Genomic DNA, 72,089 nt, shown 5'->3' with positions numbered 1-72,089 from the left:
AGAGAAAATAAAGGGAATCTATCTCGAAACAGGGAATTCAGGTTCATGATTCCCAAAACCAAGATCAGAGACGCGCCAATTCCTCTTTCAAGACATGATTATGCTTAGGGAGGCTCCATATCTCTTTCATGTCAAAGAAAAATCAGGCTCATATTGTTTAACGAAAATACTCTTGGTTTCAAAGGTAGGCATTTTCTCTCAAAAAAGGGGTGTCTGATTGGTACAAGGAATTGAAAAAGTTATCAACATGCAAAGCGCTGACCCAACAAGGAATATGCATTCCTACCAATCCTCTTCGAGAATCTCCAGAGTTTCTGAAAGAGTTAGACGCGGACAAAAAGAGAAATTAGGGTTTAGGCGAAGTACAAGCCTGAATTCAAAATTTTCCTGAGATAGGGATTCCGAAACTTCAAGAGGTAGGTGCATGCCTTTGCTCACGGCTCTTCACCAACATCAAGGCCATCCAGGAAACCGTTTAGTACACGTTCAGAAACTAAAGGATGCACAAAGAGAAAAAATTAGGGTTTTGGTCAAGTAAACCCTAATTAACGAATTCTATTCTTCCAAGACGGAAATTTTGTCCCATCAAGGCTTCATTATCAATTCATTGACGTTCAACACAAAGTCCCAGGGAATTACGAAGTCCAGAATCGATTTCAAGATCAAAGTCGTAATGATCGAAGACTAAATGTCAATTCGGGGATTCTTCAAGTCGAAAAGGATGAATGAATTGTAATTGCGTACGAATGATTCGTTACCATATATATACTCATCATAGAATAATCAAGGTTCTACTATGAGCAGGGGACTTAATGTAGATAGTGAAATTTGGATGAAGGGCAAAAGTGTTATTTCAACTCTATAGATATAATTCAACTCTCATGGAAGAGATTAAGACCTTGGTCCTCAAGGAATCCTTATCCACGATTTCTAGTATACGTCCCCACGAGACACCGCTGATCGTGATTCCGTGATTCCTAACGCACATCCTCAACGAGATACTGCTGGTCACGTAGGTTCTGAAGAGCGTAAAACGTCCCCGACAGACTTATGAACCAGAACAGCCACAATTCCAGCATATTTTCGCGACGCGGCTGATTGTGATGCAATGATTCCTAGTATACGTCCTCAACGAGATGCTGTTGTTCATGTAGGCTCTATAAATGCGTAAATACGTCCCCGATGGACTTATTACCCAGAGCGGAGATTTGCATATCTCCTGTAAGCACGACTCACCCTATTTTAGATCAAAGACTGATTCCTAGTACATCATCGCGAGATAAATTGGTCATGTCTGCTCTAGGCTCTGACTCGACTTACTGAGGTTTCCGGATAACTCCTAGGACATCCCAGCAGGATACGCTGGTTATTCTACCTCTGAGCCTTTTCGAAAAAATCCTAGAACATTTTTTCGAGATACACTGGTCTTGTTAGCTCATTATATGGACACGCAATTGGTTCCTAGCACATCTCTACAAGATACGCTGGTCAAAGACAAGTGAGCCAAGACGTTAATTGGGCGTACAAAGTTTTTTTTTTCTCTTCTCTCCAGGCCGAGTCCCAGCTAACTGCAGAAAAATATGGATTCGTTAAGAAAATATTCAGAGAGATTTTTGAGCAGTCCGCAAAAATCTCTGAGAGATTCAAAATCTCTCTACAAAAATCACATAGAGATTTTTGAGTTGTCCGCAAAAATCTCTGAGAGATTCAAAATCTCTCTGTTAAAATCTCAGAGAGATTTTTTTGAGAGGCACACGCCTTACCTACCGCTCAAAGCCTATTTCTCAGCCTCTCAAATACACTCACGGCTAATAAATTGAGCCTGAATTATACATGGCTATCCAAAAACGTGGATGGGCTTTCTTGAGCACCGCATGCTTAACAGGACCTACAAACAATAATATAGTTTTCACATGACATGTGTAACCGGCCACGGAGAGAGGGAGATCAGCATTAGCTCCTCTCACACTCTGCACACGATTCCTAAGGAATTTCATTCCTTTTCACGTGATTCATCCTAGTCATTCTCACAAATCATAGAATATCTCTCTATCTTGGTCAACTCGGCTAAAGAGAATATTTCTCTCTCAAATACGTCATCACAAAGGCTGATTCAGCTTCACACAAATGGGGGGATATCAATTAGGGTTTTGGTCTGGTGGTCTACGGAACGTGTGAGAAATACCCGGCTTATTTCTCACCGCAGAAGAGAATAAAGGCGGTGGAATAATGAGATAAACTCAACCAAGTTTATCCCTATTCCTGAAGAGACGGGAGAATTATTCCGCACGCCATGGAAAGCAATCCTTATCTTCACCGACTTGAGATTAGAGAATCCAGCTATAAATAGGTCATATATTTCCCAAGCTACGATCATCTTTCTCATAACCTCTCAGAGCAATAACTTTTTTCGTATCTCTCCCTTCATCTGCTTCCCTCCCTAAGACCAGCCCTAATCCTTCTTCCATGTGACTGAAGCAGCTTTTGAACGGCCACTGTGCGTGGTTTAGGCAAAGATTGTTCGTGCTCAACCTCCCGTAACTCACTTTCAGAAACCCTAGAATCCCATCTCTAGCCTCTCACCGATTTTAGGTAACTACAGTAACGTTGCAGTTGAATATTTCAAAAGTTGCGAACGCAAGATGAAGAACAAAACCTTCTTGTTCTAGAAAACGTATTCAATGGTGAACATTTTCGGTTATTCAAAAAACAAAATGACTTGTTTTTTTATGCAAGTTGTTTTTGACTCTTGGTTTCAAACCAAACTTCTTGTTGTGTGTGCTTATTTAAAGTGGCGTCCCTTCAAAAAATAACCACATGGAAAAGAAGATCGTAACCTTGGGCATCAGATTGGGTTTCGATGAAGAGTCGCAACCTAGACCATAAGACTGAAATTATCAAGTAACTTTCAGTTGTATTGATTCTCGACCGAGTTCCAGACGGGCTTATTTTTACAAATACTAAATCTAGAGTTCTTCATACATGTACCAACAAAAAACATAAATATAAACCCATTGTATGGGAGAAGAGAAAGCTGGAAAAGAATTTAGCATTGACAAAGACAAAATTAAAGGATGATAAAGTAAGGGAGACTACTGATGATTCTTAGAGAATCAGAATATCAAACAGATAATGAAAGTATGGAAGTAAGATAAATGATTTTGATGGAGTCTTAGCGCAATCAATCCAATTCAGTAGTTAAAGGATTTTCAACTCCAAATTTGACTTTTAATTCTAATGGGAAGGTGGATTCGGATACGGATTTTCCAGCTTAATCAGGCAGAATCGGAGATGGATCTTCCAGCTTAAATCGTGAGTTTGACAACAGTTAGGGAAAAGAAGAAAACAAATTCATGGGAAAATATTTGGGTTTGTCTTCAAATTCTATTTCCTATAATTCTAGATAGTTGAAGCAAGACCAAGAGGCTGAGGCTACCATTTTATCTAGTAGGGTCAAAATCTATGCTTTAATAGATTCTCAAATTGCTTTTATTAAGATAATGGGTATATCTGACCATCCCATGAATCTATGTGTAGAGATCTTATTGGAGGAATAAAAAACCTCGCTCAAAGACAATAAAGCACCTATGTGATGATAGTTTTTGGTATTTCGACCCTAATTCTGATAATGATGAATGAATTAATGTTGTCAAATGATCGGTGCAGGATAAAAATAGAGATTATAGAAGGTGAGTTGATTTTTATGTCGTAGGTCTGAGAATTACAGGGAAGTGGTGATGTGAAATAATGAAAAAAATAGATGAATGTTAGGACACAAATCTTGAGGAAAAAGACCGAAGTAATGGCCTGAATACGGTAAATGTCCAGAATACAACAGAAACTCAGCCGATTTTCCATGACGGCGAGTTAACTCGGTACCGGCCGATGAACGATCCTCTCAGTGACTCTGCACAGTAAGACCGAGTCAGAAAGCTGTCTCAGATGATTCAGCATCCCCTTTTGACTACATTGACTAAGGGTTTGACCATTTGATTGTTAATTGTAACGATACCGTGACAGAATATTCTGTCAACGGAGAAGATTCCGATTACTGGCAGTGGTGATCCGTGGGCTTTTCCGACAACCAAGAATTACAGATTTTGTGTGAGCTTTTCTCATGGGTATGAAGACATAGACTTGAAATTGGATGTGGAATTTGGGGGGCAAAAAAAACAGACGGCGCTCCTTTTCTCTGCTCAGATCTGCTCGTTCTTGAGCGGATCTGGGCAGATTTCTTCCTTTTAATCAGTAGTTCTTCCATTTTTAGTTAGATTTCATAGTTAGCTTAGCTGATTTAGTTTTTGTTCGTTATGTTTTCCACTTGTTTTTCAGCAAGTTCTCTGCACTTTAAAGGTGCTTTTTATCTGCCCTTTAATGGGTTTTTTTTTTTTGCTTTCAGAGCAATTCTTTTTCGTATTAATGGCTGGTTTTGGTTAGGGTTCTTGGATGTTCAGTTCACAGGTGAACAAATCCGTCTGGAAGTCTCATCTACAAATACAAAAACATGGGCTTATCACTCCTCTGGTCAAGGAGTACATCTTATTGCAGAAGATTACAATCAAACAACATGGTTGGTGTGTGCCGAAAACCATTATTTCTCCGATTCAATCAGCTCTTTTCCCATACATGTATTTGATCTCTACTGATGTTCCATCTCTTTCTCTTGTTGGAACTTTTGGTTTGTATCTTTTACAGTATGTTTCTGTTTTTCTTTGGTATCTTGATGATGTAACCCTAATTAGCCATTAATGAAATTGGATCCTCTTTTTATCAAAAAAAAAAAAAAGGATATGGAATTTGACCTGGATTTAAGTTTAGAAGAGAAGTAGAGGAATTTAAAAAATACGATGATTTGGAGATAAATGGGAAAGGGATTTTATTCCTAAGAGATTGCAAGCGAATTGAAGCCTATAAATAGAGAAGTTCTCTACTTTTCTCTATACACACTTTTACAGACCTTCACACACACTACACTTTGGTTTTGTTTCACATCTCTTTTCTTTTCTTTAATTTATGTGAACTCCAAACCATGAGTAGATAACTTTATAATTGATTGGGGATGAATTCCTAGTTCTTGACATGTTTTGAGTTTTGCTTTAAATATACTTTGAAGTTTTCATATGATTATCGTTTGTTTTTTCTAATAACAAATTTTTATGATTGATTGATAGGTCGTTTAGGTGCGCAACTAAATTGATTTTTTAATTGTTCTAAAGCTAGTAAAAGTTAGGGGATAAGTAATCGTTTCTTGACTCTTTACACGATAAACACGAGACCTTGCGGAGGGATTCCGTGGAGCAATTGTGTGTGAGAAAAATGCTAGAAAGTGGACCGAGCGAACCGAGTCTAACTACTAGTATCAAACCTTAATTCATAAATCTTAATGCGTTCATTGAATTACATCTTGTAAGCGAAGGTGGTTCTTTAGAATATAATCTGATAACTAAGCGGACCTGTTATTCAGTGAAACAAGGAATTTTTGGGTTAGATAAGCGAACATGTTAACCTACGGTTGGTGATAATCTGTGACTAATTACAAGTGGATGAAAAACACAACTAGAATCATTGTTTTGCAACGAAGAAGGACTCCTTGATCTTGTCTCTCTTATTGATTTCAAATTTATCTTTTTAATTAATTTATTTTTTTATTTATTTTGCTTTATAAAATCTAAAACCAAAACTCCCTTTTTGTGACATTATAAGACAACTAAAACCTCTTGCTCCTCGTGGGAACGAACTTAACTACCACCATATTACTTGTTAATTAAGTGAAAAATATTCACTAATTTGTTGTGGTTACGACACACATCATTCTTCTTTTCAAAAATAGTGGCAACCCCAGGAGAATGATCAGAAATACCTTGACAAATAAATTCATCCTTAGAATTATCAAACATATTAATCTATTCCAGATTAACAAGCACACTGTCAAGCTTAAAAGCAATTCTACCACTTCGTTGTTGTTGATTCCACCAAGTAAGAAAGCATCCCAAGTAAGGAAGATCAAATAAACTAGAAAACTGAATGCAATTTTGAAAATCGACCAATTGACGAGAAGTAACAACAGCTCCATCAGCCTTCTCAGAGGAATAACAAAGTAAGGAGTTAAAATCACCCAAAATCATTTCTATTATGGAAAGCAATGATATCATTCCATAGAGAATGTCTCTGACTAACATCATCATTAAAACCATACACAAAATTAAAACAAAATTGATGTTCCTAGAGGTATAAACCTCAAGAAAAATAATCTGAGAGGACTTACGTAAAACAAAAATAGAAACTTCCCTGGGGTTCCAACCAACCCAATTTATTCCAGAGGGATTAATATCTTAGTTGTCTAGGAAGTGCCAATCACTATTTATTCTTTGCCTAAAAGCATCTTTATTATTACTTACCACATGAGTCTCAGGGATGCCTACAATTGACAGTTAAGTATTACTAATAAGTCTACTAACTTCCAATTGTATGAGAGAATCATTCAATCCCCTCAAATTCCAAGTTGCTGCTTTAAACATCTTTAATAACAGGAATGCGAGTCTTTTTAACCCTATTAATTTTTTCAGAGTCAGTAGTTCAACCTGAATCCCTGAAAAATTGACCTAGAAGGATTGTTTATATGAATGAAATAGGATTTAACAGAACCCCAGAAGGACTATGCACTTTCATTGAATAAAGTTTCTTACTATCAAACCCAACAAGCCATCACTAGTGTTATTTGAAGTAGGAGTGATATCAAATAACACCCTAGAAGAATTATCAATCACTAACACATCAAACTTGTTACTAGTTTGAATTGGTTCATTACTTTTCACATGAGGAGCAACATACCATCATTGACACTATCAACAATGCCTTCCTAATCCACATTAAAATCTCTAGATCTCTTGCTACTAAAAACCTTAGGATTCTTAACAACTCAGGTTTCTTTAACAATTTTCTTTTGAGTCTCAACAGTTATATAAGCAATTATGGCCTTCCCCAGCTTGTGTTGAACAAGAAGGTTGAGTATAACCAAACACTTAGGTGGTTTCCATGAGTACTCAACTTCCACGATGAAACTCTTCTTTCCATCTACCATAGTAGATATAGAAGAAGGACATTCACACAAAACATCTATTTTAACACAGACGCGAGCATAACTCATCTATAATACCAAACACAGGGGGTTTTTGAGCCTTGGACGGTCAGATAACATTTTGAGTGACAAACTTTGTATCCGACCATCCCAGTCTCATCCCAACCAAAGACATCCGACGGATGTAAGAGTTGTAACCTCTTTTCATTATGACTTCACATTGATTGGGTTTCCTCATAATTAGATCATAAATAAAATTGAAAACGGGCACCTATCTCAGCTGGTCATCCCCATTTCCCGAAGTTTCATGCGCTCCAGGAGGTCCCAGGTTCGAGCCCCCAATGGCGTAATATTACAGGAATTAACATGGCATAAGAGTTAGCTTCCCCACCTTGTGTCACAACCTCAGCCCCGCCATCCGCTTCGGCACCCCCTTGGTTAGGTTACCCACGAGGCTCGCTGGTAGGCTAGCACATCAACCTGTTCAATTAATGTAGTAGTATGTTGTTGGAGCTTAACTTGTTAGGATTCCAACTATTTAATGTAATATTCCTTATCTAATAAAAAAAATGTTTATTTAAATATGGAAAAGAAAAAAATTCTTTTGGAAAATCTTAGTTTAACAAATTTTCTTTTATTTTTAAGAATATACTTATCTAGGCTTTGATGATGTAGAAGTTGTTTTAATAGAAGAAAAATAGTTGTGATTTGACTACTCCTGTGCAGTACAGTTCATTTGAGTAAGTACGCACGAAATATCGAAATATGACATGAGTATTCAAAACATGCCATACATAGCTTAAAGAAAAATAATCGTCCATTGCATGGCCAGTTACATCTAACTGTATATATGGTGATAAACATGTTAATTAATTACATTGTCGTTGTTTTTTGGTTGTGCTATTATCTCTTACAAAATTTTATATTCCTAGTACATTTAACTTTTAATGCGATGCATTCTCTGTTCCGCCAATATAAATAAATAGCATGAGCCGACATAAAGTCTCCAGCATTAACAAAATACATTCACCCGTTGATCATATTCAAAGGAACCGTAAACACTCGGATGAAATATTCATAGTTCTCTTAATTATCTTATGACAATTCCTTAAAGAAACATGGATAAGAAAGTTTTCCATGCTTTTTATACTATTTTTTTTAATAAAGCTACTACCAATTTATTAAAATCGTGTTACACGTAATATTAATATGATCTTAACCAGTGTTGTTATGGCATATGTTATTTATAGTTCTTGTACGATTCATAGTCCAAACATCCATCATTATAGGTCTTCTTAAAAAACTAACAATCTTTCCTAAACCATTTGCATCCCAAAATTGTAAAGGTACGTTCCTCAAACTTACCCAGATTGGAACAGTTGTAATTTCATCAATCTCACTTTATAAATCAGGATGCCATGGTTGGTCTATAAAAACTTTATTTGAGAGATAGAAGGAACCATACCAAGAGAAGTAGTTCTATCATCATAATCATCAAACTAAAAAGATAAAAGCAAATTCCCCATGAATTGTAAGATTAAAACTCTCCTTAGTCTTCCAAGCTTGTCCAACAACTTTCTTAACAGATAAATAAGAATATCTCTTACCGAAAAAGACACTAGCAACCAGGTTTTCACAACGCTTAACACTTGCATCAAGATCTGAAGCAGTAATCCCAACAACCCTTTGACCATCAACCACCGAAGTAGGCAAAAAAGGCATAAAACCAACATGAAGGGTGTTTTTGTTCTTTGAAATCAAGTAAAAAGACCACTTATCACTAGAAAAAATAGGACTAGAGCTCCGAGAATCAACCAGAGAATTTTCAAGATCGGAAACACCAACAAATCCTTTCATAGAGGAGCCAGCTACCGCATGAGAGGTGAAAGGGCGGCGAAAAGATAGGTAGAAGAAAAGGATCCATTCCACCAGACTGCGGGTGTAAACAAAAGAAGCAAAAAAAATCTTAAAAAGCACCACCAGTTAAAAATCACACCACCTCACAGCTTCTCTTTCCTGACATGCTCTTATTAAAGAAATACTTTCAACATAACTCAAAACAGGACATAGTCCTTTACATTGTTTTTGAAAGAAAACGTTTTTGTCATCGTGTGATACATCACATGTAGTAAAAATAACTTCCTAATGCTTTGAGCAAGTATATCAACTATGTCAATATACTGCCTCCTAAGACGAATAGAAAATAATTCTTAAAACAATCGAAAACATATTGTCATATTCCCGTTTTTGAGTGAATATTAATCATACCGACAACTAATCATCATCATCCTCATTTACAAGAGAGTTGGTTGGTAACCGAGCAAAAAAATGAACATATTACTAATTAATTTTTTATTTTTATAAGCCGAAGGAATGCTACTAATGTCCCGTGGATCAAATTTCAAAATAAAACTTAACATAAAGATTTCCAATAAAGACAAGACAAAACTATATATAATTTTTAGTGTGATATTTTTCTTTTTCTGGCGAAAAATAAAAATGAAAACTATATAAGTTCTAATATTTTTTTTCTTTAATAGGAGATTCTATTCACAAATCTAAAACACCTCTGTGTTCACACCTCAACAACATCTAAACTCTTCATCTTTCAGGAATGAAGAACCATTTTTACCGAGCGGCGGGCCCTAATATGTTATCACTTAGTAAAGAAAAAGGCGTGTTACGCACCTATTGGCTTAGCACGGGGATACACCCCCACAATGTGCAATTGGGCACAGCCGATCCGAGCCGTATCTCGTTTCACTCATTTTTTTTATTTTTTACTACCTCCGTCCCTAATTCGATGACCTAGTTAAAATTTATTAGTAAATTTAGAAATGATTTATCTCTCAAACTATACAACGGATTTTCGTAAACTTTATATCATCGGAAAGCATTTTAAAACGCCTATCTAATGAATATAAATATGGCTATCAAATTTTACATATTTTTTATAATAATACTAATCTATCACTCCATTTATTTATGGTATAGGTCATCTAATTAGGGATGGATGGAGTATTTTTTAAGCAAACCGACCTATATATATATTACGACTCACACTTTGTACAACTACTCACCACTCCAATTTAGTATCTCTATCCCCAAATTCCAGAAAGTTTCTCTATTTCTCTCAGTTCCTATTCTTAATCCAAAATTTTGAACTTCTTACTATGGCTCTTCCTCCTGAACACCAGGATTTCGCGTTCAAAGTCTTAATAGCTGGACCTAAATCGTGTGGTAAACGACGTTGATTAATCGTTTTAACCCTCAGTTACAAGGTAAACTGAATTTTTAGGTCATTTCGTTTGTTTTCTATTATGTATTTAGGTTTTGATTTTACTTCAAGGTCTGAATTTCATCTCATCTCATCTCGTTTGTTTTGTTTTATTTGATTTTGGGTTCTGATTTTGATTCGTACAGAGGATGGTGCTCTGCAAATTCAATTTGCAGAAGAAGGTTTTACATGCACTTTTAATTGCCAAGAATCGGAAGATATTTCTTCAACACCTGCTGATCCACTTCTTCATGGGGTGATCCTAGTATTGCTGCGGCTTTTGCAAAAGCACTTTTCTGTTGTGCGTTGTTGTGTTGTGCTGTGAGAAAAAACAGTTAGACGTTTGGTAAAATATTAATTAAAGTTAAAGCCGATTAACAAAAGCAATCAAAGTGTGTTTGGTAAAATATAATATTCAACCATTGTTGGTGTAGCAAATGACAAAAACAGACATGTATCTGAAAATAATTTTGTTTCAATTTTATTGGGTTTAAAAATAATTAAAAATTTTACTATTAAATATAAACATATATAATATTAATTTATTTAACCACTTTTTAATATATATATATATATATATATATATATATATATATATATATAAAATAATTTTCAAACAAAAAATCAAACTAAAATTAAGTAATTATTTAATATTATTATCAACTGTGTTATTAAACAAATATTTTATTATATAATAATTTTTTTTTATTATATAATATTTTTTATTTTATAAAAGAAATCAAGCTAAAATTAAATAAAAATAATTTTATATTAGTTTTACATGGAGTTAGTGGTAGCCTAGCAACAATTTGCTCCCAAACTCCTTTTAATATTTGTTTTTATTTTTATTTGTGGAAAAATAAAAGCATTACCAAACCCAGACTAAGACCAAGAAGGCTATCCCTAGATCTGATGCAGGAGAAGATGCATCTTTTGAGATTTCTGCTGTTTGCGGCCTAAATACCACTAAACCATTCTCGGCCATCGCAAAGAAATTAACTGGGTAATAATCTCTGTCATTATCCTTCAACTAGTTTGGTTAAATGATAGATGTTTGATTAGTTTTTTTTTTGTTTTGTTTTTTTGTTTTCTTTTTTGGTTTTTTATTGATTAAATTGGAGAATAGTTTTAGCTATTAGTCTCAGGTGGCTTGATTTTTGGTTAACTGATTAGGTTTTTATTTTCTATCTAAATTGCAGGCGTCCTCTCAGGTTCTAGGTAGTAACATCAGATGGCTTGAATCGTTAGAAATTAGCTTCAAGGTAAGCAAATCCATCTTTTATCAATCCTTTTCCTAAACTTTTGGTCTGCATTCTGTCAGTTAATACTTGATCGCTTTACTCTACTTGTTCTGTTTACCATGATGATTTGCCTGGTATGCTATTTTTTATTTTATTTGCTAAACGATGTGTGTTGTGTAAGCTGTTAATGGCTAATAGACCTCTATATGGGTCTTTAGGTTTAATTGGTACATAACTCATAAAGATAGTTGATATTGGTGAAATGCTTGATGATTGAGGGTTGTTGTATATCGGGAATATTGTTACTAGGCTGTTAATGGCTGTTAAATATTATGCACCATCTTAAGTATTAAATGACCGTTATCTCCCAAATTGCTTACAAGGTTGGTACTGTCCTCTGCAAAAGACCTGCAAACTGTGTTTCTAAACTTTTGGTCTGCATTCTGTCTGATAATTGCTTGAGAGCATTACTCTAATTGTTTTGTTACCATGATGTGAGCCCATTATTCATATATTTGTAATTTGTTTCCAACTTATGCTATCCTACCTCACGAAAGTTAGTTTCGGAAATTTCTTTTGTGTGAATGGATAAATTACGTGACATTGATGATAGGATTGTATTCATGACAAAAGAGACAGCATAATAAGCACAAATCTGTAGGTGCCAGGCTTAACCGCTCTCCCCGCATCTATGAAATCGAAAAGAGACTGCCGTGGAAGAAATAACAATGTTCATATTTATTTATTTTTTATTTGCTGAATGATGTGTGTTGTGGCTAATAGACTTCCATGTGTGGTCTTTAGGTTTAATTGGTACATAGCTCAATAGTCATGGTTGATATTGGTGATATGCTTGGTTGTTGTATATTGAGGATTTTGTTTCTAGGCTGTTAATACGGGTCATGTGCAGGGGCGGAAGCATGTACAGGCTCCCCTGGCTTGGGCCACCCCTAAGAAAGAAATTTTTTTCTATGTAGTAAAAGTTGGCCCATTTGAGTTCAAGCCCAGGTTTTAGGGGTGTGCAACGGACGGACGGTTGCGGATTAGGAGTCACCCGTAACCAAACCGTCCAAGTTGCGGATTTGAAAAATCAAACCGTGACCGGCCCAATCATCCGCGGATTGTACGGGCCGGTTGCGGATTAACCGCGGATTTGGTAAAAAAAAACTGTCAAGCAAGAAAAGAAGAAAACTCAAATTCCCAACTCATCATCACATCTCTGCTCATTGAGCAGCGGAGTCTCGGCTCTTTGGTTCGATCCAATTCCCATGTTGGGCCTGCTTGCTTAGTGACATCAAGCTAAAGAAGCAAATAAGCAATCCATTTTTGATATGGGCTTAGTGACATCACATTCAATTAGCTGGGCTTAGTGGCTTATAGCTAATGGAGCAGAGTCAGATGCGGTGCGGGTGAATCCGCGGTTTTCAATATTCAACCGCACCCAAACCGCTAAAATGTGCGGATTTGAGAATCCCATCCGTGTCCGGCCCATACATTTTGCGGTTTGGGTGAAATCCGCAATTTTGCGGACGGATACGGGTCAAATCCGCGGTTCCGGTTTTTATGCTCACCCCTACCAGGTTTACATTTAGTCAAGTCAGGGTAACAATCCGCTTAAACCAAAATGTACGAGGAAAAAAAAAAAAATTGTTCTCTTCGTCAAGCGGGGCTGCGGGAGAAGGGAAAAGAGGGGAAAGAAAAGAAAACCCTAGGTAAGGTGATTGCTTTGATTTGATGTGATCTTGAGAATGAAATTCTTTCAATTACTGCTTACTTTCATGAAAAGGACATTGGGTTTTCTACGGCAATTGCAGAAAGATATTTTTCAACAATAAAATTGGTTAAAACAGCTGCTCGCAACAAGATGGAAAAAGATTTTCTTATGGATTGCATGATGATCTACATCGAACGAGAAATTGCAGGAGCTATTGATATTGATTCAATCATAGATGAATTTGACGACATGTACGATCGCAAGGTACCACTTAGGTACTAGGCTTCGGTTGGCGTTTTTGGCAGAACACTTTTATGTGTATATTTTGGGTAATATGGGTCTCTGACATTATTTGGTAAAACACTTTTACGTGTATATTTTGGAAAACTTATATATATATTTATTAAGTTTATTATTTAGATTCATAATGTTCAATGGGTTCTTGGTATTTGTATGTGGTATGTCGTTAGCTTTTCTTCTATTTCTTATTATTATTTAGGGTATGTTGGTTACCAGTACTACAGAATTGATTGTAATACTCTTGGAAAAACCATGACAGGTAACAAGCAATGTTATTTTTCTGTCTTTATTGTCTTTCTGACTTAATTTTTAGGTTGTTGAACGTCATTGTTGGTTGTTTTTGTGTTACAGGTATGAGATATGCTCGCAAGCCTATAACAATTTTTCAACATTTGAATGGTCTGAATTGCTTACTGGAAGTTCAGAAACTCTTCAATTGTCATCGAATAGGTAATCTTCTTTTAATCTTTGCATAGCAAAAAAAAATTTTTTTATGAGTGTACACAAATTTTCCCAAGCCACCCCAATCTTCAATCCTGGTTTCGCCCCTGCCTGTGGGGTTAGATTTATTCATGCATAGTCGCGTGAGATTTTGTATATTGCTGTAATTTCAATTATGAAGAGCAGAGATATAAGTAATATTCTATTTGATGTAACGTTATGATGCATAATTGACATGTTTTTGCTTTCTTATTCACTTTTTCCTTTCACTTACTTTTGCAGGTACTTTTGCCTGTTCATAATTCTTCATCTTATAGGACAACCAATAAAAGGAGGTCCTTCATCTTACCAGAATTTACACAAGTTAAAAAGGACAAGAGAGAGAAGTAGACATTTGGATAGTATTGTGTTTAAATGCTAGAGATGATCGACTCAGTTCATGCTTTTTTCTTCTTTTTTTGGATGCAGCATAGAATTTTTGTTACATGTCTAGGAGAAATAACATTGTTACATTGAAGAGCTGAGACTAAAACCCTCTGACCATTCACCCGAAATAAAATTCCTATGTTCATATTAGCTATTAAATCTGCACAATCGTTAGCAAGCCTATTAATGAGCTTGAGAGGCTAATAATCTTCCGCAATGCCTCTATACTGCCACGAGATAGTGTGACTTTGTCCATTAACTGCTTTTACGATCCCTTCAGAATCTGACTCGAAAATAAGTTTATGCTCGGTCGGTACCCATGCTAATTTTGAATTAGGTGCACAGATACATTTGGTTTATGGTCTATACGGTCTAATTTTTTGAAATAAAAGTTTCGGGTTGAAGCATGAACAATTTGGCCTCGAGAGTGAGACCCTATCTCGCAAAGACGAGGTTCGAACATGAATCTTGTTGTGGATTTGATAAATCAAAAGCATCCCAAATATACTTCGACTGGTTGAGGCCTAGAATCTCTTTCTCAATCTAAAATTGTCCCAGTGTTTTGGTCGCAACCCGAAATGATACATTGTACATGCAGCACGTGAATGTTATACTACTATATGAACAAATGAAATATCACTTCATGGTTGGATGCTGGATAAAGTGGTGAGGTACAATAATTTGTAGCATATTAAAAGTGTTGAACTGAAACCAAACAGCAGGCAATATCAGCATGCCTACATATATCGTGCAGCAGACAAAAGAACAGCTTGGGAGAGAAAGAGAGAAATCAGTTGGAGGGTTCAGATGATGTAAAGTCGGACCAAGGCCCGTGAAATAAGTTGTCCGGCTATCACTCGCCAAACTGTAAAACTGGTCCTCCTGAGTTTCTTGTGACAGCAATTCTCATTTGTACGTGTCCCCATAATGGAGTCTTCCTGATCTCTTTCCTAATTTTACAAAGGAGAAAACAGAACTCAATTTCATCATAGAAGAGCCAAACAGCAGCAGCCCCATGTCCATCAGCAAGTAGCAGTAACTCATGCTGATGGTGCATCTTAGCAATGTCATCTCTCTCTCAAGCTCTCGCAAGAGCTTATCTTGCTTATCTAGCTTCTTCTCATTTTCTTCCGGGACCTCATCTCGAACATTCTTATAAGCATAAAATGAAATTTGCTTATATAGCTTATGCCGTTGCCTGCCAAATAATAAACATCCAGGAGACAGAATGATGTCAGTTAAAGATTTGGCAGATCCCCAAGTCGTGTGAGGCTAAATTTTTTCGAAGTTTAATAACTAACAGTTCATGTATTTCAACTGAAATAAGGGCATGTAACTACCGGATGGACCCAAAGACAACTTAATCTAACCCAAATTATGCATACGAAATCATGCTAATTCTGAATAACAGTGAACCATCCAAAATTATAGAGTGAGTTTGAATTTATCGATCATCAAAATTACACAAGGATCAATTTTTTTTTTTTTGAAGTATCATATATAAGCAAATGGAAAACTCACTTTTGTATCGCGTCCTTTCCTTTAATGAGTTTTTCATGTTCAGCTCCTGCATTACGTGATCCTTGAGCCTGTTGGAGATGTAGAGAAGTACTAGTTCACAACATTCACAAGACATTTGGCAAGCCTAGCATCATTCTCAGGCAAAAACTGCAAGAAGTTTTGCTCCCTCAGTTAAGAGGTTGGGTATACAGGATGGTGAAAACAGAAGACACGTGTCCATGAGCTTCTCACATACTAAGTTCAATTAGTAATGATCGGAAAGAGTACAATACTAACATATATTCGAAAACCCAGCATAAATACAATTTTCTGTTGAGAGCCAATTTGGCCAAATATGTAGGAGTTAAGCCTGAAATGCGTGGAACGTCTACGACAAAACTCTACATAGGGATGGTTGGTTAACATCAAAATATTCGAAGCAGAGAGCAATCTAAGACAAGTAACATATGCACTATGAACTCTGAAGTGTAAACTTGAAGAAAGTGCTAAACCCTAAGCAAGTTCAAGATCAAATATTAACTAACCTCAAAAGATGATAGAGAAGCAAGAGTTGATATCTAGAGTTAACGCCTTCTAGTGACATCTCTTCACCATCTTTCAAAAAAATTACATCTTTACTAGCGACAGGCCGACAAACCACAAAAGCTGGTTTTCTGCATAAAGAAGGATGCCAATTTAGAAATTATTGGTTACACGAACGCAGTGACAACATAAATAATTTGATGTAGTATTTCACACAAGAGTGACCATCGGAAGCTTAAGTCTGGAATCTACCAAGACGGCTTGAGCAAGATATTTTCAGTCAACTCAAGTCAGACCATCCCGTTTATTCTACCTGATGGAATATAAGTTTCAATTTCATACAGATCTTTTGACTAACCTTACAGATGACGGTTACTCAGAAACCATTTTTGAATCCTTCTTGGCACAGTTTCCGGCTACTTGAGGAAGACGCTGCCACAATTTTTCAGTAACATACGGCATAAACAGGTGGAGTAACCGCAAACCATTTTCCAAACAAATCCACATAGTATCACGTGCAGCATTCCGTTCATCATTAAACTTATCATCCCCCGCAAATTAAGGTATAATCGTTTCAATAAATAAATCACATAACGGGAATTGCCACCGAAAATATACGGCAGCGGAAGCATCAGAATACTGATGGTCTTGGATATGGCTTTGTTCAAAACTTATGGTATCCACTTGCAGCTGAATCGAAGAGAATCCAGGTTTAGCGTCGTGGGAGGAATATAATTGTTGCCGAGCTTGGTAGTTGCAAAGCGAATGGCATTCCATACTTTGTTGCACCATTGTCAGTAACTAACAACTCTTTGGATATCCATATTTATCTTATCAGACTGGAAGCACAAGATACAAATAATTACTTTTAATTAGCCAAGGGAAAGAAACCAAGTACGAATAATCACATGGGCAGATGGTCAAACCAGAGCTGTATATGAGACAAGGGCAAGCCGCAGCGCATCTGTACCACATTCAGCAATGCCATTTGGAAAGTCTACCCATTGACCACATTAAGTGCATCTGTACCACATTAGGATCCAGGTTACCCTTCTCCAGCCTTCTATGGAGGTTTCCAAGGTTACCCCATTTATTACTTCAAACGGATCAATCACACTTCCCAAAGATTTTGACATTTTACGACCATATGCATCACGGATCATTGGATGCAAGCAAACCTGCAAATAGGTCGGTGAATCCTGTGGTTTGCCTGAAATATTAAGGCGAATCAACTATAACAAAATACTAAGAAAGGAAAGATGCAAGTTCACGTGCAGAAGTAGTTCAACCCAGATCATCCCTTGGTGGGGGATGTAACTACTCAGAAAGCAACAAACCTAAAAAGGAAATAAACTGCACATGATTTATAATCTACAAGGCCAGCATAATCTAATGTTATCTACTAAAAAGAACACCTGAACAGACTGAGATTTACCTACAAGTGCAGCATATGGGAGCATCACAGAATGTTACAATACACGTGACGAAAGAAAAACATCTATTCACATCAACATCTAAACATGCCAACCATAAATATATAATTGAATTCCAAATTGGGTCTTCTTCTATTTGAAGAAACCTAGACATGCTAGATATATGCTGTTGGAAGAGAACTAGACATGTTGGTATGTCTGCCTACTTATAGCTAGTTATGCACATGTTAGTATGTCAGACATCACTTTTTTATGGTTTTCCACCAAGAAAAAAAATCACTTTACCTTTTTGAAAGATGCATCACCACCGAGTTGTATTCCAAGCATAACCATGCATCTCCAGTTTCAAGAACTGAAGTCGGATAAAACGCTCTAAAATTAGAATTGTTATCTGGCTGTCCCAGCACAGATAACGGAAATAGTCCAGAAGAATACCATATCTACATCAGGATCTCGAGTCATCTGAAACTTCTTTCCACCATATTAGCCTCGAATAGAGCTTCGTCTTCATCTCTCCCAACCACCCAACGATCAGCGTATTCACCAAATTCTTTTGATGGGTCTTCCTCCAGCGTAAAATACTTTGCTGGAATACGGTGGCCCCAACATAGTTGCCTTAAAATGCACCAATCACAAATGTTCCCCAACCATCTTCTCCACACAGCAATATACTGCTTAATCTCAACTTTCTTACAGTTTTTGTCCACAACGGCATCTGGTTATCCTGAGCACCTCTATAAAGACTGTTCTGCTTTAGTGCCATAGCAACAGCTACACGAGCTTTAAACCGTGGCATGCCCTCAAAAGTTGGCCCACCATTGTTGTTAATTAATCCTCCATTGGTCAAGGTATTGACATGTTTCAGATTATGGCGTTTTCTGACATTAAAATCATTTGGATCATGAGCTGGTGTAATCTGGTAAGATCCATGACAGGAAAAATTAAATGGCAAGACAAATAATATTAACCAAGTCAGAAATGTAGACTCTAACGAAAGTCTGATCATATTACCTTCACAGCACCTGTCCAAAACTGTGGATCGACAAGTATTCCATCAAAAACAATGGGCATTTCCCTTTCATTGAATGGATAAATTGCATATTTCCCGTGAAGATGAGTTTCGATTCTAGTTGTGGCGACAACTATCTCACCCAAGCCTGCCTCCAAAGGGTAAGCAAAAGGTGTCAGTACATTGACCTCTATTCAGGTAACATAACCAGGAACCTAACAGCATTCTTTCCTTTATGTCTTTTGTATTCTACCTGTAAAACGAACCAAGAACAGGAAATCTGTATTCTCACGATAAACGAACCAATCTGAAATTTATGCTCATACTTCAACATAAGATATAGCCGTCCAAAAGACGCAATCCCAGTTCACAAGCCGGTCACCCCTAATAAGAGAATTTACGCATAAGAAGTCAAACAAAAATGAACAACAAGAAAAATGCATCAGGAAGAAGATAGGACTGAATAATGCAATAAAAGATAGAACAAGTAACAAACAGAAACAAACTCGAGATAAAAGAAAACTTAAGCACAAAGAATAGTGTCAGAACAAGCTTCAGCCACAGCTTCTGATCTCTGCTAGTGATGGCAATTTAATACGGTTCTTCCATACTCACTTTTCCACTTCCACGCCTTTGGGGAACACATCATTATCCAAATACAAAAATAAAAAATGTGATCATGACAAGTTCAAAAGGAATTAAATTCATGCCTCATGACTAACTACTCAACTATGTTGTATTAGGCGCTAGGCGAGGAGAGGTGCGAGGCGAGGTGAGGCGCCAAGCCCTCCGCCTAGCGCCTAGGGCGCCCAAGGAAAAATTAAAAGACACAAATTTGGTCACACTTTGGCGCCTTGGGCGCTTAATTGTCTAGGCGCCCCTTGGGCGACTCGTGCACCTAGGCGAGCACCCAGGCGCCTTTTACAACATAGCTACTCAAGTTTAAAACTCACTTCTTTCACAAAATCTTCACGGTCAAATATCATGCCTCCTTTAATTTTTTTTTCCTATCACGCATTATATTTTTCTCCACAACAACCTGCAAATGGCATACTCAGTAGCTGGCTTGGAGTAAGAACAATCCACAATAAGCACCTCCCAAAGCAGATAAAAAAAATGAAAAGAAGCAAGTGCAGCAAACAGAGAACTGTAAGTCTCTAGAGACCAATCAGCAATCAACTACTTGAAGGTGCAGAATGGCTTGCATACGAGATGTATCAAGTCATCAGAGCAACGTGTCACTACTTCGGCTTGCCTTTGCTTTAATACATATTCCAGCACCTCTGAAGTGCTTGTGCAAATTACAAGGAGCTGGTAGCAAACAACAACAATAACAGCACCTCTATAGTGCTGGTAGCAAACAACCCTTGGATTTTTTTTTCAGACACTTCAATCTCTCTTCAATAAAAATGTGAGCAGATGTTATACTAATTAAACCCATCATTTGAGCAAGCATAGGAATATTAAGATGCAACTTGATCATGTGTTAAGCTACAAGCAACAACAGATAATATTTTGACGTGGATGTTACTTTTTCACATTCGTAGTGCAAAACCATGTGCCATCCCACTAGTGTACATGTTAATTATACAGCGAAATACCGAAATTGCATAGTAGTTGCAGAGAAATATTGAAATTGCATAGTAGTTGATCACATACTTATGTTAGAGTTCAGCATACGTTGCACACATGCATGCAAGATCGAACTCGGTAAGTCTGATGTTTTTTGTATATTCCAAAGACTTGGATATGTAAACCCAGCATTAGCTACTCATAATATTAAATATAGTTCTTCTTTACACTTAATAGATACAAGTACATTATTATAAAGTATGCTCACAACACAATCTTTTGTATGTAGTTTCACGCCATACCAGTGCTGCCTAGACAGTAAATTCAGACATTATGACTAACTTTTGTAAAGAATAAATCAGATTTTAAACACTGGCATTGCAGCTGCTTCAAGCTCATAATAAAAATAAAACTACTGGATTTAAAGAGCATAAATAGACATCAGGAACCATCTAATTAAAATTTTAAAACTACAAAGATAAATAATGAACAAAAAGGAACCTGTGCCGCTATGCCAGCATGACGCATCCCTGGAACCCAACAACAGTTATAGCCAGACTCTCTCCTCCAACGAACAATTGTATCCTGCATTATAGTGATGCCAATTGTCAGTGAATATTACTAAGATATAAGTTCACAGAAAAGAGAAGAAAAACACACCTGAATAGCAGCAGTTAGGGCCCCAGTCATATTCGAGGGTGCGGGTAGCTGCATGAGATCGCAGAAATGCCAGTTAATGGTATATCTGTTACAGACCCAACTCCGAAAGAAGAAAGAAAATATTGCAACGAGATTAGAGATGTAGGTTGATTGATGGAAATCACAATGTTTGAAAGATATGATTTTCTATATAATTTTTTTTTCCTTTCTCTGCTCTACTCTTTCTTGAGAAAGTTTATGGTGTTACGATATCCAAACACTAACAGTACCCATATATATTTCTATTTTTTGAGTTAAATTGTTTCACATTCTACTTCTAACAGCTGAATGTAAATTTAATAAATAGAAATTTACCTAGAATGATAGATTGCGTTCAAACCTGACTATGTGCAAAAGACACAGGATACACATTACATTAATACATGCAACCACCAGTAACATCCAAGAGTAGTGGTGTGCCCACGTGATAAAAATGCAGAAAATTTAACATAAACTAAAACTTCAATCAGAACTTACAATGGTGAAGTCAGGCTTAGTTATGGTAGCATCTGCAACAAAATAACCTGATTTCTCCCACCATGCATACCACCTATACCATACAAGCACGCACATTATAGACATCATTAAACATGAGTTCAGTTTCATTATAAGTACGACTTTGATGCTTAAGCTTTCTCCATGGAAGCTGGACTATACTGCTTTGCCATTTAATTAGAAAGATGTTTCTTCTCACCGGGATTAGTTGGAGGGTCAACATAGCTCCGGATTGTCTTCCAGCATCTGTATTGGCATGTTTCTTCTCACTTTCTGACTAGCAGTGGCAACTTTCCATGTCTGTATAGTAACACATTCAGTTTCGTATTTGAAACACCCAAAGAAACTAATCTAGACTCCATTCATGCCTGGTTTTTAGCCAAGACTAAAATCACTTAAATCTCCTAAGGATCAACACAAAGAATCAACTGAACACAATTCTTACCTGGTTTCAAGCCGCTACTTTCTCTAACACCTTTTTGTTTCTTGAATTCTTCCTCCTCCGCCTATCAAACAACACCAAAATCACAAACTTTTTTTTTCTCTCCCTTTCAAGCTCTTTAGCTGTCTGTGCTTGGGAGTCAGTTCCTGACTTACCCATATTCGTGCAACAGAGAAGAATACAAAAGAGCTCTAGGGCAATTGGAAGTGGCAGGGTGAATTCTTTATATATCCGATGAGTCGGCCAAAAAAAGGAATTTTTTTATTAAAGTAAGGGCAATTGGAAGTGGCAGTGTCAATATTTACTGTACCCTACTACTCCTATAGATTACTAGACACAAAATTAGGATCGATGATAAATAGATTGCGAATTGCATCAGCTAAACTAAATGACATGATAAAATACGATACCGAAGATAACCTAGAATTCAGTAGGTGAAGTTTTCTACAACATTAAAATATATATTCTTTTAGATATATCAGTAATCTTACCTCTTCGACTTGAGGTTCCTCCTGCATATCAGTAATCTGCGTAGATATTCTTTCTGGAACATATTTAGGCTTAAGCATTATCAGTAATCTACTTCCTTGCAAATTCATTTCCATTGCGAGTGCTTTAGGGTAAAACATAAACTAGTAAAAAGTGAAGTTTGTTGTAGGGCTTACATCCCACAATGTGCGGCCCAATTAGGAACCTAGGGTTTCCATTTACATATGAATCATTTTTTGGGCACCACTGCTTTTTTTTTTGGGGACGATGGTTTTGTTTTGGGTAAAGACATTAGAAGTAAATCTAGGTCATCCCATATCTACATATTTATATTAATACCTAAACTACCCTCATAATTAATTTTAGGTTATGATTAGTGAAATGATTTAGTTAAAAATAGAAGGCTATTATTGGGGCGTCACATTCCATTAGAGGAGCGTCACTTAATAGGACAAAAACGGGTCACCCATAAGTAATATCAAAAACCCCTTATCTCAAATAATTTTGTAATGACCGAATAACACTTTAGTTAATTTTAATTTTATTTAATTTAATTAGATAATAATTAATTTCTACGGTTGGAATCAATCCAAACCTGGATGTAAAACCAATTTCTACGGTTGGAATTAATTTCTACGGTTGGATAATAATTAATTTTATTTAACTTTTTTGGACATTAAGAATCCAAGTGAAGCCCCTCTATTGGAGTGTGACGCCCCAATAATAGCCTTCTAAAAATAATTAGTGAGATTAAATTAAAAGATGGGTTTTTTATTAGATGAGTAGAATTATTGAGAGAGTAAATATAGAGAAGATGAAGGAGAAAAACATGGAAAATAAAAAAAAAATTCTAATTCACTAAGTTTGGGTATTCAAGTGATGAAAACTCATCTGATTCATCATCTCCATCCTCTCCTACAGTATTTGTTAATCTTCACAATGATCCGGATATGAATTATTTATTTGATGATTTTATTCTTCCCCAAACTCAATCTCAAGATGAATATGATGGATTTTATCAACCACAACCGGAGGAAGAGTATTTGGGTGTCCAGGTATGCTCCAAACTTAGATAATGTATGTTGAATTGGTCAAAACTTTCCTAAAAATGTAAATTTTTCAAGTGGATTTGGGACGGTTCGGTTACCTTATGTGAAGAACATGTAACCGAACTCCTCTGAAGGTGTAGTTCGGTTCCATCGTGTGAAGAACAGGTAACCGAACTCATCTGAAAGTGCAGTTCGGTTACTTGGTCCAAACATGCAGGTTACCGAACTCTCTATTAATGGAAGTTTCTAGGATTACCAGCGTTATGTTCGGTTGGTTCGTAACAAATTAACAAACTGAACTTTACGTAAAAATTAGATCTAACTTAGTGTACAAAGTTCGGTTGGTTCGCAACCAATTAACCAATAACTAGCCGAACTTACGTACAAATAAGAGTTAACTTAGTGTACAAAGTTCGGTTGTTTCGCAAACTGCATGTTTACGAACTAGCTAACCGAACTTTACATAATATAAGAGTATACTGAGTGTATTGTTTCACAAACTCGAAACAACAGCATAAACAACCGAACTTAACAAACAATTTTTTTTGAAGTTCTAGGGTTCTATTCGGTTACCTAGATAAAATAGGAAGTAACCGAACTTTTTATTTGTTATTTGTTCGGTTACATGTCAACTTTGCTTTATGAACCGAACCTTGAGTTCGGTTATTGCGATAAAATTTACAAGTAACCGAACTCTAATGTAATTCCAATTGATGTTGTTACATTTCTTGTAGATGGAATGCCAACCTATACCAATGGATGATCAACCTTCTCCGGTTGATATGTTGTTCGAAGATACATCTCATCACTATGCTAATGAGTTGGTATTTGACTTACCTATTGATGCGAAGAATTGGGCTAGAGAACATGCTAAGAGAGTCAAGTGCGTCTTAGTTTTGAATGGATAAGAAAGCCAAACTCGTTTTGAAATGGTTTGTGAGAGAAATGGAGATCCCGATGTTAGTCACAAGAGGAAGGGTTATGAGTATAAAGGAAAGACGACGAGGAAGAACACAACATGCTCAAAGAAAATTAAATGCCCGTTCAAGCTAGTTTTTAGCAAGAGCAAATTAACGAAGAAATGGTTTCTAGCTATGGATAAGGTGGTAGGTCGTCATAACCACCCTCGTCCGGAAGATCTTGAAGGACATGCAATGGCCGCAAGGCTCACTCCTCAAGAAATGGAAAAAATTGCTAAGTATAGGAAAATGAGTATTCCACCTACCATTATGCTTCGCTTATTAAAGGAAGATAACCCGGATAACGTATCATCTGTGTCCACCATTTACAATGCAATTAAGACAATTAAAAGGAATGAATGGAAGGATAGACAAGTAATGCAACAATTGTTTTTGTTGGCTCAATAGAAAGGCTACGCGGTTCAAAAGAAGGTAGGTCCGGAAGAAGAAATAACTCATCTCTTCATTGCTCATCCGAAGAGTGTTCAATTGGCTCAATCCTTCCATGAAGTTCTTATAATGGATTGCACTTACAAGACAAACAAATACGAGATGACATTGTTGAACATTGTTGGTCGTACGTCGACGAAGTCACCATTTACCGTTATTTTTTGTTTTCTAAAGGACGAGCAAGAACCAAGTTACACTTGGGTGCTACAACAAGTGAAGGCGATCTACTGAGATGATGATATCCCCGAGGTTATCGTGACGGACAATGAAGTAGCATTGATGAACGCAATAGAGAAAGTCTTCCCATTGGCACATAATATGCTTTGTACATTTCATATATGGTGCAATTTGATGAATAGGTGCAAGCCTCAACTTTGTCCACCTAAGAGGAAAGGATTGGAAGAGATTAGTAAGCTACCAGAAGATGAACAAGCGGATGCAAAAGAGGCATTCGATAATCAATACACCATAAATCACGCTAAATGGGTTGCCTTCTCCGGGGAATGGGAGGCATTGACTTGGTCTCTCACCAAAGAAAAGTATTATCTAAATCTTGCCGAATTTAGAGAACATTGGTCTAGCCCCGAATATTCGGAGGATATAATAACGTATGTGGTGGAGCAATGGTTGGAACCGCACAAAGAGCGCTTCGTTAATGCTTTTACCAACAACCATAAATACTTTGAGAATCAAGCGACAAGTTTGGTAGAATCGGATCATCACCGGTTGAAGAAAAATCTCTTTAGATGTGTCGATAATTTTTTGGTTGTGTTTAACGCAATGGAGAGTTACTTCAACCGCGATATTGAGAGAATTAAAGAGAAGTTCCAAAAAATCCGCATCATGAAGTACAAAAATATTGTAGACAAAGGTGGTAACATCAAAAAAATGGCGGACCTTCGGTTTTTTAAGGGACTCCACTATAGTGTTTCACATGATTGCATTAAGAGGTTAATGGTTGAGGTGAATTTGATCGATATATGGGGAACCAAGCCGGACGAGGTGTGTGTTTGCAACATGATGAAGTTTATGGGACTCCCTTGTCGCCATATGATAGCTAAGTATGAACATGGCATAATCCCTTTAAGCGATATAGATCCACATTGGAAATAATTAAGTTTTGTCCCTCCTCCAAAGGGTGATGTCGGAGAAGAGTTTGGTGACAACAAAATGGGAAGAATCTTGATCGAGATGTACCGGACACATGAACAAACTCGAAAGGCGAATATTTTTGGATGACATGCGGCCAATCGTTTATCCGCACACTTCGGATAACGTGCAAGAACCGAATAAAGGCAAGGGAAAAGGTAGGCCAAGAACCAAAGAAACAAAAAAAAGAAGTTAGAGAATATGCAAAGGTGTTGGCTAAGAGGAAAAGCGAAATGACCCCTTTTACTAGAGATCCTTTGGGGCATGAGCATACCGCGGCGAAGTACCAAGAAGATTTTAAGAAAAAGGCTAGGAATATTATGGAAAAGGGCGAGACAAGTGAACGGGGATATGAAGAAGGACCGATGTTACACTCTCCACCAACCCAACCTACTCCGTCGGAATGGAGCCAACGAATTCAACAAGACGTGAAGCTAAAGGCTCCAATTGATGATACACCACCTCTTGATGATACACCCCCTCTTGGTGATAAAAGGTTCTTGAAAGAGCTACCTCCTTACATTAGAGATTACGTCATATCCACCCATGACGTCCCTCCGGATGGTAATTGCGGTTTCCACGTTGTCGTACAACAACTAGGGCCTTTCACCCAAGGTTCCAATCTATATAATGATAATCAAATCACTTATGTCCGTCAAAGGTTGTTAATGAAGCTAAAGGATAAACCAGAATTTTACAAGACAATGTTGTCCGATGGGGATGCTAGTCTCAATATGCAATTTTTAGGTATCAAATCCGTCTCCACGGGGCAATTCCAATCACAAGGGATCATTGGATGCGCATGCCGATATGTGGGCACTTAATCATCGATGCATTCAATTGCGTGGTTCACTCTTTTTCAAAAGGTGCTAGTTTCACATACACTCCGAAGACAACCATTTGTGTCGAGCAACTTAGACGTAGGAGAGTGGTGATTGCGTTGATTAAGAACAACCATTTTATAGGCCTCCGATTAGAATACAAATGTCCATTGCCTCCGATATGCGGATACTCTTATTGGCATAGATTTAACCCCGACACAATGTTGGGTTAGTGCATTGTATGAACATAACATGGAGATGTGGAAAGCTTTGAAGGAATCGGAAAAAATTATACATGAAGTTTCAATTTCCCTTGAGGATGATTAAATGTACCATTAGTTAAACTAAGTATGCTTTGAACATCAACATAAGAATGAAAGATTGTGTTTTTTTGGAATTTGGTCTTATTTTTGTGTTATTTGGTCATATTTTTGTGTTTTTTGAAATGCAGCTTATAGAAATGAAATTAGATTAAAGGACATCACCGAAATATTGCAGGACAAAAGTTCGGTTAGGAAATGAGATTACAAGACATGGACGAACTATTACAGGAGATTGCCGAAATAAAATTACATAACATTTAATATCCGAAACGCGTTATGAAAAAGTGTTTGAGGATGTGGAAATGATCTTCATATTTGAAATTCTTTCTCTTCCATCTTCTCCATTCATTTTTTGTTGTTAAAATGATTTCGTCGAATGTTTCAACCTTAAGTCGATATCGCCTTACAATACGAAATAAAGTCATAAATTCCACAACTTTATCTTTAATCTTTCCAAATCGAATGAACAAAGCTATATGATCACGGTTATGAGGGTTTGTTGTGTCGGAGAAGAATTTCTCATGAATTTCCCCCCAATAAATTTGACTCATAATACCATTCATTCTTCGTTCTTCACCCCTCTTTGGATAGTATAGTATGTAGTTTCTGCAAAGAGAAAGATCTTCATCTAGAGTAAATTTAGGAGTAGTAGCTGCCATTTTTAGAAGATTTTGAGACAAAATGTTCACTATGAGACACATATTTATACCACTGAGGTGTATAACGGCTATAAAAATAGCCGTTATTTGAAATTTCAAAATAGATAGTTCGGTTACAAAAGAAATGCATCGACAAAACCGAACTCCTCAGCTCGGTTACCTGAAAATTTTATACATATAACCGAACTTGGTTGTCCTTAAGTTCGGTTAGTTCCGTAAATCCAAGATAACCGAACTCAGCAACCCAAAAACATTCAAAAGTTACAGAGTATTATTCGGTTACCTGCCAAAAATTTGCAGGTAACCGAACTAAAACTACACTAAGGATGGTTTATGAACGCATAAGTTCGGTTACCTGCAAAAAAAATGCAAGTAACCCAATACAACTCTGTAACTTCTGATTTTTTGTAGCTGAGTTCGGTTAGATTACAAAATTTGCGAATAAACCGAACTTATGGACCATCAAGTTCGGTTGTTTACGATATTTAATCTACTAACCGAACTACCTAATTGTTTCTTAAAAATTTGAATTGAATGAAACACATATGAGTCAAATAGCCGAACTAATCCCTTAAAACAAAAATTAAAAACCAAATTATGAAATTCATTTACTAATCCACATAACAAAATGTTGGAAACAAACATAAGAAAACAAACTACCAAATCCGCAATAAAAAAGTTTTCCAAACATAAGGAAACAAATTACCAAATCCGCAATAAAAAAGTCTTCCAAACATAAGGAAACAAAGTACTAATTGTTGCAATCACTCATTTACCACGACCACTACGAGAAACTTTTCTAATCTTGTGTTTAGGAGCTTTAGGTCATTCTTCGTCACTAGGAGTGTCATCTCCACTGCTTTGTTGTTCAACCATCCGACTTGAACCTTCCCCTTCTCGGCGACTTCTCTTCAACATCATGGTCTGGCTTGGATCAACCTGGCTTGTATCGACGAGGTTGGGATTAAAAACATTAGTCCATTGGTTGTAGAGGTCTGTTTATTGTCGAGTGTCCATCCGCTCTCTACTCCGGATTTTTTCCATCATTTTCTTCAACAATTTACCACTTGCCTTCACCTTTTCTCAATCAAAAACATAAGTAACTCTTATTTTTCAATACTTTATAACATTTTGAAAAACAAAAATAAGAGTAAATATCTTACGCCGAATTCCACAATAACAAGGCCTCATCACCACACATAGGGGTATGCTTCATAATTTTCTGAGCCTCTTTCTCCACTGCCTTCGCTTTTGCTTTATCAGCACGGGCTTGTTGGACACTGTTTATTACACGAGGATGAGAAAAATGTTCATACCATTCCATATATTCCTCATCAGCGGCATTTGGCTCATCAAACGAATCTTGTAACTCTTCGACTGGAATAACATAATTCCCAAAGTTCTTCCAGTGGTCCACTGATGGAGCAGGATCGTATTTGGAGGAGAAATTCTTCTCGGAGTTCTTAGTTCCCTGCTTCATCACCTTGAAGTTGAAGTTTTCCACTTGTGGGACACTTTTGACACAAGAAAGTTGTCTAAATACTCTTCGAGGATTATACATTGTACAACCTACAGGATGAAAGAACGGTCCATTATAAGCCGCAACAGGTGAGAAGTCAATAACCTCAACATCCTCCTCGTCTTCATCTGATGCAATGGTGTAAGGATGAAAAACCACATCTTCCACTGCAAACTTATCCAATGTCTCCCTCAACTGTAATACCTTTTTGTTCTTACTCTTTTCGTGTGGGTTCAAAAATTCATATTTACCAGTTGTAGGCTTCCCATAAGGCCAAGGAGTGTGAACATGAGACAATTGCAGTTTAGGGAAGTGGTTGTACACCCAAACCTATGAGAAGAGGCAAACAATAATACATTCGCAATATGATTAGTAACAATACACATTCATTCACTTATATATCGAAACACACAAACGATAATTTAACGGGGTACCTGAAAAAGCGTGTATAAGCCTCCAAAATATATACTCTTAAGCCTCGAAGCTTTTATGAGTTCCGCTTGAACGAATGAAAGAACCGCAATGCCCTAATAGTAGTTGTTCACCTTATTTAAGGGGTCCAATAGCTGGAGGTAATGAGAATTTACCACTGTCGGGGAAGAAAATGGTTCCTAGTTGATATAAAAAATAAGCAGTCACATGGTGCTTAATCTTCTCCTTTGTCATCACCAACTTTCCTTGAGCAACCAAATATTTCGTCCCTGAAAACTCATCAAACAAGGTTTTGAGCTTGATCTTTTTCAACTTCTTCTTGTATGTGCGGTCTTCCTCAAACTCATTATACTCATCACCTTCCTTAGGCTCTTTGTTAGCTCGTCTAAACTCACATCGTGCTTTTTTATCGCTCCATCCTAGACACTTTTCGACTAACTTTTCAAGAAGTTCATAACTCGTCGAGGGATCGTAGCCATCTCGAACACTTGTTCCCGTAATTGGTAGGGCTGTGATTATAAAACAATCATCCGGAGTTATTGCCATCTCGCCAAACGGTAGATGAAAGGTATCCGTCTCTGGATAATCCCTCTCGGCAAATGCAGAAACAGTGTTGTATCCCGTTCCATAACACACACCCAAATACCGCCAAGCGGACCTCATCACACTCATTCTCTATACTCCGCATCTTGTTCTTTTGACATTTCAAAACACGAACAACATTATTATGATCCTATAAAAACAACATCATATCTTATATACTAATATATATAGAAAAGAATAATATATGTCAAAATATAATAAAATGACTGAGAAATCTTGATGGTTAAGATTGAACCACACCTTTGTCGCAAAGATCTTGGCAGCCCATGAGTTTTTGTAGCCCATCAATACCTCCCCTCCATCTCTTGGAGTACCATAAGTTGGCTTCTTTGGCGACAAACACAAATTGTCATCAGGAATGTATGAATATCTAGCACAAGGCTTTTTAGGCGTCTTTCTAGGTTTCTTCCCACTATTTCTACTTGTTCCTCTTCCTCTTCGTCTTCCTCTTCATCCAAGTCCTCCTCTGATTCATCATCATCCTTATCTCCATCTTCCTCATCTTTTTCACCGTCATCATTGTCATCCTCATTTCCTCCTCCTTCAGCTGGTTCACCTTCTCCATCTTGATGATGTTCTTGACTGCCCATCTCTTCCACGATCTCTTCATTAACTTTTTGGATTACGTTGTCAACATTATCTCTATTAACACCATCTTGGATGACAACACCCGGTAATGACCCACCTCCATACTTAGCATTTTTGGTTCCACGCTTACCGGCACCACAATGTACTTTGCCTCGAGGCGTGGGAGTTCTCAGATCTTCCAGTAAAGGTTGGTTGGATTTTTTGCCTCTTCCACTAATCAAGAAAACAAAAGATATTAGCTTAACCGATAAATGATTCACTAAATCAGATGCAACATAAGGGTTCTCAGCGTAAGGTTTGGTTAGTAGCAAAAGTTCACGAAAAATAGGTCAACTCTAATTTTGTGTTCCAGAGTATAGTTCGGCTACCAAAGTTTTTTTAAAAACAAACCGAACTCAACATTGGTCACTATTAATGAAGAGTTTGGTTTGTCAAGATTTTTTACGAACAAACCGAACTCCACATGTATGCATGTAACACCCCGTGTTTTTAGCATGGAGCATGCTAAAGGATGTGCCATTTGCTTCTGATGAAGCTTCATCCAAAGCTTCCTTTGCATAGTAAGATGCATTTGGCCAGGGGCCATATCTGGTGCCAAGTAAGGCACATCGTGTAGGCATATTTTCTAAGGCCAATATGGCAATAGGTGGAAGTCACATTGGCCAAGAGACACTCTCACATCAAATGGTGCATTAGGCCAGTTGGGTAGATGGCCCTGGTAATGTACAACCAACATGGTTGGACATCGGGTTGGCAGCGGACAACCAACATGGCTGGACACCGAGCTGGTAATGTACAACCAACATGGCTGGACATCGGTTTGGCAGTGGACAACCAACATGGATGGACACCGAGATGGTAATGTACATCCAACATGGCTGGACACCGAGTTGGCAGCGGACAACCATCACGGCTGGACATTGGAGTAGGCTATGGGCCAAAGACGGAAGTACATCCATCACGACCCTTCACGGGACCTGGCTCAGGAAATGTTCAGCCGTCATGGACGGACATTAGAACTAACCTGTGAGTCAGAATTGAATGTACAACCATCACGGTCGTACATCGTTGTTGGACAGGGTGGTGAGGTGCATCCATCACGACCTGAGGAGTTGATGAATGATTTCTGCTCCCCCAATCTAAGTTGTAAAAATGTCTTTTAAACATATATAGGGAGGGATAATTGGTTGAAGGTACATATGCGGACCATGTACCAAGTAAGATTCATAGCTTAGTCGGAAGAGTATAAATGATGCTTAGGCCTCATTTATAGATATGTAGCCTTACCAATGGAGCGTGTTAAGCATGGGCATCACTATTCCATGCCGCAGACCAAGTATTCATCACTTGGATGCATTTTGACGGAATGGTACGGACTAGGCCATTACCATTATTGCTTGGCCACGACCATGCAAACGAGTTGGCTTAAGCTTCTGTCCTCTCGTGGATGAACTACGGTCTGTGCTTGATCCCTTCAGAGTAGGGAAGGGTACGTAGGCAGCCGAAATGAGTTGCAGCATTGCCGGTCCAGCACTTTGTCGCTCATATCATCTGGCTCGGTAGATCGACGCAAGAGATGATTGTGGCCAAACTTGATGAGGCAAGTTGCATTTCATTCACTGGATGCTCATACTTCCTATCAAGGCGTTCGACATAGGCTAAATACCCGAGCGTCGTAATTTAGCTCAAGAGGAGTAGTCCATTTTGATGGGAAACGACCCAAAGATCAAGACATGTTGATCTATAGATCCACATGGTCACCAGAATTTAGCCAAATTCCATCGTTTAAGGCCTCAAAAGGTCATTTTTGCCGTTTTAGGAAAGTTTTTGTTTTCTTAATAATGCCTTCGCGGAACAAGGATAAGTTGGAACGGTGTGGAAGCTAAGTTAGCTGCATCATGCTCCACGAGCATGCTTGCAAGGGAAAATGGACTTACATTTTCCTAGCTTTGAGGCCCGGATCGTAGCTTCATCATGGCGCATCGGGGAAGTTATGGTATGCGGGGAAACGCGCCACAGGCGTAATTTTCCGGTCTGTCACAATGCAACTACTGAAGATTTCGGTTTGTCAAGGTTTTTTGCGAACAAACCGAACTCAACATTGGCCACTATTAGTGAAAAGTTCAGTTTGTCAATGTTTTTTGCGAATAAACCGAACTCCACATGTATGCAACTCAACATAGTTGGACAAGTTCGGTTAAATTGAAACTCAACATATTGGGCACAATAGCATAGTTCGGTTATATTGATTTTTTTGTTTGTTTGTAAAGTTCGGTTACTAAAGGAACTGTATGGAACAACTCTGAAAGTAATCAGGGGGAGATGCCGACATCAGGGGGAGGATCCAAGGATATGATGTCGACGTATTTTACTTCGAAATTGAAGATGTGTTGTAAAAAATCGAGAATAGTTTTTCCCAAAGGGTTTTGTTACTGGACAAGGTTTTTAGAGAGACAACACTAAAAACATCAAGTATGTTGAACGTTGAAGACACAAAGATCACGTTGATATTACTGAAAATATCTGAATCAAAGAAATGAAACGCAATATTATTTTAAGCAACGTAACTTCCAAAATCAACAACATGGTCTTATAAACATTCAAGTCACCAAAGTAAAGTGTGATAAACTCCTTTTGAATGCATTAGACGAATGAAAATTATCTGACATCATGGGGAGCATCTAATGGTATGTTTTCCTTCACTGAGGTTGTTTTTTCCCATAGAGTTTTGTTACTCGGCAAGGTTTTTAATGAGGCAACAACAATCCATCATGTTGGACTCATATTGTTTCACCCAATCCTTACAATGATTCGTTGGGAAGTATTCCTCCCACATAGCTAACAGAGGCAACGGGCAATCTTTATTTAACCTTAAACCTATAAAATGCATGTCATTGACAAATGCTATGACGATTCTTCTATCTTTGACCGACTCATCACAAATCGTCTTAGTCGGTGTAAACGTAACACTCAATCCATACTTTGGAGGAAAAAAAATGTACCACGCAATTCAAAACGTCCGTGAGGAGATATCCACACCGAGGCATTGTCATCCAATACTTGTGACCGATTGTCCTCAATCCCTTTCGGCATTTTACACGCGCACAAAATTCTTTGAACTATTGTTCTTTTGCGTATCTATCTCCTTGCCTCATCATCTCCATATAGAAATCCTTGTCCTTCATTAGTTGAACGACCATCTTATTTCTTAAATATTGGCACTGGGTGACATTTTTTGATAACTGCCTCGCTAAAGTGATCGTATTGTTTCGTAGAAACGTGAAACCCACAATTTCCATCCCCATCAAACTCGTCGGTGGACAAAACAAATGGAGCAATGACTGGAGGGAGTTGTTCCAAATACTCTTTGTATATTGTATACATGGATCGATTTGGTCTTCTTTGAAGATCCTTAGGGAAACGAAGAGTACCATAATTCTCTTCAATAATCACCATTTCCATTGGTTGGGTTTGTTGCGAGGAGCCCATTCATATAATCTAGTTTGTGTCTCCACCAAAACAACTTCTTCCACCCCCTCGACTTGACTTACTTGAGAAGGCTCCATAGAGACCTTTGGTTTCACTTGTCGTGCAGGTGGTCCACCTTGATCCTTTCTCGGATGACCTATTTTCTTAGGTTCCGTCTCATCTTGAAATTCGGCTTCCGTATGCTCATGCCTAGAAAGGTCTCTTTTAGTAGGAAGGTCTGTTTTAGTAGACAAATGTAACTTCAACTCTTTCCTTTGGATAGTCCTTGACACTTCGATGTTCGCTCTACCCATCCCCTTTTGCTTCGGTGGTTATTCAACCTCCCTTAAATAAGGGTGAAGGGCTTCCTCCAAATGGTGTATCAATATTATTTTGTTGGCGACATTTTCTACAGAGTAGTACTCGGCTATTCGTTCAAACATATCCGTCTCCAAGAATGAAACACCATTAACTACGGGGGTGCTTGGATCGAAATATAATTTCTTCCAAAATGGATGAATATCATTGACGTCAACCACTTCAACATACCTACCAAACTTATGACGACACAGGAGTTTAATACCTATCATATCCTTGCAAACACAAACAATATTCTCGTCATCGTAATCTTTATAAAGCTGCAATTGTTTCATGATGTGATCTATTTGCCATTTTGAAACTTTATGAACAATGCCCTTAGAAGCATTCTTTTTTTATCATGTTCCAAAGGTGATCTATGTCTACTAAATTGCGTACAACACCTAATTTTTATGAGATCATTTGGTGTATTCATGGATTTCTTCTTGGATCGACACAACTTCATTTTGACTATTGATTAGTATTTTTATCGGCCATGAAACCCCTCTGCAATGCTTGTCGCCTCGTTCTTGAAGTTTCGATATTCATATATCCATGCAAACACAAACCTTTCCATATACATGCCAATCATTGTGTTTTACAATATATACTCAACAAGTTTTGGATAGTTTGTGCCCCATTTATCCTCAAATTTCTTCAAGTTATCTTCATAAATTTCCTCGGTTATCGACCAAAGATCTTGACTCATGATTTCATAAATAAGGACCATTTCACTAGATCATCTTTCCACTTTCCTTCAAATAACCTTTTCTCTTCCTCTCGTTATTCCACGGTTAATTTATTAATGCGCTTATCCTCTTCCTTCGACCTTTTGGTACCCTTCCTTGGTTTTTTTAGCTTGGAAATGATGTCTGCAATTGGATTTGAGGTTGCATTGAACGTGCCACATACATTACAAGTTTCGTGCTTCCGGAAATACTACCTCTATTGCATTCATTAAGGATTTATTGTTATCCATTGCAATAATCCTTGGAAAATTCTCGTTGTTATAAATTGAACCCAATGTTTGCAACATCCAAATGAAACGTACATTTTTCTCATGATCCAATAAACCCCATGTAACCGTAAACGTGTTTTTGTCCGAAGTGTGGCAAGCAATGTTCAACAACGACATGTTATATTTGTTTATCTTATAAGTAGCATCTATCAACAAAATTTGATGAAAGCATTGAGCCAATTGGATCATCAAAGGATGTGCCAAGAAAATACGAACCACTTTACCATCCTTTTCTTCCTTTCTTAGCGTGTAGTCGTGTAACTCCTCTAACCACTTTGATTGTTGCATGATCGTTCTACCATCCCATTCCGTCCTTTTGATCGTAGATAGCGCCGACTAAATTGTAGACAAAGAAGACAAGTATTTGGGATCGTCTGCCTTTATCTTACTTAAGATCGCACTCGCTTTACAAATCCTCATAGACCTCACCGACTCCATTTTATCTGGTTTTAACTTGGCAACCATTACATGTCCAATAAGAGTATCTAGATCATCGTGGTTGTGACAACCATCAACAACTTTATACATTTTCCACTCTTTACCTTCCTTATCGTCGGGCTTCCAAAATACAACCTTAAGGGCATCCTATATTCTTTGTATTACCTCGGTATTTCCTCTCCGTATTCCTTACACACTTACAATTATTTCCCTCGTGACTCTTTCGCTCCTCACCTCGCTCACAAATCATTTCAAAACGAATATCCTCCACCTAATTGTTTTGAACTACCATGCACATATTCTCTTTTGCCTTGTCAATAAGCCATTCCTTTGCCGCCGCTTTACTTGGAAATGACTAAATGCACATATAACAAAACAAACATCATAAGCATAAGCATTTAAAATACATTATTTGAAAAAGAAAATAGTAGTCATGAGTATGCCAAATCGTTTTCATAGTGTAGGGAGCTATCAGGCCTCAAATAAAAATCATTAACAACCTCTACGACGTCCTACATATGTTAGCAACAAGTTAGGATACAATATTAATCAGAAGAAAATGAGTAAGTTTCCTAGCTACCAATCGTTACATAATCGGAAGCAAAGGATTCAGTTTTAAACCGATTGTTACATAATCGGTAACAGATTGTGTATCAAAAACCAATGATTTCCATATAGACATGTTGACAGTTTCCAGTGAAGAAAAACTAGTAAAATCAGAGGTCCAATATGTAGTGAAACAACCGATTGTACTATAATCGGTAGATACATTTAAACACAATAAAACCGATTGTAGGCTGTGAAATCCAAAAAATTTGAAGTAAATTTAGTTATGGGGCGACATCTATAATCAAAAGAAAAATGAATTAATAAACTTCCAATCATGAAAGACGAAGAATTACAAACTTTTAAAGTTTGGAGAAATTCGTTTTTGGGGCGACTTTTACAATCGGCAGTTAATTTATTCTACACAACTACAGATTGTATATATTTTTGGTAAAAGATCAATTTGGGAGTTTTTGCATAATCGTTAGTAATCTATCTTCGCGAAACTACCGATTATAGATTTTTTTGCATCAGGATGCTATAATCGGTAGATACGTAACTACATTATCTACCGATTTTGGGTTGTTCATGGCATTTAATGCATGCATAAATCAAATTTTTTGGTTTAGAAACACATACAAACGCATAGAGAGTAGGTATTTGAGTTTCTTAACACAATACTTGTATGTTTGATGCATTATTAACTTCGATCTAGGGTGATTCTCTGTTTCTTCCTTGAAATCGTTGTCTAGGGATTCCTCTTCACGAAAATTTGGGTGACTCAACAAACACCACAAACCGCCTATAAACATTATCGAACCTTCAACATTGTGTTCTTCATTATGTTTCTCGCCGTCTTCTTCGTATTCATCCATGTTTGTTGTTGATTTAAGAAAAAATGAGTATCTCTTCTTTTTTTCTTCTTCTACTCATAACTCAAAAATTAAAAAAACCTCCAAATTATCTTTTTCTCTTGATTGTTATATAGCTAGCTACTGTAAAGTTATCTACCGATTATTAAGGGTAGTTTGGTCATTAAAAAACGAGAGATAAGGAGTGGATTCATTATAGGTTTGGGCGACACGTTTTTGTCTTGTTAGTAGCTCCTAAAAATGCCAAGCAAACAAAACAAACTACACCTCATGTTACATATCAAATCAATATGTAATGGAAACCTAACAAGCTAAAAAAGATTATGGAACCATCGTACAAAATAATCCTTCCTTAGTGTGGTAATAGTAGTAGTTAAGGCCACCCATCCAGTCAATCAATTTCATAAAAAGTAGGCATCACAGTTTTTCAATTAGATAACCGTTTCATAATTGGTGAGCAACATTTACCTTACCCTACTTCAAAAATACAACTGTGAACCAAGAGCAATAATACTGGACGCCAAATTTAGAAAAGACCCAAACTCAAATACATATAGTAGAAGGGATGAAACCGTTATTCAGTATACCCCATTGGCATATTAAAAAACAACATAAACTTAAAAGGAACCGGGAAAGTATATGAGACTCAAGAGAATCAACCTCCTCCTCCTAGACTCCAAGTCTAGAAGAATTCATGTCAATTGGTGTATGCAACCATTTTCGTAACAAAATTATGGCCTCCAATGCCCTAGGCTTTGAGGAACTTCAAAGAGGATGCAAAATTCCTTTTCCGGTACTAAAGGATGATTCTGAAGCAACAAAAGAAACGAAAATAACAAATATATCCTCATCCATGAGCGGCAAACGTCAAACCTTGCAGAGCTAACCTTTCACCACTGTGATATACCAAAAGAATAATTCTCATTGGTTGAGGAGTAGATTGGTTCAGCTAAGTATCTCCCCACCTCAGATCTCTCATGCATGATCCTCCAATTTTTTTTTTTGATACGCGAAAGCCGGATCCAGGCCCCTACCCGAACCCATCCAGTTGGACTGGCCCCACTGCCAGAACCCATCCAGTTGGACTGGCCCCACTGCCAGACCCAACGTCGCTAAACCCGCTATACAACTAATCAACCACAAACCTTTACGACGGCGTGGATTGAACCCCTGACTTACTCCTTACTGAAGTTGATGGGATACCACTGAGCTATGCTCTTGGACCCATGCATGATCCTCCATATTACTCAATTGACTCTTGCGTTACTTTTGTCCTGCCATATACTTAGCCTAGCTAGAAGCAGAACTGCCAGAACCCTAAGTACTTTGAGTACAAGTAGAACTAGCATTACCTACAGACTCTGATGAAGATACCACTGATATGAATTGGGAATACCTATATATAAAATAACCGCAAACCCACAACGTGTAACTAGTAGACAATGACAAGGAAGGGTTGAACCCACAAAGAGTATAAAATACTACTAAGCAATACCAAGAATTAACTAATCAATAAGATATTTTTAAAAAGTTTTCTTAAATTCGGAAAAAAATGAAATAATAAATAATAGTAATAATAAACAAAGTGAGAGTGGGTTATTAGGGTTTTCGATTTCCAGAAATTCAATCATACCCACTCCAATAATCTCTATGTATTACTCACTCCACTAATCTCTATGGGTTATTAGGGTTTTCGATTTCCACAAATTCAATCATACCCACTCAAGACAAATATTGAAATCAATCTCATATCTCGAAAGATGGTATGATAAATTCTAAAATATTGTCTCTTGGTTGTAATTTTCTTCGCTTCATGGGTTATAATGCATTACATATCAATCCTAAAGCATACCACGTCAAAGAATTTAACCAAAACACAAAATATCAATTTGAAAAACATAAACAATCAGTCAATCAAATCATTATTAGAAATATCATTGTAGAATTTAGAGAATTAGACAATTGAATTGGTTTAGTAGTTTTGCAAACTATGTCTTTCTCAAAACCCATATATTTGTTTACTTTACGGCTCTGTAGCCAAGGCCCAGTCCAGTACATTCGTATGAACGATTTTTTGGGGACCATGGTTTTTTTTTGGGACCATGGGTCTATTTTTAGTAATACATTTAGAAGTAAATCTAGGTCACCCCTTATCTAGATATTTATATTAATACCTAAACTACCCTCCTGATTAATTTTGGGTAATGATTAGTGAAATGATTAAGTTAAAGATAATTAGTTAGATTAGAAAATCAGATGGGTTTTCTTAAGAAGAAGTAGAATTATTGAGTAAAGTTAGAAAAGATGAAGAAGAAAAACATGGAAAAAAAATTGAGTTCACTAAGCTTGAGTATTCAAGTGATGATTAAATTGATAGCTCATCTGAATCATGTAACCGAACAAAACCAGAGGAAGAGTATTTGGGTACCCAGGTATGCTTCAAACTTAGATAATGTTGGTTGAATTGCTCCAAAATTTCAAAAAAATGTAATTTTTTGAAGTAGATTTGGCCTTGTTCGGTTACCTTATGTGAAGAACATGTAACTGGACACATCTGAAAGTGTAGTTCGGTTACTTTTTCCAAGCACGCAGGTTACCGAACTCGCTCGTTAATGGAGGTTTTTAGTCGTTCGATTAACAAACATGTTACCGAACTTTGTTTATATGATTTATAGAGTAATGTTCGGTATGCCCGCAATGTTACCGAACTTTAGGGTCTAGAAGTTCGGTTGGTTCGCAAACAATATCTAACCGAACTTTACGTGAACATAAGATTTTACCAAGTGTACATAGTTCGGTTGGTTCGCAAACTTCATACCAACCAACTATCTAACCGAACTTTACGTAAAAAAAAATTTATACCGAGTATAAGAAGTTAGGTTGGTTCGCTAACTTCACTCAATATCAGAGTGAACATTTATGCGAATGAACCGAACTTTTGGACTTCTCATTATTTTCGTAAACTAAAGTTCGGTGATATCCTTATTTTGCGAAGTAATCGAACTTATGGACTTGTGTTGTTCTAATACAAGGAGTTCAGTTAAAAGTATTTTTTGCGACTCAACCGAACTCTGAGAGTTCGGTTAAGAAAAAATTAATTCGTGATAACCGAACTTTTTGCGACGAAACCGAACGTTTTGCGACGTAACCGAACTAAAAATTCGGCCGAGACTTGTTTTTTGCGACGTAACCGAACCTCTCTCTGAAAAAAAAAACCTCCATTAAACCTCTCCGCAACTTCCATTTTCAACTCACTTTGATGATTACTTCTCATTTTTTCAACCAAAACAAATGACAAGTAATGGGTTTGTGAGAATATCTTTGTTAATGATTTAAATTAAGCTATATATATAGAGGTGGTGGTGGTTGGTGATGGTGGTAATCGGAGGTGGTGGTGGTAATCGGTGGTTGGTGGTGGTGATAATCGGAGGCGGTGGTGGTGGTAATCGGCGTTGGTGGGTGGTGGTGGTGGGAGGAAGTGGTGGTGGTAATCGTTGGTTGGTGGTGGTGATAATCGGAGGTGGTGGTGGTGGTAATTAGTGATGGTGGGCGGTGGTGGTGGGAGGAGGTGGTGGTTATATATATATATAGGTGGTTATTAGATTGATTTTAAATTCAATTAGGTTAAGGGTAGGTTAGTCATTTCAACGTTTTAGGACACCCCTTATAACTATAAAGAAGGTGGCCTAATAAAACCATGGTCCCAAAAAAAAAAAAACTATGGTCCCTAAAAAATCGTTCATTCGTATATAGTGCTGCGAGTGATCTATTTAGACCTAACTAGTTGCCAAGGCCCAGTCCAGCACTAGAGCTCATTTCCAAATTCAACACCATCCAAAATCAACCATAGCTCCAATTTCTGTTCCCTGTGCGTCTAACCACCGGCCACCGCCAGCAGTCTATTCCCTGACCATTTAAATCTCGGCCACAGCTAGCACTTCATTGTTTCCTGGCAGTAATAACTTAACCATCTAAACAAATCAGCATACAAAATCCACCATTCATATTAGAGAGGGACCACCACTGATTTTGCTCGGTCTTAACCCCATACCAATCGATTCATACCACATCCATAAACCAATTTCAGTTCATACAACCAATCCGAACCAATTCAGCTTTAGCCATCCGCAATCACCATTTCGAGAACTGCAGCCACTTAATTCTTCTCTAGAACTGCCAATCTATTCAACTGCTTCCAAGTTCCAACCAACTCCATTCAAACACGTACAACACCACCAGTTTGGATCCAAGCTTTTATTGCCACTCAAATTTCTACTCCCAGTTGGTGTTGACAACATCTCCTAGCTGCTGCAAATTACTTCTCAATCACCAGTTGATTGAAGCTTCAATCCATCTCCATTCACGGCTGTTTGTAGCACCGGCAGATACACTCCAATGCCACCAGAACCCATTCTTCTTCCTTGAATTATCTCGCTGAAATCAATCCATCTCTTTCGACTGAAACCCCATTACCAGCATCTCAAGTAATTTGGTTACTGCCAATTCTTTCTCCAATCGAGAGACCTTCACAGTACCAATTCAACACAACCCAAGTGAAACAATTTATCATATCCTGCAACAACCGGAACACCAGTTTCGGATCACAGAAGAACCCATGTCTTCAAAATCTATCTCAACTCCCTGTGTTCACAGCACCAACACCACCAGCTCCATGATTGTCTTGTACTCTGAAAACCACCTCATCCAATTTACGTCTCAATGGATGAAATGCATTACCACTGTCACCATTTGTACTTCTCGACTTCATAAGCATCTTCATTCTAACAACAATTGTAACTGATACAAACCGATATATTCAAAATACCCCACCAGTCGAAAGGGTTTCGCTGCGCCGAGAAATCCTAAAGTACCCTGCTCCGAAGACGGTTGGTTCACAAAAACCTAACTAAATTCAGCACTGAACCAGAAAGAAGTGAAAACCTGAGCAACCCAAACGCTTGATCACAATGGGAACACCAACGATAAGAACTATATGTAACAACATCTTGATTCAAATGGAAAACAAACAAACTATCTCACATCTAATGGAAAGGACGACAAAATGGTGTAAGTATCATCGTTCGTGTTGTACATTATGGCGCGGGGGTTCGAACACATACAAATCATAAAGATGATACCGGTCAATGACACAGCTGCTGCCATACACATACCACCAACCTCGCGATTAAGTGCTTTCAAATCCTTGTGGTACCTTCTCTTCCAACTAGTATGGCTGTAGTCAGGGCTGTTCATGGTCGGTTTTGGTTCGGTTTCTAGCCAAACCAAAACCGAAACCAATACTATCGTTTTCTAAAAATCTAAACCAAACCATTAACCATTGGTTCGGTTTCCAAATGGTTCCAGCCGGTTTCGATTTTTCCCAGTGGTTTTCGGTTAACCGATAATTATGTCAGTTTCCTGAAATTGACAGTTCAAATGTTTAAGAAAGAAGGAAGACGGGAAGAAGAAATTCCAGTAGCAGCAGTAACTGCCGTAGTTGAGGGTGGACAAGGGAGGCGACTGAGAGAATGAGAAAGAGAAAGAAGAAAGTATCATACTGAAATATTAGATTTGGGGTTTCTATTTATCCTCCAAATCCATGGATAAAATCTAATACTTGTAAATCAACGATGGAAACTAAGTATAAAAATTAATCGGTTTTCCAATGGTTTTTGGTTCGGTTTTAGAGGTCAAACCAAACCAAAACCAACACTATCGGTTTTCCACTTTCTACACCATAACCAATCCATTAGTAAATGGTTTGGTTCAGTTTCTTCCTAATCGGTTTGGTTCGGTCCGATTCCAACGGAAAACCGAAACCATGTTCAGCCCTAGCTGTAGTAATTCTCTAATACCCAAAGTTCAATGCACTCATTGTTACTGATCAGAACACCAATTTTTCCATCAATTAAAATTAACAAATACCTATTTGATCTGCTTTCTACGGTATTTCGCGGAAGTCGGATAACTGCTTTCCACTTCTCTTGCTCTATGGATAAAACATGAATTCGACGCTTGTTGGTGATCCAATGTAAACACCCATTAATCATAACACCACCAAATGTATCGTGCAACCAACTAAGAGTTTTCAGATCGGCCAATCTCTTCCAAGCCCAGGTGACTGAATCAAACATCTCGCAATGGTACTCCAAAATCACACCGCTGGTAGATGAAATACGAACTATCTTGTATTGCAACGTAGGGTAAGTTTGTGTCACAACTATTCGCATTCCATGATTTATGAATTTGGTTTTAGGGTTTGGTATCTTTCTCCATTCTCGAGTTGCTGGTTTACATATGTAGAAAATCGGAATACCCTTTCTTGTCTGTAATTTATCGAGAGTGACACAACAAAGCAGGGAACCATAAGGAGAAGAACCTGCAATCGCAACAGGTGATGGTAGAAAGTCGAGAGAAGGAGATGGATTCCGTGGGGGACTGGAAGGATCATCGTTGAATGGGAAGAATCTGATAGAATCAGATACATTCGGAGCATAACGATCCAGGAAAAAGAAGCAACCTGATGCAATAGGAGTCCTCCGAGAATGGATGAGCTGGAACTTACTCTCATGAATGCAGTTATGCCAATCTCTGCAAACCCATTGAAATTGATGTAGAAGAGCACTAAGGGACACTCTTGTTAAGATCTCAAATACTATAACTTCATTCGGCAATACGCTTTGCATCAGTTGTGCAGTACCTTCTTCACATTCTTCAAAACTCTTCTTCAACACGACTTGATCATTGGATCTGGAAGCAGTAGTAGTCCCAGGTAACAAATACTGTAGACTCCTATCTATAAAATTTACTGAGTGTCCTTCTTGTTCTTTATTTAAAATAAACTTCAACCATATTAGATCTTCATGTCTTGGACAAGCAACAGTTTTGGATGACAGTTTTGCCACTAAGCTTTGCACACTGCCTTCTACAAAATTTCTGAAACTATTCATCAACCCTGCTTGATTTTCAAATCTGGCAGCAGTAATAGTCAAATTCTTCTCCACCAAAAATAATGAGCAAGCTTTCACCATGTGCTCTTCACCGTAACACTCCCGTCCCATAAGACCTTCTTCATGTCCTGGACACGCGGTAGTGTCGAATAACAGAACTCTAAGAGGATAATTTACGTGTTCTTCGAGATTCTCCTTTAACCACAACGGTGTATCTTTAGAGCTCATAGTGGTAATACTTTTGGTTGCCAAAACTCCCAACTGCTTATGAAGAACTGGAAATGATGGGGGAGTTATTGATATGCATTCAACATGTTTTTTTCTGCAGAACTCTTCCCCATTTGATGTTCACCACTTGCACTAGAAATGACATTTGTAGTTTTAAGTAGCAATAATCCTTCACCATGTTGTTCTCTAAAACTCTTCCGCATCGCCATGTAAGCGTCAAAAGCTTAAGTAATAACAGTAGTATGAGTCCAAATGCCTTGTGACGATAAACCAATGAGCTTTGTTGGTCTACTATCTAAATTGAACCACCTTAAGCTTTTGACTATTCCTTCTAATTAAGTGAGGTCGTACCTGTTAATAATGCGCAAATAAAATAAATATTAAGAAAGAAAATGTTCACCGTTTACAGGATAATGAATAGAGTCGCCTACAACAGCTTTGCTAAGAATGCAATGATAAACTAGTCTGGAACAACGTCCAAACTCAAGAACTCAAAGATCACCTCTCAATCCAGAGAAAACTGAATGATATTTATTCATAAAAGGTCTGAGTAATGTTGAAAGTTATATCTCTTTATATAGCTAGCTATAGCTCAGATTTAGATGACTTCTCTTTCTCGTGTTTGTGTTTAATTAGGATACCTTTCCCTAGTTGTAGATGGTTACCTAGTTTAGATGACTTCTTTTTCCTGCACCTACTACCTTTTAATGAATAGAAGTAACTCTGATCACCTTCCTAAACCAGGAACACTAATTCTTAGGAAATTTCTGCTACACTAATTTTATCAAACACAGTTTCTGTGTAATAAAATTCTATATGATTACAAAGGTCAAGGTCTGTCTGTTCATATCAGCAACAGCGGAGTTAAAAGAGAAGATTAATCCAATTGAATCAGAATCATTATGAACTGGAGATGGAATAGGAAGATAAGGTGACACCTTTAATCAAAATTGTGGACTGAAAACTCACTGAACTGTGATCAAATTGACTACCTGATTAGCAAATTGAAATCAAATCATTCAAGTTGTGATTGAAAATCAAATTGAACCAACTTATTATGTTTTGATTTTTACAACCAGTGAGTTGATAAAAGGAGACACCTTTATCAATTGTTAACAGTTCTTAGCAATTTCTAATGATAAAGGAGGCACCTTTATCTCTAAGCATTTTCTAGTGACAGAGGAAGAGAAGGAAAAAAAACTGAAATCTTAAAAACACATATACCCACTTAAAACCGTAGTACACAAAATTTCATAATCTTAAAAACTGGAAACAAATACAATTGAAGGAAGTAACTACCAATTCAGCTGAAAATCTGATAAAGTGCGACTCACAGTAAGCTTCTCGGTCAAACGAACAACCAAACCTGAATCAGTGATTTTGAATCAATTGTCTACGAGAATGGTATTCGTGTCTTCAAATCGGGATTTGAAGCTTGAAAATAAATAAGATTGAGATTGAGAACGAAGAGATGATACCTAATGGGGAAATTAGGGGAGACCCAGAAAAAATAAATAATATTATCATTCTCAGGCCCACAATTAATTTTGTATACCGTTACACTCGTAATTATATGAATCAATATATAATTGGTTATGCATACTATCTTTTCAGACATAACTCGTTACGCAGTCTAATTTTTCAGGGGTATAATTGGCATCGCAACTTGGACATAACATATCTAAAAATCCGCGCCTTAGAATTTTATAAATTTTATATCGTTGGAAATCTTTTTAAAAGAGCTACGCAACGAGTACAAACAAGAATATCAAATTTTTGTTTTTAACGAAAAAATCGGAAGTCATCCTCATTTTAGGGAATTTTTTTGAAAACTTGATACTTAACCATTATGCAGTCACCAAAAACGATGCATAACACATTCTGCAGACGCATAACGAATTATGCTACTCCCTCCGTCCCACCATTAAGTGACCTAGTTTGAATTTGCACAAATTTTAAGGCAAGTGGGAGAGAGAGTGGCTTCCTATTATTTTTTCCATATTTGCCCTTAAAAAAACTGAAATACCAGCTACGTCTTCCCTCCAATCTCCAAATCGACAAATTCACAATTTCAACTTTCGTTCTCAATACAAAAACCCATAATATACGTGATCTCTGTTTACTGTAAACTTCAGGTGATTCAATCAGAGATTTCTCTTCACTCATAAACTTCAAGTTTGATTTTTACAGAAACAAAGTTCCAAAATCAAATTCAGATCTCTCTTTACTGTAAACAGGTGATTCAATCTGAGATCTCTATTCACTCACAACTTCAGGTGATTTGTATGTACCCATGATAAGTACTCCATCTGAAAAATCAATAAGATAAAGTTCATCAAATCTCCACCTGAAAATGAGATAAATTTCAGATCTGAAAAATATCAAATCAAATTCTCAAAGCAGGAGTATTGTAAAGCAGGAAAATCAATTTGAGTTTCAGAATAAGCAAAACTTCTAAGGTAAATATCTAACTCTTTACCTCATTTTCTAATCATCTTAAGTTGTGAAGCATAGTAGCAGATGTAGAACATTGCACATGTAGGAGCAATCAATTGATTTTAACAGATTTCAGAAAGAAAGGTCAAATTAACTAAAGAATCTGCATCATCTAATTTGCAATTACAAACAATTCATAAGAACTGGACCGGATCAAAACACAGATATGTGGGGAGTATCATTTTGAGTACTACGGTGAACACATTTCAACCCTTTTTTATGCAATAAAACAGATGCAGAATGCAATATTAAGCTTGATATCAGAAATTTGCTTTTGAAAGAAGAACTATTAAGCTTATCACATGTGTGCTTGAATACAATATCAGAAATTCAGCAAAACTCTAACATGTGTGCTTTATTGCATGTCCCGGAACACTTGTGCTCTTTACAATTTCCTAGTTTTGCATGACATCTAAGTCTTCCATTTCATGCTTGGATTTCACATCCAAGGATTTGCACTGTAAGACTATGTCAATACATTATCCAATAGTTGTAGAAACTGCACATATACTAAGCTAAGTTATCATTTGGTCTTCAACTGAAGGTTTAGATCAACTACACCCTTGTTTTACATCAAAGATTTCTAGTGTCAAGCATCATCAAAGATTTCTAGTGTCAAGCATCAGACTCCTTGTCCAAGGTTGCATCCATAAACTAATGAACTCTAACTGAACTAATTAGCAATACTTTTTGAATTAACTAAGGTGATGGAGATAATCGAGGAGCTGGAGGAGATTGAGTTCATTACGAACAATGAAGAGTTGGAGGAGGAGTACATGATGAATAACGAGTACATGATGAATAAGGAAGAGATGGAGGAGATGGAGTTCAGTATGAACAATGAAGAGATGGAGGAGGAGTACATGATGAATAACGAAGAGATGGAGTTCAGTATGAACAATGAAGAGCTGGAGGAGGAGTACATGATGAATAACGAGTACATGATGAATAACGAAGAGATGGAGGAGATGGAGTTCAGTATGAACAATGAAGAGCTGGAGGAGACGGATTCAAGACCTTGTTTTCCTGAAACAATCACAGAAACTCTTGAAGAAACGACACATGCCGGAGAATCAGGCGTTCCCACCAGAAATAAAAAAAATCTCACAAATGAACAACGTCTAAGTATTTTCCATTTCTTATTGAAAGAGAGTAACAACGGAATAGTGCGAAAAGGCTCGGTTCCAATGGCAGCGCAACTATTTCCAGTATCAGAGTCTACAGTAAAACGTATATGGAAACGAGGAAAAGATTGTAAAGCAAAGGATTTACCTTTTGATGTGTCTTCACGAAAACCAACCATAGTTGGTCCTAAACCCAGGAAGGTTGATTTAAGCAAGATTATGGAAATACCACTGTGACAACGTACTAGCATAAGGTCCATTGCCGAAGCTCTGAATATGCCCAAGTCAACTGTATATAGATACGTCAAGAAAGGAGCAATTAAAAAACACACGAACGCAATAAAACCAGCCTTCACAGTAGACACCAAGAAAACACGGTTAGAATTCTGTTTGGGAATGCTTGATCTTAACCCTTACAAGGATAATATAATGGTCAAGGCCAATTATGATGTTATACATATAGATGAGAAGTGGTTCTTCATGACAAAAGAAACAGAGAATTACTACCTTCATCCGGAAGAAACCGAACCATATCGTACATGTCAAAGTAAAAGGTACATTAAAAAGGTCATGTTTTTGGCAGCAGTAGCTCGTCCTAGGTTCGATGAGTTTGGGAATGAAGTTTTTAACGGAAAAATAGGTATATTTCCTTTTGTAACAAAGGAGGCAGCAAAGCGAACGAGCAAAAATCGTCCGGCTGGAACACTCGAAGATAAACCAATTGAATCAGTGAACAAAGACGTTACAAGAGCTTGTTTGATTAAGAAATTATTACCAGCCATTCGGGAAAAGTGGCCAAACTATAATGGGGAAACTATCTACATCCAACAAGATAATGCGAAACCACATATTAAAGTGGATGATGAAGAATTTTTAAAAGAAGCCGCAAAAGAAGGTTTTGATATTAGGTTGAGATTCCAACCTTCACAAAGTCCCGACATGAACGTTCTTGATCTAGGGTTTTTCAGGGCTATACAATCCTTACAGCATAGAGAGGCGCCTACTACCGTTGGCGAACTTTTATCGGCTGTGGATAAAGCATTTAATGAATTATTGGCACAAACTCTGAATGACGTATTCCTCTCATTGCAACTATGCATGGTAGAGGTTCTAAAGCTTCATGGAGGAAACAATTATAAATTGCAGCATATAGGGAAAAAGAAACTTGCACGCATTGGTGAACTTCCTACTCAAATCGAAGTTGATAAGAATCTGGTGAAGGAAGCAACTAATTACCTCTCATGTTTAAGACATTTCTGCAATGCTGGCGAAACACATGGAAATGATATCATTATGTAGTTTCTGGAACAAGCCTTCCAGCTGCAAGCAAAGGTTACTTCAGCAAACCATACATAGTTTCTCCAGCAAGAAAACCTCGAATGGTTTTATCTACAGAGACAAACAGTCACAATAAGCTGTTCATTTTCATGTAATTTTACATGGTTTCATTTCACCGTGTTGGTATTTTCATGTAATTTTACATGGTTTCATTTCACTCAGCCTGTAATCTTTACACTCATAAGTTCACATGAAGATAAGCTAAACCTTTTGCTATCTCCAGGCAAATCTTATGCCTTGTTGGCCAGTTCAAATTCAGTCGCTTTCTTCTTTACCTAAGATGGTGAAATTTCTAGTAACTTACTTTTGCTAACTCTATTGTACGTTTCAAATATGTAAGGCCCTCAACAGAAAGATAGGGACCTGTAAGGATGTAACTCAAGTTACATTTTTTAATCTAGAGTATCATGAAACCTTACTTCTTAAAAGTCTGAGAATAAAACAAGTGGAACCAAATAACGAGCAGGAAACACATAAAAACAAACCTGAAGCTGCTCCAAAACAAAGCGCAGACCCTTGACTGTTGCATTGACAAAAGAAACATTTGAGTTATCTCCATCTTGAGAAATCCCTCCTAGCTCATTCATCAACTTTTTGTGTGTATCCATCACATCATCCTCGTTAGCAGGAGCTGCAAGTTTTTGCAGGGTGACTAATGCAAACTCCAATGAGTACTGAAAATTGAAAGAAATATGAAGATATGTAGCTGATGAATTCCATATGGTGACACAAGTGGCACTTTATTCCCCTGCAAGTAAGACATGAAACTAGTTAACCTTGTGTGCATACACAAATAAACAATAAAATTATCATAGTTTATGTTTCTTCATGCCTTGGCCGCGCATACATCATAGTCTCCTCCTCCAGCTAAAGGGCGCCGATGACTTGAAAGTGGATACGATGAATTAGAGACAAGTCTACGGCCGGGAGTGCCCACTAAATTGTTGGATTCATGGGAATCAGTATTATGAAATGCTGTTGTGACGCTGCCAATGTTGTACAAGTCATATTCTTGTTGCTTGCTACATGGATGCCAAGTATTAGCAACACTCTGTGGGATGCAAATCTTTGAGATGGGCACTTGTCCTATCGTCAGTAGCAATGAAATGAACCCTAGTAACATTAGCTCTGCATAAACAAATTAACCAAAACCCAAAATTAGGAATCCTATAGAATCATCATGTTTAATAAGAGCAAACCCCATAAAACCCAATTGGTTCATTTGTACTCCATGTATTCTCATCTTCATAAGAGCAAACCCCATAAAACCCGATTAGTCTTGTTCCTCATCATCTCCTGCTTTCACAGAGAACCCATAGCAATAACTCGATTTCTGTAATTTGAGCAGTAGCAAACCCATTTGAGAACAACCACCAATTCCTTCTGTTACTAACAAACCCTAAATCCACCATTTCAGTTCTTCAAACAGATTCAATCCATCTTCATTCAATAACATCTGCTTCAATTTCTTCTCTCACGGCTCAGATTCATCAATTCAGTCAAACCCATATCTTCTTTCTCTTGATTTCACAGAAACAACATCTTCTACATCTTGATTCATCAATAAAATTTGATCTAAACCCTATATCAGATTCAACTTCAAACTTTGGAAGATTTATTCATAAAATCAAAACTCACACAGAATATGTTAAGTTTAACCCAAAAATGTAATTTTTTTATCAGATTCAAATAAAATTGAAGATAGAAAAACTAACAACAGAGAAGATGATGAAGATGAAGATGAGAAGACGGAGATGATAAAGGTGATGGTGGTTATCGTAGTAGAAGAAGAGATGCCGTTTGACGGTGATGGTGATGGTGGTGGTGGTGGTGGAGATAGGACCGAAGAAATGGAGAGTGAGACTCAGGAAAAATGAAGGGAGAAATGGGGAGTGAGAGTGAGACAGTGGGAAAATGCGTGACATTTAGGGAGAAGGAAAATTTTGGAAATTCACCCCATTCATTTGGAATAGGTCACTTAATGGTGGGACAAAATTAAAAACCAAGTAGGTCACTTAATGGTGGGACGGAGGGAGTACCATTTTCTCCACTGCATAACAAATTATGCATTTGGATAACAAAATAATGCATCTATAACAAGTTATATTACCATTTTTTTGGTTGATTTTAGCCATATATATAAAAAATTGATGCATAATGCAGTATGCATCCATATTTACGGATGCATATCAGGTTATGCATCTATTTTCTCGATGCATAATGCATTATGTAGCCATATTTTCGGACGCATAACAGGTTATGCAGGTTTTCTGAACTGCATAACAAGTTATGCAACAAATTTTGTAGATGCATAACAGGTTATGCATCCATTTTCACGAATGCATAACATGTTATGCAGACAGTTTCTCGACTGAATGACATGTTATGCAGTCATAACCACACCATCATCTTCTTTCATGTTTCATTAACTCCCACACAAACCATTATCTTTCAGTTATTCGGGGGCTCTTGGTCAAAGTCATGTATTTACACCATCATCTTCTTTCATGTATTTACACCATCATCTTCAATTAAACCTTCTTCACAACTCATCCAGTATTGCTTACTCCAACCAATTCACGGCTGAGAGTTTCATAAAAATATGAAATTCATTTCAAAATCTTCATTGAAAACAAGTTTTGATCATAACTCTATGATGACCAAACCGTGTTCTACAAACCCATTTAGGGATTTTTGATGCTACCATTAATAACAATAGTGAATTGAAATTGTAATGAAGAGAATCGGTAGTAAGAGGGTTCGTCGTTAATTCGAAGAAGAAGACGGTTTGGTGTTGCTGTTGAGATCAATCGAATTTAGGCATGAATTTGTTCTCGAAATCAATCGAATCTCTCCCCTTTTCTGAGATCTAGGTATAGTGGAGAAGAAGAAGAAGAAAAAAAAAAGACAGAAACAGAAACATAATTTTATATATTTTGGGTTTGAGAATAATTTTCTTCCAGAATTTGGGTGCGCGCCTGTAGTTTTGGGAGCGTGGGTTTCACAATAAAAACATCATGGTTTTATTTATTATTCAGCTTTGCGATATAGATGAGAGAAATCTGGAAAGATGAGTGGGCTGCACAGCAACTGAACCCAACCGCGGAACCGTACCGAGCAGAAACGATAACCACTTAAACGGACCCATTGGACCTAAGAATTATTGTACTCATCAATTTTTTTTTAATTGTAACCATCACCTGGATTACCGATCTAAAGGATTAAGAAGCGAATTGGAGAAGACGATTCACCCTCCAATAAAGCATCATCCAATCAAGCTTCCCTTCAAAGGTTACTTAGTTCCTTTTCCAAATTTGTCATGCTACTGCATGGAGTTAAATTCCAATTCTTTCTGCCTGGGTAGTTAAACCATGATTTCATGTCTGCCTTGTAACGGCCCCATATTCTTCTGTAAACTAGTATGAAAGCACACTCAAATAACAGATGCTCTTCGTTTTCATCCTCCTTGTTGCACAACTTGCACTTAGTATTAAGAATTGAATATTTCTGTGATGCGGGATCATTAGAGTAGGTAACGGCTTATGGAATATTGACCAAAACAAAACAAATACTTTGGGAGGTATGTCTTCCTTCCATGCTTTGAAAAGGATGTGGCAAAAGCTGATCCTTGAGAAGAGTTAAAAGATTCATAACAAGTTTTGTTTCGAAAACATGTTACATACCTCAGAAGTCAGAACTACCAAACCATGAAACTGAGTCTTTCTCAGAGCCCATATAATGGAGGCCCAATTTGTCTCATTAGTTGAATATAACTTTCTTTCTCTCTGTCAGATGTAAGTGTTTGGATGCCTAGATCCCAATTACCTTGACAATTAATACAATCCGATACAGACTTCCATTTTGAGTTGCATTTTCTGTAAACCATAGGGTATAACTCTTTAAATATGCCTTCATCCAACTATTTAGCATGCCAGAATAGTATGCCTCCACCATTAAATATCTTGATTTCCATATTTTCTGTCATCAGTTTCTTAGACTTTTAAGATCCCTTTCCAAAGTCCTCTTCCTTGAAATACATTCATGTTAAGGGGAATTATGGGAGCACTTTTGAGAATAATCATACTTCCATTACTGATCGGGACTTGGGTTCGGAAGAAAAATCTCTTGTCCTTCGGCTGCAACTGCTGGGGATATAGTGCACTTAAATTTTCTACTGATTCAGTCTTGAATTGTGTGACAAGGTCTTTGCTTAGTCAATTTGTAATTGTTTTTTTTCTTCAAATACAAATGAAGAAGCTTGGTCCTTGCAAAATGTTGCCTCTCCATCCAAAATCCAAGTAGAACTTCATTCGGTTGATCTATATAACATGAATCCATGATGCGGTACATAATTATTATCATATATGTGTTACTTATTACATAATGCATCAATTACCATGACTGTCTTATTGATATGCAGGATTCTACATGAACATGTATAAGTAGATCAAACGTTCAGGGCAAAATCTTCCTCCTTAATCTTCGATTCTATGGCATTCGACAATCTGTTGACATGAATGATACCAACTTGTTCACAAGGTCATATTCCACAATGAAGTTATTCTGAACTATATTCCCATAGATGGCCACGTCGTCTGTTGGCAGGAATGCTAGACATGCAAACAGCTCATCATTGTCGCCGTTTAGTTTGAAAAGGTTCAAGGGATTAAGAACAATATCAGCATCAGTAAAATGAGCAGTAACGGCTGGAACCGAACTTGGGTCTGAATCCCCTGGATAACATAATCTTAAACTTGTATTAGGATCAATAACGGGATTAACTGTAATGGCTTTCTTCATTTCTGCTTCAAATGCTGCGTAAAAATCAGCTGGTAGAGATGTTACAGTAGAACCGGAGTCGATAACAATATTCCCTTTTTCAAGTAGTACTTCATTATTGCTGCTAGCACTGGTGTTGAAAGGAACTCTAATATCACCAACACTAATAGCTTCAAGTGTCAGATAATAGAAAGATTGGTTTTCTTTAAAGATTATTGGAGTTGAAACAACTTTTGATCCATCAACTAGCTTAGGATTGCTGCCAAAGGTTAATTTACTTGCTGTTGTGTTTGCATTAACATTCACCAAACAGTAAGAAAATTTGTTATCTATGATTGAACCCAACTGAGAAACCAGCGAAAATGGTCCAGCATCAAGACCAACCAAACCAGCTCCAAGTGCACTGAATATTCCAGTGTTGTTATGACCGCAACCAAAAGCCATGTTACTAACTGATATAACTGATTCGGTACCTTCGGTTGATTGAAAAGTTAGGGTTTCACGTGCGAAATTTCCGATAGAGATCGATCCATCTCCATAACTTGCATTATATTTACAAGCATTACCATCACAAGGGACAACATTACTGACACTACTTAGAGCATCACACTCTTTTGTTGCGCAAGGAATATTTTCGTAAGTAGACGAATTTTCAGGTGCAAATATTGCAGAGATTGTTTGCGGAAAACAAACATCACAAGGTGTACATTGAAACCATATAATATCACTACCGGTATCAGCAACTGCTAATAGCGGAAGTGCTGGTGTTCCAACTGCAAGTAACATTAGATAGTCACCCACAACACCTGGTACTACAGTTGACGTTATGTTACCGAGTTTGTTTGATGATTTTTCTGATGAAGGTTTCTTCTTACTGAAGTGACTGCAACGCTCAATGGAACGACAAATGGCACTCTCAGCTCGATCAGAAGCTTTGTCTGTTGAGCTGTAAAATGGAGAAAGAGGAGAATCTCGATGAATTAAATCAACACTAAAACCACCACCATAAACAAAAGAGACTAAAGAAATGGTATAGCAAAAGAAAATAGAAAGATGCACAATCGAAAAATTGTATGCTGCCATGTCTGTCTGAAATTTTGTATCTGGGATGCTATTGTGATCAGGTTATGAGATTGTGTATCCGCATGCTGTGAATTTATAGAGACGTGCGCTGCTAATGAGAGAAGGTAGAACTAATTGTTAAAACAAAAAAAATAAAAAGGACATTTTCTAATGTAGAACTTTTCAAATTGTTTTAAATTGAGTTGCATCATTCTATGTCATTGATTTAAACCTTAAATATGAGTCTATGTAATCAAGAAAAGGAGTCTGGTACCAAATAATGCAATATAGAAATGCAAGAAGAGTAGTTACCTACCAATGAAACTTTAGGTTAATAACCAAATTGCTTGGAACATATTAACAAATATATTCAGCCATTCAGGGAAAGGAAGATAAAAAAAGGTATTACCATTTCTACAATTGTATGGTTATTATCTTTTGCAAGTGAGAATATACAAAATCAAAGACCAAGTAGCTTGCAAGAGTCTGCCTGACGTTTGTTAATGTGTGTCATACCATTAACAAGTCACATATACATCGTCATTGTGCATAATAATGTAGCTATTGATCAAGTTCATTTTGTTTGAACGATTTTTTGGGGACTACTCAAAAATGGAGGGGGACTACTCTTCATTTTTTGGGTGGATATTTGGAGTAATTTTGGGTCATCCCTTATATAAATTCTTTTTTTAATGCCAAACTCACCTTGGTAATTAAATTAGTTAGTTTATTGATTAGTTAGTGTTAGTGTAATGATTAATTACTGATTAGTTAGTGATTAGTGATTAGTGAATTATTAATAGGATAGTTTTGTTAGAATCAGAATCATTGAGACAGAAGAAGAAGAAGAAGAAGAAGAAGAAAAGATGAAGAAAAAGTGGGAAGAACCCAAAACATCTTATTTTGAGTTTGGTAAATATGATATGAATGATTCTTGTGATGATACCTCCTCCTCAAAATCAGAACCCCCTTCATCTCCTAATATATTTGACAATATTTCTAACGATCCGGATATGAGTTATTTGTTAGATGATGAAAGCTTTTTATCCCAAACTCAACCTAATGACCCAAATGATGAATTTTATCAGCCACAACCAGAAGATGAAGTTATGGGTACTCAGGTATGGATCAAATTTAGTTAATGTAGCTTGAATTGTGCAAAAAATTGGCCAAATTGAAAATTTCAGGAAAACATTTAGGCTAGATCATAGTAGTTCAGTTAGCTATTCTACAGAAAAGGATGATGAACTCTCCTGTATATGCAGTTCGGTTACTTATTTTAGCAGACGCATGTAATCGAACTCTGTTTTAATGGAGGTTTTTGGGAGTTCGGTTATCTTTTTCCATAAAATGTAACCAAACTGTTTTTATAGAGTATACAATTAATAGTTCGGTTTAGTCGAGTTAACTATTTTCGTTGCCGAACTTAAAGTTCGGCAACATCGCAAATTACTTTCATAGAATATCTAACCGAACTTTGTAGTTCGGTTAAGCCGAGTGTACTAATTAAGTTGCCGAACTATATCATAGAAAATCCAAAGAACAAGTTCGGCAAGATCGCAAGATTTTTCAAAAGAATTGATAATGAAAAAGCGGGGGTCTAACAACCACACCCAATATTTCTCTTAGCAATCTGTATGGAAAAATTCGAATATACTTATTAGAGAATCAACTAGACAGCCAGACTCAATCTAGATAAAAAGTATATCAACGAGTTTATATCTCAATCTCTCAATTTTATCTTTACTCAAACAAATAGAAATCTGCGAGTCTTTATCAAAGAGAGATAACTTGGATGGTACCAAAGACCAATATCCAAGTGTCAATCAATTTAAATCAACAACCAAAAGGTCGGATATTCTAATTGATTGAACTAACACACAACATGTATTATTTCAATTATAAAGATAAAACAATATAATGCGGAAACTGAAATAACACAGACACCAGAAATTTTGTTAACGAGGAAACCGCAAATGCAGAAAAACCACGGGACCTAATCCAGATTGAACACACACTGTATTAAGATGCTATAGACACTAACCTACTCCAAATTAACTTATGTCTGGACTGTAGTTGAACCCCAACCAATCTCACACTAATCCAAGGTACAGTTATGCTCCTATGCCTCTGATCCCAGCAGGATACTGCGCACTTGATTTCCTTAGATGATCTCACCCACAACTAAGAGTTACTACGACCCAAAGTCGAAGACTTTAATAAACAAATATGTATCACACAGAAAAGTCTACGATAATAGATAAATCCGTCTCCCACGAATATACCTATGAGTTTTGTGTCGTCTTTCGATAAATCAAGGTTAACAGGAACCAATCAATAATACCAGACTTATATTCCCGAAGAACAGCTTAGTATTATCAATCACCTCACAATAATCTTAATCGACGTAGCGAAAAAAGATATTGTGGAATCACAAACGAGATGTTTGTGACTTCTTTTCTATCTTTCCTATCGGAGATATAAAATCTCGAGCCAATTATTACAATCGTACTCGTAACGATAGAAGATGCAAGATCAGATCACACAACTACAAGAAAAGCAATATCGGTCTGGCTTCACAATCCCAATGAAGTCTTTAAGTCGTTAACCTGGTTTAGATGAAGAAACCAAAGGTTAAAGGAGAATCGACTCTAGATATGAAACTAGTATCACACGTAAGGTGTGGGGATTAGGTTTCCCAGTTGCTAGAATTCTCCCTTATATAGTTTTCAAATCAGGGTTTGCAATCAATGTTAGCTTGGTAACAAAGCATTCAATATTTACCGTTTGATGAAAACCTGATGAGATTCAAGCTAATATTTCTCAACCGTTGGATGGAAAACTTAGCTTGTTACATACAAATGAAATGTCAAATTTTGGGTTTATGAACCGTACCCAAACATTAACATTTGTTGGTTCAACAAGTCAACCAAATGGTTAGAAATATGATTACTCTCATATCAACCTTATTCTTCTTCACCATAACTAGTTCAAATGACTCAAATGAACTAGTTACATAGTTGTTCAATTTCTTAGATCTTATGTAACTACAGAAGAAACAATCGAAGCAAAATAGGTTTGATTCACTCGAATCGGTTCATGAAATTTATAGCCACGGTTTGCAAAAGCATTTCTTATTTTAAATAAACATTATTTCAAGACAACCGACTTTAGATATAACCTGCTCAAGTTCGCGGACTTAAGCTCATGTAAGGAGTTCACAAACTCCGGTAGAAATTCTCGGGTCGAGAACTTCCGCCAGTTCGCGGACTTGGCTCACGCCACTTCCATTTCTCTTGATCAACAAAGTTCGCAAACTTTGGTTCAAGGAATAAGGACTTATACATATATGTGTTTCCACAACATGCTTATATCCTATCAATGGTTATGTAATCTAAACTCTCATTTCAATCATTGAAACATTCTCAGAGGACGGATATAGCCGTTATTCACTTACCATTTTTCGTCAGAGCAATTTTCAAAGTGATTGGAACATAACATGACTTTTGTCACTAGGTAAAGATGAATGCGGCTAAAGCGATAGCTTACCAACACATATTTTGAGAAATAGATAGGCAAGATAAACTCGGCTCGAAATAGCAAATGTGTATAATGAAAGTCTATATATCAAAACGACTTTTTTCTCAAGAGTAGGAGATAGAATAGATAGACTTTTGAGTGACAGATAAGTTCAAGTCTCCACATACCTTTTAGTAGATGAAGATCCACCAGTTCCTTGAGTAGTCCTTCGTCTTATATGATGATTGCCATGGAGTTCTTGAGCTCAACTTCACTTTCTATCCTAGTCCGAGACCTTTAGCTAGAAATCAAGACTTATAGTTTTGATCACTAACATTGACAAACATGCTTGAGATAGTAACGCATGCTAGTTCGACCGAGCAATGCTCTAACAATCTCCCCATTTGTAAATTTTAGTGGAAAACCCCACACTGCCGGATGACCGCAGTGGCTAAGTGGGGACAATATCCGTGGAGGGACGGGTCATTACAAATGGTATCAGAGCCGACGACGGTTCACCTGCCGAGGGTGGGAAGGTACGCTGAACGGGGTTGGTCCAGGTGCTTCTCATGAGGGGAAGGGAACGTCGGAGATCTGGGATTGAGAATATATTCAGGAGACGAGGACGTCTCCAATTTAAGGTGGTGGTATTGTAATACCCCGATATTCGGCAGTGGTTGTCCGAATGGAATATAAGTAATGATTTGTCCTTTCCTAACACCGAGGCTTTTTCAGCACAATTGGTTCCAGAGTTGGCAGAAAACTCTGCAGTTAAGCGTTCTCGGGTGGGAGTAATCCAGGGATGGGTGATCATCCGGAAAGTTTCTGCTGGATTAACACAACGATGCCCGTTGAAAACCCCACACTGGAGGATGAACGTAGTGGCTAAGTGGGGAAAGTATCGGTGGAGAGACGGGTCATTACAGAGAAAGACTACGCGGTTCAAAAGGATGTGGATTCGGACGGAGAGATAACATAACTCTTTATTGCGCATCCAACGAGTGTTCAATTGGCTCAATGCTTTCATGAAGTTCTAATAATGTATTGTATTATAAGACGAACAAGTACGAGATGCCATTGTTGAATATTGTTGGGCGTACTTCGACGAAGTCACTGTTTATCGTGACATTTTGTTTCTTAAGGGACGAGCAAGAACCCAATTACATTTGGGCATTACAACAAGTTAAGGCAATTTTCCATGGTGATGATATTCCCGGGGTTATAGTGACTGACAATGAAGTTGCATTGATGAATGCAATAGAGGTAGTGCTCCCATTAGTACACAATATGCTTTGTACGTTCCATATATGGTGTAATTTGATAAATAGGTGCAAGCCAATAATTTGTCCACCCAAGAAAAAGGATATGAAGAGATTAAGAAGCTACCGGAACATGAACGAGCGGATGCAAAAGAGGAAGTTAAAAAACAATACGATATAAATTATGCTAAATGATTTTCTTTCAACGGTGAATAAGAATCAATGTGTTGGTCTCTTACCGAGGAAGGGTATCATCTAAATCTTGCGGAGTTTATCACCCATTGGGATACTACCGATTACCCCGATGTTGTATCGTATGTTCTTCTCCAATGTTTGGAACCACACAAAAAGATGTTTGTTTATGCCTATACCAACCAATATAAACACTTGGGAAATCAAGCGACAAGTTTAGTAGAGTCGGCTCTCCACCGATTGAAGAAGAATCTCGTTGGATGTATTGATAATTTCGTAACCGTGTGGAATGCTATGGAAAATTACTTCAAGCGCGACTTTGATAGAATTAAAGAGAAGTTCCAAAAAAGCCGTATATTCAAAATGACCGGAAAATATGCTGACCACCCATTGTTCAAGGGAATCCATTACAACGTATCTCGGCAATGTATGAAGTTGTTGATTATAGAAGTCGAGTTGATTGATAAGTGGGAAACCAAGGGGGATGAGGTGTGTGTATGTAACATGAAGAAGACTGTGGGACTCCCTTGTCGCCATACGGTAATCAACTACGAGCATGGCGTAATCCTTTTAAGCGACATTGATCCATTTTGGAACATCTAAGTTTCATCCCTCCTCCAAAGGGAGAAGAAGCCGGAGAAGAGTTTGGTGATAACAAAATGGGTAGAACCATACTAGAGATGTATCGTGGCATGAACAAGCTCAAAAAAAAAATCTTTTGGGATGACATGAGGACAATCGTATATCCACAAACTTCGGAGAATGTTTATTAACCGGCAAAAGGAAAACGCAAAGGTAGGCCAAGAAAAAAAGAAACTAAAAGAATATGCAAAGGTGTTACGTAGAACAAAAGTGAGAAAACCGCATTTACTAGAGATCCTTCGGCCCATGGGTATACCGCGGAAATGTAGTTGGAGAAAACCAAGAAACGGGGTAGGAGTATTGAGGAGAAAGGCGAAACAAGTGAGCGGGATTTGAAGAAAAAAGGTTTGATGTGTCCATCACAACCAAGCCAACCATCTTCCGGCGATGTGAAGCTTAAGTCTTCAATTTGCCCCATCCAACCATCTTCCTTAGACGTGAAGCTTAAGGCTCCAAATAAATACCATTTGAATGATCTACCTCTATACATTAGAGAATACGTTATATCCACCGACGACGTTCCCCCGGATGGTAATTGTGGTTTTCATGTTGTCAATCAACAACTAGGGCCTTTCATCGAAGGTGCCAAGCGAAATAATGGGTGTGCAATCACTCATATAAGGAAAAGGTTGTTGTACAAACTAAAGGAGAATACGACCTTTTACAAGACAATGTTGTGCGATGGGGAGGGTAGTCTCAATGAGCAATTTGTTAGGTATCAACGTTGTCTTCATGGGTCACATCCGATCACAAAGGATTATTGGATGAGCATGCCGATATGTGCACACTTAATCGCCGAGGCATTCAATTGTGTGGTTCATTATTTCTCAAAATATGCTAGTTTCACCTTCACCCCAAAAACAACCGTATGTGTCGAACAACTCAAATGAAGGAGATGTGTGATGGCATTTATTAACAACAACCACTTTATAGGCCTCCGGTTAGAACCCGATTGTCCATTGCCTCCAATATCAAGAAACTCTTATTGGCCTGCATTTAACCCCGATATAATGTTGGGTTCGTGTATTATACATGAGCATAACATGGAGATGTGGAAAGCTTTGAAGAAGTCGGACGAAATTGTACATGAAGGTCAAATTGTTATTGAGGATGATTAACTGACACATAAACAAGCCTATTATTTTGAAACGGAGGGAGTATGTTTTTTGAAGTGTGTTATCAATTATTGGGTTAATGTTAGTATTTTATTGAGTTGCCAGATAATTGTTCAGTTAGAAAGTTTGATTACAGAGACTGGCGAACTCTGGTTCGGCATCCTTAGGAATATGCGACATAACAGAACATTACCTGCTCAAAACTTTCAGGTTGCCGAACTTAAGTTTTTGGCCAGTTCTGTTTTTGCAGTACAGTTCGGAAACCTGAAAAAAATTACCAGGCAACCGAACATAGTGTTCGGTTAGGTAATTAAATTTTCCAGGTTGCCGAATTTTTGGTTCAAAACCCTAACATCATTAACTGCTGATTTTGACATTGACCCAATGGCTAATTTTGATTTCTACCCCGTTATTACTCACTCAGCGACTATTTTTTTTTTTTTTAAAAAGTAGTCGTTGGGTCTTTATCATCTCACTCACATATTCCTATAAAAGGAAACATGTCCCTTTCAAAATCTCTATCTCACTCACATATCCCTTTTAAGTTATTCTCTCATCTTTTTTATTCTCCTTCATCCATCTCTTTCAAACACAAAAAATGGATCCCCCTTCAATAATGATGAAGATGTCCCTATTGTTAGATCGTGGATTACGGTTACGAAGCACGATTACGATAGAGCGTGCTTTAACTTTTTTGACCACGACAATAACCAAGATATGTACCTTAACATGGATCAAACATCCTATGCTTGGTGGATGTCATATGCATGGAGTGCCCTTATCTTATATGTGTAGCTAATTAGTAGTATCTAGTCAGTTGTATTGAGTGGTCTAGATTATCCCACCTGGATAGTTAGTGGTCGTCGGATATTGAGAGAGGGTGTGAGCTATATGTTCTTGTATCCTGTAATGAAAGCCTAACGAATAATCAATTAATCTAAAGAAGAACTTATGTTCGATGTGTTCATTAGAAACCAGTCACGGATTGAGATTATCACTATCAATTCATGGGTTCTTGATCCCCAATTGTACTAAGCATAGTACATTTGGCATCAGAGCCGTTCAATTTTTTTTTAATGGAGGCCGTTGAGCAATTTTCACCGATGCCGAGGGATGGTATGGCTCAATTGATGGCGAAATTCGACGACTATATCCATTTACTTTATTTGGAGAGGAAGCGTAGGGAAATGTTGGAAGATGTAACTTCACCAAATCGAGGTTTAAATCTTCTGTTTATAGAATATCTCATCTCCATAGTCACGAGCAAGTTGAATTCACTTCTACTAAAATTTGAAGAAGAAATTATTGATGAAGTTGGGGATCTAGAAGTTACGAAGGAGGAGGAAGTTTTCATTGACGACTCGGTAACTGATTTCAGTCAAGACTCTTCAATCCCATCAGCAGAAATAGAAGATGAATTTCATGATTTTGAGGTTATTATTCCTTTGTTTTTCTTCGAGGACGAAGAAACTGGTTCCGTCTGATCGGAGTTGTTTTTCTTTGGCAAAGACGATGAGTCTTCCGATTTGGAATTGATTCCTTCATTTTACTTTCATGAGAGAATGAATCGTCTACTGGTGATAATCTTTTGTATGAGGAATTGGTGCAAAATGATGTTGTTGAAGTCACCAACTCCAGTAAGTTCACAAATCGGGAAGTGTTCACCACGAGCGGCGTGACTAAACTGTCTGTGCAAAATTGGGTCAAATTTTTTCAAGTAATCTGCAACAACTTTACATACTTGAAGGAGTTGTTCTTTCACCATAATGAGTTTCTCTGTATGGATTGTTTCTCCTTCCAATTTGATGATTCTCGTTTGATTTTCGATCGCGGTAAGTGTGTTGTTGTTTCATCAAATTCTTGTGATAAATTCATTCTTTAGTTAATTCTTAGCCTGGGGTATAACTCAGATTTGAGATTTCTCAATTCGATTGCTCCTTTATGTGCTCAATCTGTTGACATTAATGGTGAGCGGAAGGTGTGTGTTAAATGTCACAGAGGGACAAAATTTTGTTGGTTAGAATACTTGGTATTGACATAGCACAGGACTTCATGGTTATATTAGCTGATAGTGTTGTGTGGTTTTTTCCTAATGGTGGTGTTTATTTTTATGCATTTCTTCATAAAGATCATTTGAAGTCTGTCATGAATGATATATGTTATTTTCCTGTTGCTCCTTATGAATTTTATGGTTGTATTGGATGGTGGAGTTTGAATAAGGAAGAAACCGATATACTTCTGCGAGTTAATATACATGATGATGTGCTCCATATATTTCTGTAGAAAGTTCGAATTCTTTCAATGCTTTCATTATCAATTCACACTAGTGGTACAACTCAAAATTTTCTCTCAATAAATTGTTTGCACACATTTTAGTGGGATATACATCTTACTTCACGCTGCCATCAATTGATGGAGGTTTACACTTGCAATTCCACCAAATATCCTCATTGGTGTTACAAGTATCTGGGGGAATTCGCTTGTCCTGCTCTACTTACTGCTGAACAAGTTCTCTATGATGAATGGTTAAAGGTTGGTGATGGTATACCTGAACAGGAAGAGGTCTTACTCCTTGAGATTAAAATTCTAAATGTATTATTGTGGATTGAATTCTTGCGGTGGAAATAAAAGTTGTTCTCAACTGGTTGGTGGAGTAATATATTATGTGAAGCGAGGATTTATCATCAAATTTTTACATACTGTGTCACCAGGCTCAATTGTGTTTTGGTTGAAAGGCTTGAGCAGTTTGAAAAAAATTCTTTGATATATTAGTTGGGAGCGTAGGGTGGAGACGGACTTGTAGTGATACTAATATTTTCTTGCAGCTTCAACCGGGTTTACATAATACTTCAGGAGAGTCCTACAACACTATTCAAGTTCTTATTGGACAACCAGGTGCTAATGCAAGTTCTTACATGCGAGCAACTGTATTCTCTACCCAAGTGATTCGAGTTTCGAGTTCAGATGGTGATTGTGCTAGACTTCAATACTATGATCAAAGGAAGACTCTCATAGTTACTAGTATGGCTGTTTTTCTTTCCTTACAGGCTCTTCAACATAACCTTTTTTACTGTCATAGATTGCAGAGTCTAATATCTGAAGCAAACGAAACTCAGAGTCTAAATGTGCTGTTGTGGGTAGAGTATTTGATGTGGAAATTCAGATTACTTGCAACTGGATTGTGGAGTATTAGATTTTTATGTATGGGGTTGTTTTTCTTACCTTCGTATCTTCATAGTACTGCGTTCTCACTGGCTTATTCAAACCGTTTACCCCATTTGCTTAAATTTGTAGGTTCGACACCTACACTTGTGAGAATTCATGTTTATACTTCTTTGTTGATACTTACACCTTCAAGAAGTTGTTTTCGACTATTCAGAGTTTATCACATGATTGAAAACTTAGATACGGCGAGTTACCAAGTAATGGTTGCTGCATGTCTCTTTTTTCTCATCAAGTTTGCTCGCTGGATATATGATAGAGGCAAGCTGTTAACTACTCATGGGTACTTTTCTTTTGCCGTTACTTATGAATGTTATGTTGTTACTTGGGTCATTAGTCTAACTGAAGACAGCCCGATAGTGGCAAAACTCTTACACACTGCGATACACACTCTAACTGTGTCGAAGTTAATGACATGTGCAAGTTTTGCTCAAGGGTTCACAATGAACTGCAAAACTGTGGTGCTGGCTAGTTTCAAATTTCACATGCTGGAGCAGTTGGATGATCACAAGGGAACTGGATACTACAATCTCAAGAAACTTGCACCAAACTGTGATGGACATCTCAACGGTGTACTTGTGTGCATTCATGGTCAGGCCTGTAAGATACTGATGATGGTTGTGTCTCAGGAGAAAACGGAAGCTGAAGTTGATCACATGTACATGGGGACTGTTCACTCCAACCAACTGAAGATTCCAGGTGTTAAGAAAGAAAAGATATAGCTGCTAAGAAGGACAACAAAGGCGAGTGATATCCTCGTTAGGTCTACAAATACAATAGCTATTATCCGGCATATGCTCTTACATGATTTCGTGACTCGTTACAAGGATGAATATAACAAGCATGGTACTTTGATTGAGAAGCTTGGCATTGTCCTGCAGCCACTCGAGCTCTTTCATTTCACTTGCATCCTTGAGGAAAAGCATGGTTTCAAGGGGAGTGGAATTTCATATGCATGGAGTGCCCTTATCTTATGTGTGTATCTAATTAGTAGTATCTAATCAGTTGTATTGAGTGGTTTAGATTATCCCACCTGGATAGTTAGTGGTCGTCAGATATTGAGAGAGGGTGTGAGCTATATATGTTCTTGTATCCTGTAATGAAAGCCTAACGAATAATCAATTAATCTAAAGAAGAACTTATGTTCGCTATGTTCATTAGGAACCAGTGGGCTCAATCCGTGAGGATTGAGATTATCACTATCAATTCCTGGTTTCTTGATCCCCAATTGTACTAAGCATAGTACAGTGGAATCGTATATATATATAGGATTTTTGAGGCGTTGGACGGAAATATCCATAGGAGGACACAATATATCGTGAAGACTATATTCGAGGAGGTATTTAAAGAATGTGAGGTTGTGATGGATGAGATTAAAGCCATAGTTGATCGTTACCCCCGTGCAGTGGGTACCGAAAGAGTACGTATATGAAACCAAGTATCCGTAGGAGCAATAGTTATTTTGGTTAAAATTTTTTTAATGACGATAACTTATAATTTATTCATTTGTTGCAGTGGTGTGTGGCTATCCGCGAATATGAAACCAAGTATGGCAGAGGGTTTTTGCATTCCGATCCCTGTCGCATCTTGGAAGAAAGCACATTTCCATTTATATTATATGAATAAGTGTTTCTAAGGAATTTGAATTTAGTAAGATTTGTTATTTCTTTTCTTTCAATTCTACTCTATATTAGATGTATGTTTCTTTTGGATTTAATGAAATGAAATTCTTGGATATTTTTCAACTTTTAAATTTGAGATTACAAGTAAAAGTTCGGTTAGGAACTAAAATTACAGGACATTGCCGAACTATTACAGGACATTTCCAAACTAAAATTACATAACATTTAATATCCGAAATGCACCATGAAAAAGTCTTTAAGGATGCGGAAATGATCTTCATATTTGAAATTCTTTCTTTTCCATCTTCGCCATTCATTTTTTGATGTTGAAATGATGTCCTCGAATGTTTCACCCCTAAGTCGATACCGCCTTACAATCCGAAATAAAGCCATAAATTTCACAACTCTATCTCTAATCTTTCCAAATCGAATGAACAAAGCTATATGGTCACGATTATGAGGGTTTGTTGTGTCTGAGCAGAAGTTCTCATGAATTTTCCCCCAATAACTTTGACTCATAATACCATTCATTCTTCGTTCTTCACCCCTCTTTGGATAGTATAGTATGTAGTTTCTGCAAAGAGAAAGATTTTCATCTAGAGTAAATTTAGGACTAGTAGCTGCCATTTTTAGGAGATTTTGAAACAAAATTTTAACTATGAGATACATATATATACCATGGAAGTGTATAACGGCTACATTTCACAATAAATAGTTTTTATTTGATATTTGTGTCAGATAAAGAACATTGTAATTTCAAAATTAAAAGTTCGGTTACCACAAAAAGTTTGCGACCAGACCGAACTCTAAAGTTCGGTTACTGGGTAAAATAAGGAGGTAACCGAACTTTGATTTGAAAGCTCAAACACAAACTGAACATATATATGATACACAAAGCACTCTAAAACCAACTTAAGAGTGCAGTTTTGTGATTTCTGCATCAAGAGAATGATTTTTTCAACTTGTGGAAACACAAAATTTTGAGTCTCCAGAGAGTAGTTCAACAACCTCACAAATTATATCTAGCCAACCGAACTCTAAAGTTCGGCTACCAGGTAAAATAAAGAAGTAACCGAACTTTGCTTTAAAGGCTCAAACACAAACTGATCATATATATGATACACAAACCACTCTAGAAAAAACTTAAGAGTGTAGTTTTGTGATTTCTGCATCAAGAGAATGATTGTTTCAACTTGTGGAAACACAAAATTTTGAATCTCCAGAGAGTACTTTGGAAACCTCACAAATTATAGCTAGCCTAGGGAACTGTAAAGTTCGGTTGCCAGGTAAAATAAAGAGGTAACCGAACTTTGCTTTGAAGGCTCAAATACAAACTGAACATATATATGATACACAAACCACTCTAAAACAAACTTAAGAGTGCATTTTTGTGATTTTCGCATCAAGAGAATGATTTTTTTCAACTTGTGGAAACACAAAATTTTGAGTCTCCAGAGAGTAGTTCGGAAACCTCACAAATTATAGCTAGCCAACCGAACTCTAAAGTTCGGTTACCAGGTAAAATAAAAAGGTAACCGAACTTTGCTTTGAAGGCTCATACACAAACTGAACATATATATGATACACAAACCACTCTAAAACAAACTTAAAAGTGCAGTTTTGTGATTTCTGCATCAAGAGAATGATTTTTTCAACTTGCGAAAACACAAAATTTTGAGTCTCCGGAGAGTAGTTCGGCAACCTCATAAATTATAGCTAGCCAACCGAACTCTAAAGTTCGGTTACCAGGTAAAATAAAGAGGTAAACGAACTTTTGTTTGAAGGCTCAAACACAAACTGATCCAGCCTACAAACAAGTTCGGCAACCTATGAAAATGTTGCGAGGTAACCGAAATAAAACTTCCGCAGCCTGTTATGATTTAGCAGGTCGCCGAGAACATAGTTCGGTGATCTTGCATTGTCACAGGTTACCGAACTTTAAGTTCGGTTATCTGACTAAAAATTTTAGCTAGCCGAAATACATCTTGTAACCAACATATTGATGAGTTGGTGTACTCTACTTACAAAACAAACATAAAATTCAAACACAAAACCAATTAAAACAAATATAAAAGTGTTATACATATCAAACTACGAAATTCTTAACTAATTGTTTAAAACACACAAACATACGAAATTAAACCATACAAAATCCATAACTAAGATGTTTTTTGAAACTACAACCATACGAAATCACTAACGACCACTACGACGAACCTTTTTACTTCCTTGTTTACCACGAGTTTTAGGTTGAACTTCCTCATCAGTTGGGGTTTCATCTCCTCCACCGGTTTCCTCCATCGTGGTACGAATGATGCGACTTGAACCTTGTCCTTGTTGTCGACCCCTCTTCAATTGCTTAGACCGACTTGGCTCCACCATTCTTTTAGTTATAAGACCCTCCTACTGGACGTAGAGGTCGGTTTGTTCCTTAGTCAACATCAACTCTCCACTACGGATTTTAGTCATCCATTTCTTCAACAATGTTGTACCCTTCTTCACCTGATTCCAATTTTAAGCACAAGTAAATAGATTTTCAATACTTTCAAACAACCCAAAGGTATAAGAGAAGACATTTTCTTACCACATTAACCCATAACTTTTTTTCTTCTTGTCCACAAATAGGCATCTCCTTCTGAGCTCACTTAGCTTCCCTCTCCTTTGCCTTCGCCTTATCAGCACGAGCTTGTTGTTCTCTATTTATCACAATTGGATGACTACTATATACCTTCATACCACTCCATATAATCTTCGTCACATGCATTTACATCTTCGGCTAAAGGTACACAATCACCTAAAGGTAAGTAGTGTTGGTTAAGTTCATTCCAGTATCCTACCGTAGGAGTTGGCTCGTGTTTTGAGATAAAATAGTTTTCAGTGTTCTTTGTTCCTTGAACCATCAAAGTGAAATTTTCATTCTCCACGTCGGGCACCACTTGGACACAAGAAAGTTATCGTAGTATTCTCCGTGTATTATACACTGAGTAGCCATTAGTATACCAAATTGGTCCATAGTATCCCGAGGCCAAAGGTAAATATCGCACATCAAATTCATCTACATTTATACCATCGGGTACAACGTAGGTGAAATACAACATCATCCACCATCAGATTATCCAATTTCTCCCTCAACGAAGTCAACTCCTCTTCTTTAGACTTCTAGTGGTTCTCCAAGAACACCCACTTTCCTGCTGTAGGATGGCCATAGGGATAAGGTGTCTTCTCCCTAGACAATACCAAAGAAGGGAAGTGGTCGTAGATCCAAACCTATGCGAAAAACGAAAATATTAACCACATAGATGAAAATTGAATTGGAAGCACAAAATCATACTGAATAATTTGATAATTAAAAGTAGAAGGTCACCTGAAAAAGAGTTAAGTAGCCTCCAATTTGAGTTGTCTTAATCCTCAACCCTTTGTTGAGCTCTGTTTGAAGAACTGCAACCACCCTAGTGGCCCAAGAGTATTCGTTGACCTTATCGAGGTACTCCAAAAGATGTAGATAATGTGCATCCACCCTATTTTCAGAAGTGTCAGGAAAAATAATAGCTCCTAACTGATATAGCCAATAAGCAGTGACATGGCGCTTAAGCGTCTCCTCGTCCATCACCAACTGTCCCTTCTTTACCTTCTTTTTTGTCTTTTCAAGTGCTTCCTTCAACTTTACCAACTTGAACTTCTTGTTCATCTTCTTCAAGGATCCATTTTCGTCGTGGGGATTATATTCATTTCCAATTTTAGGCTCCTTCACAGAAAGTCTAAACTCACATCGAATCTTTCTTGCATCCCATCCTAGACACTTTAGATCCAATGCATCAAGATCTTCATAACGCATCGAGGGGTCGTAGCCTTCTCGAAGAGATTTACCTTCCACTGGTAGGCCGGTGATTCTCATACAATCATCGGGAGTAATTCCCATCTCGTCAAATGGAAAATGCATGGTGGATGTCTTTGGATAATGTCTCTCAAGAAATGCAGATGCGCTAACAACGTCAAATTGCTCATGTGCGTAACTGATGAGATTCCATAACACACGTTCTTTCACCTTCGCAAAAAACTCGTCATACTGATATTTAAGATCCCATGATTTTTCTTTTTGACGACGAATAAAACGGACTGTCATTATGATCCTACAAAAAGAACATAACGAAAGAACTAACGAAACACATGTCCAAAAAAATATATATAACTTGTTTAGTTTATTAAGAATACCTTTGTCGCAAAAATCTTCGCAGCCCATGAGTGTTTGTAGCCAAACAATATTTCTCCTTCGTCATTTGGAGTACCATAAGTTGGGCTCTTGGGTGAAAAACACAAATTATAAGGAGGAATGTGTGAATATCTAGGACCAGGCGGCCTCAGCTTCTTATTCTTCTTCTCTTTAACAGGAACAATCTCTCCAATTTCTTGTTCTTCAGCATCTTCATCTTCTTCAGAGTCATCCTCTTCCTCTTGTCCTTTTTCTTCTTCGGACTCTTTCTCTCTTTCTTCTTCGGACTCTTTCTCTTCTTCTCCTTCTTTGCCTTGTTCTTGTTGTTCTTCCTCTACATCATCTTCTTCTTTATCTTCATCCTCATCTTCTTTCTCATCACCCTCTACATCTTCATCCTCTTGATTGCCTTGATCCTCAT

The 72,089-nt window shown here is 37.3% G+C and overlaps 2 protein-coding genes, 2 long non-coding RNA genes and 1 pseudogene across 6 annotated transcripts; 1 reads left to right on the top strand and 4 right to left on the bottom strand.

The window, feature by feature from the left end:
* Positions 1 to 11,226: 11,226 nt before the first annotated feature.
* On the top strand, positions 11,227 to 14,596 carry LOC113273610. The gene is made up of 4 exons (XR_003322517.1): positions 11,227 to 11,358; positions 11,555 to 11,617; positions 13,962 to 14,060; positions 14,334 to 14,596. It is a non-coding gene; the product is annotated as an uncharacterized LOC113273610 (long non-coding RNA).
* Positions 14,597 to 14,998: 402 nt separating this feature from the next.
* Positions 14,999 to 22,753, bottom strand: LOC113274936 (annotated as a pseudogene).
* A 20,794-nt stretch (positions 22,754 to 43,547) lies between these two features.
* LOC113274935 (F-box protein At5g49610-like) lies at positions 43,548 to 46,596 on the bottom strand. 2 transcript variants are annotated; one of them, XM_026524357.1, is made up of 2 exons: positions 46,388 to 46,596; positions 43,548 to 45,439 (listed from the first exon to the last, which is right to left on the bottom strand). In XM_026524357.1, the coding sequence occupies exon 2, from the start codon at positions 45,086 to 45,088 to the stop codon at positions 43,742 to 43,744; it is 1,347 nt and encodes a 448-aa protein (XP_026380142.1). In that variant the 5' UTR covers positions 45,089 to 45,439; positions 46,388 to 46,596; the 3' UTR covers positions 43,548 to 43,741. The 2 variants fall into 2 exon arrangements, with proteins under 2 accessions (XP_026380142.1, XP_026380143.1); XM_026524358.1 differs by having other exon boundaries at positions 46,423 to 46,596.
* Positions 46,597 to 47,230: 634 nt separating this feature from the next.
* On the bottom strand, positions 47,231 to 49,987 carry LOC113274934. Of its 2 annotated transcripts, none has more exons than XR_003323334.1 (2): positions 49,945 to 49,987; positions 47,231 to 47,397 (listed from the first exon to the last, which is right to left on the bottom strand). It is a non-coding gene; the product is annotated as an uncharacterized LOC113274934 (long non-coding RNA). The 2 variants fall into 2 exon arrangements; XR_003323335.1 differs by lacking the exon at positions 49,945 to 49,987 and adding an exon at positions 47,568 to 47,665.
* Positions 49,988 to 54,534: 4,547 nt separating this feature from the next.
* On the bottom strand, positions 54,535 to 55,908 carry LOC113272171 (aspartic proteinase CDR1-like). The gene has a single exon (XM_026522059.1). It carries the CDS (start codon positions 55,906 to 55,908, stop codon positions 54,535 to 54,537), a length of 1,374 nt encoding a protein of 457 aa, XP_026377844.1.
* Between the last annotated feature and the right edge of the window lie 16,181 nt (positions 55,909 to 72,089).

Source organism: Papaver somniferum, chromosome 4 (assembly GCF_003573695.1).
Source record: "Papaver somniferum cultivar HN1 chromosome 4, ASM357369v1, whole genome shotgun sequence".
NCBI lineage: Eukaryota > Viridiplantae > Streptophyta > Magnoliopsida > Ranunculales > Papaveraceae > Papaver > Papaver somniferum.
The sequence above is the reverse complement of the archived record's forward strand: the minus strand, read 5'-3'. Positions and strand labels throughout refer to the sequence as shown.

Bases quoted from the DNA above. Each gene is read 5' to 3' on its own strand.
- LOC113274935 (XM_026524357.1), bottom strand. From the start codon at position 45,088: ATGAGCTCTAAAGATACACCGTTGTGGTTAAAGGAGAATCTCGAAGAA.
- LOC113272171 (XM_026522059.1), bottom strand. From the start codon at position 55,908: ATGGCAGCATACAATTTTTCGATTGTGCATCTTTCTATTTTCTTTTGC.